Raw genomic sequence first — 72,089 nt, 5'->3', positions numbered from 1 at the left:
AGTCTAAGTACACTATAACCAAGTACACTGGGTCACCCTTGTTCACAGGTTTGTTGAACACCTCAAAGAATTCTAATAGATTGTTGAGGCATGATTTCCCTTTACAAAAATCATGTTCACTTTTCCCCAAGTGGTACAGTTTGGTTCATTTAAGAACGTTACTCTATTTGACTCTATGCTTTCTTTCCTAACTCATGCCACTCCCCCACCAGCATGACCTATTCTGTCATTCCTATATATTTTGTACTCAGGTATTATCATGACCCGTTGATTATCACTGTTCCGCCAAGTTTCTGTGATGCCTATTATATCAATATCTTCATTTAGTATCAGTCAGTCAATTTCACCCTTCTCATTATTTAGAATTCTAACATTTGAATAAAAGCTCTTATAATTTTTTTCAATATTTAGTCCATGTGATATATTTAAATGGGACTCTTTGTCATTTATTAGTTTCTTCTCAATTCCTACCTGTACTTTATCAAATTCTATCCTCTCTTCTCTTTTAATGAGGTTAATGTTAATATTAACATTAATAGTTCACATTATTATTAACAGATAATAGTGTAGCAATTAAAGATTCCAGTAAATTACTCCTCCCTTTATTATTCTTTTCCCGCCTAAAGACCTTAAAGTCAAGTTATTAGGCAATGCCTCTGCCAAGTCTAATTTCCTACCTTATGTGCTCATTAAGCATGTGTCTCCAAACTAGTGGTTTGAAAGTATAACATACCTTTACCATTCTTAATAAAAAGCATCCTGATTTCCACCCCCTCCAAAACAAAACAAAACACTAAAACAAACAAACAAAACAAACAAACACTTCCAAAGTCTAAATGTAGATTTTGAGGGAAATTCCAGCTTTCTGCTATATCACCCTAATCTGTCACTAATTTTCTACTTATGTCCCCTGACAGCTCCATTGACTCCTTTCCTGGTTGTTTGCTTCTCATATTGATCTTTTCCTCCAAAGCTTTAACCTGTCTTAAGCACAACAAACAATTTAGGGACTTTATTTGTCTCTTGAGCCTAGCAGTTTTAAATCCTTCTGATGACTTTATCCTTTCAACCTATAAACTCCTATAGTGGTCTTCATTAATGCTTCTAACACTTTCTGCCATGAAATCAGATGCTTTGTCTTTCATTTCAGTTTTCCACAGTTAATATTAAAGCTACTGCTTTGGGTTGCCTGCAAGGTTTGTACTCTCAAGCTCAAATTCAGTAAACATTGACATGTGAACATCCATTTATTTTAATTATCCACATCAGATAGTTCTACCTTGATCTTTCAGAGAACATGCTAAGAAGCTACCTTCCCTTTCTTCTACTTTTCTGTGTTGAAGGTTGTTTGAGATAAAGTTTATTCATATTTTTGATGTGTCCAGGAGGTTATAATTTGTTATACACCAGAATTAAACAGCATTTTAATTCCCTTGTTCTATTGTCTTTAAATAGGGATTTTCTGGAATCTCTTCATGTTAGCAGCTCTGCATAGAATGGATGTCACCTTTATAAAAAAGACACTACTAAGCTTTGTGTTAGGACAGACACCTTGTCTAGCCACGTTTGTATCACAGATATTAGATTCTTGTTTAAACACACTTTGTCAGTTGCCGGGTTTGACATTTATGTTAATTATTTTCATTCTGTAAGGGGGACATCTATTTCCAAGCTATTTTCTGGGGCTTGTAACACTTACAACATATTTTTAGACAGATGGATTCATCTCATCTGCTTTTTGTGAGTCACTAAATGCTATTTTAGCAGCAACAGAAAGATCGCAACTCTGGCTATTGGAAGTAAGTGAGTGATAGTACACGTTCATTGTTAAAGTTGCATTAATGATTGTATTAAAAGCTAAAATGGATCTAGATGACCATCCCAAAGAATATGGAAAAAAACAGTTGCTTACTAGAGGTCAATCAAAATAGAGTTGGAAACTGGGAAATCATTTATTAAACAGATTGTTTAATGTAGGTTGTATGTAACATATTGATCTCTCTCCATGTATACATAAATAGATAGATAAATAGAGTATAATATGCATATAAAGAGTAAAAATGGTATTTGTTCATGTAACGAAAGACTGTACAGTAACGTGTGCAAGAGGGAAGAGTTTTCTCTGGATAAAGAACCAATTGGATCCAGATCCAATCTAATCAACAGGCCTCTACGCAAAAAAAGCTGTCAACAAAACAGCAAAGGGTCTTGGGCCTTTGTCCACAAATGTGTTTGACTCGTGCATTTCCCATGTCTGATACAATCTCTCCTTCCTCAGGGCACAAGAATAACCAAAAAAGAGAGGACTTTCTTGCCCATGACTGCATCTCTTGTGGCATGTCTGTCAGTAAAAGTGAATTAAGGTTCCACTAAACTGGGCAATAAATGAGAGGGGAAGATATCTGTCTTTTCAGAATGCTGGCAATTTCCAGGCAGCACTCAGCCTTGTAGTACAGATGCAAATGCCTGGCTGAGAGCAGGCAGGAGCAGAGTCAAATGAGGGAAGAAGGTGTAAGACAAAGAGAGAGACAAGAAATAGATGAGCTCTGGCATTCCCTGCCTCTCAAAGTTGTCCCCAGCTCCGAAGTCCCTGCACTAGAGCCTAGAGTTTCTGGCCATGCGATTTTTCCATGGATTCTTGAGTCCAAATTTTGTGAGCCTTAATCCATCCTTGGAAGAGTTATGGTTGTGTGGGCAAATTGGCTTTGCTATTTCCTCATTTGTCCACACTTCACCTTGCAACTTTAATGCTCTTTTAACAGGTTATTTTTAAAGCATTATAATATGTGCCCAGATACTATGGTAAAATAGCTATGTCACATATATTTTTTATCTATTTGTATATAGATAGATCTATCTATATGGATATGATATGTGTGATTGTATATAATGTATAAAGTGTGTGCAATTAAATTCTTATTGGGTTTGGGCTATTGATTATTGTTATCTCTACACTTGAAGCTCTTTCGCATATCCTATTCTTTGCTATGCTGATTATGCAGGGAATACTAAAAATGTTATGGTACGAGTAATTAGTTATCTAAGGCTGGAGAAACATTTTTAGGCAGATCACAATTTATTTTGTATCTTCCTCTATAACTATATAGTATATTGGGCATGATTCTTGTGTACATAAGGGCGCTGTACACTGCTCTAGAGATGAGAACGATCCTTAAAGCAGAAGCAAATTATATTTCCATTCATTGTAAGGCCACTTTGCATTGCCAGAGTGATATAACATGGCCTCTGTGTATTTGAGAATCATGCCCACTGTGTTGATAAATGGAAAGTTATTTAATTTGCTGTTCAAATCAATACCGAATCAATGTTTTTCCCTTCCTTGTTGTTTCTCATTATGCATTATCTTCTGCTCTGTTTATTCCTTACTTTGATCTTGTCCTTCAATAAAATCCCATTTCTCTGGAAGTCGAAAACTCAGAAAGCAGTAGGCCCATGTACCCCTAGGTTGTCCTAGATTCCCTTTCTTCCTTACTAATGAAATGTGAACAAACTGGGAGAACCTAGTATAGCATGTCAGACTATGTCCTGAATAGATCTTTCATGTGTGCCGGGCATCTCTAAATCGTCCCCAAACAATCTTCAAAATGCCTCATTTCATGGCAACCTCCCTGTCAGACTAGGACAGCAAGACAGGCTTTCTTTGCACCTTTTCAGTGTCACTCCTGCAGTTGGAGGGGTAGTTGTTTGAGAATAATGTGAGGTGATTATTTCTGAAAGAGTTATACTATTTGCAATGTAGACAATCTCTGGTGGCAATGTAGACAATCTCTGAGCTCAGGAAGGCCATGGGGGACAGTGTTCTAATCTTCTTACATTCTTATGCAGCGTATCAATGACAGTCATTTGGAGATACCTGTCCATGAATACATTATGAATTTTCCCAGTCTGTTGCTTAGTGCTTACCTAAGGGAAAAGAAGACTGTCTCTACCCACTTGGAACTGACTCCCTGTGGGATGAGGCAAAGTCTCTTTGCTATCCTCCTCTATGTTGTTTGTTGTTGACTCCGGTTTTAATTGATTGGCTAACTTGAGTTAATTGGCAATATCTTTGTATATGCTAGTCTGACATTGCACAAATGCTTATTCCAGGACACAGAAGTTATGGTGTAGCTTGATCTTAACCCCAGGCAAACATAGCTGAGCCCTAGGATAAACCACAGACATTTGTGTCCTGGAAAACAAGATTGTGGAGTGTCAAGCCATGTATAAATCTTTTAGCTAACTTTAGTTTACTATTATTTTTTGTTTTTGTACTACCATAGCTCCTATGTGCTCCAATTATGGGCCAGGACCCCAGTGTGCCAATCTCTGTACACACAAAATAAAAAGACAGTCCCTGCCCCCAAAGGATTTACAATTGAAGTAGCTGGCTATTAATTAACTTCAGTTAAAAAAAACTCTAGGGTACACAAACCCACAGGGGCTGGGTTACACAATGGGTCTTGGAACCTTGCTAGGAGGAAGCTCTATTAGGAAGGAACCTCTGTTAAGAAACTCAGTGACGGTCTCCTCAGAAAGAACAGACTGTTATTCAAAGCCTGGAAAAGAGTGGATTTCTCCTTTGTTGTATCTATCTGTCAAACTGTGCTTACAGTGTCTTCTGTGTGAGTCTCAGTGAAGTGAGTGAGTCTTTTGTGAAGTCTTTTGTGAAGGCCAAGACTATAACACAGTTAAAAAAAAAACTATATAAATTAACGGAGGATAGTTCCATCAATGGCCATTAGCCAGGATGGGCAGGGATGGTGTTCCTAGTCCCTGTTTGCTAGAAGCTGGGAATAGGTGACAGGGGTGGATCACTTGATGATTATCTGTTCTGTTCATTCCCTCTGGGGCACCTGGCATTGGCCACTGTTGGCAGACAGGATACTGGACTAGATGGATCTTTGGTCTGACCCAGTATGGCCGTTCTTATGTTCTCAGACATGTTTCTTCTCTCATAGTTTTACTATTGCACTCTGCACTTTTTTTGCAATGGTCTGATAAAAAACCCCACCACTTATCTAGCTTTGAACCTTTTTCCTCCTTACTTTTCATCCCTTTGGAGCCACCACCCATTCAACGTCTTGTGTAGAACAATAAGGCTCTGGCTTCAATGTGCTGACAATTAACTTATCTATTCACAGCACAACAGTCAGTTCCAGCGGCCTTATAAAGACGCTGACAGTATACATCACTGTCTTCAGTACACCTCAGAAATCTGGACTGCAGCCAGTGTTTACAAGACCTTGGACAAATTCTTGAACTGGGGCCCACTTTAGGCCTTATAAAGGTCTAGGGAGGTTTAGCCAAACTAGGCATTACTTATCTCTGAAGAAGGAAAATCCATTTCCAGTGTCTCTCCATACACTACCAAAAGTTTAAAAAACACACATCAGCATGGAAAATGAGCACAAACAATCTTCGCACTACATTATAAGAGAATTTTTAAGCCCTTCCTCCTATGCAACCACCTGGCAATTCTTGACCCCATCTCCCACACCTAATATCAGGCCTTTCTCTAAGTAATTATACTATATACCTGTACTATGGGACCTGGGTACCTAGGTGCTTTTGAAAATCCCACAATGTGACTATCTGCATTTTTTTGGTACACAAATATCTTTAAAAATTGGCCCTGACAGCTTTTGCTCTTTGTTCCCACAGTGAGGCATTTTATTCCACACTTGTGTCCAGTCCCTCTATGCTTCTTCTCAGCTGGTTCTGAAGAGCACCACTTTTGGGAGGTAGCCAAGGCTCCTTGCTCAGATTGGGACAAATATTATCACTATCCCTCAGTACCTGGGATCCTGCCAAAAAAACTTTACTGTACCACCCACGCCACTAAAGGGTAATGGCAGACCACTCAAATGCCTGTCCTGAAAATAGGAGCATACACTCAGAAGATCCTCCTCATCCCCCTATTTCCTCCCCCCAAAGAATACCTAATGAACCAGATTTACTGCTGCCTTACGTTGACTACTATCAGTTTAAATAAGGACACAGGGCCTCCAGTGGCAGAAAATATACTGGATGTGGGGGAAAGGTTGCAGAAGCACATGGTGGCCTCCTCCTCTTCTTCTACATAAGGGGCCTTAGCGAGGTAATGAAGACCAAAAAGTGGGTTGTGTAGTGAGAAAGGAGGTATAGTAGGGCACTATGGGTATGGACTAATTCAGCTCATTCCCATTGCGGAGGTCCTGTGGTGCCGTGGCCCTGGGGGAAGGCTACCCCGTCCCAAAGGGGCAGTGATGGAAATAGTGTGAGCCAGACCCCTAGCTGGTGTATATCAGCCACTATATCTGTCTGCCCTGGGATGAGTTTCCCCACAGACTGTTGCAGGCATCAGTGGCACAGAGATGTGTAAATGTGCTCTTCCCTATGCCAGCCATAGTAAATATGGATCAATATGTTTAAACAAAATGCAGCAGAAGTGAAAAGAGCACACCAGGAGATAATATATTTATTTTTAAGTAGCTCCTAAAAACAGTTTGTGGAATTCTCTAGTTAAGTCCTACTGAGGCAAAAGCAAGGAAGGAGTCCATTAATTAAAGCCATGTGGAAAAAATGTGCACCGTTATTTAAAAAAACAAGCCAAAAATGTACAGAGATATGGAGGGGCTCAGCTAATGAATCAGGGCGGGTGGGGGTAGGGGGCTGAAATTCTGGCCAAGAGAACAATAGGGGAGCCAAAGGCCAGGCTGGAGGAGAGAAAGGGGAGAGAGAGGGCAAAGCCTGGAACTTGGAAGCCAGGAGCATGAAGCCAAGGAAGGCTGAAGGGTTGGATAGATTTACAGAGAGAAAGATCTGGAGAGGAACAGAGTTTCTTAGCCACAAGACGTGAAGTACTATAAGAGAGCAGAAACCGTCTGCAGTTTCACTGGCGCAATGCAAGATAAATACAACCATTAGCTTACTTCTACCCCACCTGAAATGGGCTCTGCGTTTGCTGGCTTTGTTTTATTGCTTGGCATCACAGTTAAATTTTAACATTTTCCTCTTATATTGTAGGTTTATTAATCTATTTTTTCTTTGTGAGATTTTCCTGAGGTATTGGATTAATATTTTTGGTTCTTTTATTTCTTTGCTTCTAGCACACATTTTTCACTACTAACACATTTAAACATGGATGAAATGTATTCGTAATAACGGAATTTCTCTGGAATAATACTTTTAAATCCAGACCTTTAGTGAAAAAAGCCCCTGTTTTCATTACAAACCATATGCATTATTTAGATGGATTTTCTTTTTGACTCTTCATGCAACATTTCACTAAGAAAATTCTCATAAAATGTAGTTCCCAAACACTGACATTCATACCAGTACCAGCTTTTGTTTCTGCTACTGTAGAGCCTTTGTCCCTAACACTAAGCCTACTTAAATAAAGTGGCTGAAATACAGAATTGTCATGAAGATTTCAGTTTACTGTGCTATGGTAATCAGAGCACACTTTTGAGTCCCCTTAGTTGTACCTTACCAATCAAGTTCTCTCCTGAGTGCAGAGTTCTGATGCTTCCTGCCTCTCATGCAGCTCTGTGTACACAGTGGAACTTTGGCAGTGCCACATTGCACTTTTGCAGCTCAATGGGAGGCAGTAGAGGGGACTGACTTGTACAGCTGAGTTACTGAAAATTGGTGCAGCTGGCCTGAAAAGGTAGAGGATCTTTACCTAGACTAAACAAATTCATATAGGACAGCTAACCCATTGCTATATGGGCATAGCAGGAATAAATACAACAATGAAATTAACCGTATTCACAATATTTATGCATCCTTCCTGACTTCTGCTTTGAATTAATTAAAATATTCAACATCATATAAATACCCTTCAAGCCAGGAGTAAGGATGCACTGATTAACATACTAAACAAACTTGCTCATCAGTTAATAACTCAAAAAAGCTATATGTAGTGCTCTTCCGGCAGACAGTCAAAACCTAAAGCAAGCAACAGTTTTAAAATATAAATAAGATTGCCTATAGACTGAGCACAGAATGAAGATCACTATGGACAGACTGTGTTTGCAACACAGGAAATTAGAGTCTCCGAAAATCTTTAATTATAAAACTCAAGGTCTTAAATGATTGAAGCAATTGGTATTTATCTTTTGAGCAGGACAAGGTGTCTTGTTTTTCAGTTTCATTATTTGCATTAATTATGGATCAGCAGCTTATTTCTTATGCATGAAGTCTGATAGAGGTAAAGACCTATCCTACTGCTTGTTGTCATTGTATCTTCAACAGCAGAAACTATCTGGTGACAAATTTTGTAAAAGATAAGATGGTCATTTTAACTTTTCTCTTGTATATTTTGTTCCCTTTCATCTCTAAATTCTCAGTGATTGGGGTGGAAGATTTAAAGTATTGAATACTATCATTTTATCATCTCTGCATTTCAATTTGCTGCATGAACATTGCAATATACATATCTGAATTAAGCTCCCAATTTCCCAGCAAGCATCATTTATTCTCAAAGACACGTGAGTTTCTACTTTCCAGTTGTCATTGTAATCAGACACAGTATATGCTATTTAACCATATCATGCAACTGGGGGAAAAGAGAATGAAAATGTGAGGAAGTTATCCAGTGTAATCTCTTTAAAGCACAGTTTGTAAGTAAAAGCCTACATGCACTTGTGTTCTCAAACATTCTGATCATCACCTCTGTGCGACTTTTAATAGTGAGAGTAATTAACCATTGGAACAACTAACCAAGGGTGGTGGTGGATTCTCCATCACTGACAATTTTTAAATCAGGATTGGATGCTTTTCTAAAGAGATGCTGTAGGAATTATTTTGGGGAAGTTCTATGTCCTGTGTTACACAGAAGGTCAGAATACATGATTGCAATGGTTCCTTTTGGCTGTAGAATCTATACTGCAGACCTGTATTTAAATTTTCCCAAAGCAGTTAAAGCTAACAGCAGTGTAAAAGAAAAACTGTAAATCTAGGAAAGCATCAAGCCACTGTCTAATGCTTGAGAAATAAATTTTAGTCACTGAAATAGAATTTCTCCTTTTCCCTCAGTTAATCTTACTTTGTCTGGATTTTTCCAAGAAGATTTGATATTTTCTAAAGGATGAAATCAGGGATGCATTGCTGCTCTTTATAAAGGATTTAATCCACGAGTGACCAAAAATAGGGTACTTTCAAAATATCTTTTACTCTTTAAAAGAAAGAGGGTTTTTTTTTTATGTGCTTCCTCTTTTTTTTTGTTTTTTGTAGAAAATTTATGAGTGTTTAGCCCTGATTTACTGAAAAATCCCGACAGGGGCTGTGCCCAGCAGTGAAAGTAAGCCGGTACAATCCGGTACAGCATTCCGGCAAGAGCCGGTACATTGCCGACCGTTCCGGCAGGGGGCAGCTTTCCCAGGATGGCAATTTAAAAGGGCCCTGGGCTCCGGGCAGCGGCTGGAGCCCCTGACCCTTTAAATCTCTGCCAGAGTCCTGCTGCGGGAGCCCCGGGATAGCGACAGCAGCAGGGAGACCCCGGGCTCCGGCGGTGATTTAAAGGCACCCACCTTGTGTCTCTGCTATCCTGGGATCCACATGGTTATAACAACACTGCAAACATCACTTCATTTACGTGAGTTTCTCCTTGTCCTCAGTGCATTAACAGAAAGGCTTTGGCATCACTGTACCACTCAAGCTCCCAACCTGTCAATGTGTGCGTTGAACAATCAAAATGAGTGACCCGTGTCCAAAACTGGAAAGATTTGTTTTCTCTGCCTTGTTTCCCACCCCATTTTTGCTTCCATCCCCACTTTGTTTGCTGTGTACTCTCTGCTTGCCCTTTATGTCCTGTTAGCTCCCCCATTAGTCCCACCTTGTTTTCTCCCTGATAGCTCCCCCCTTATTGGCTCCATCCTAGTTTCCTTCCCTCTCTTCTTCTCCCTCTGCCACCAGATGGTTGTTTTTTGCCACCTCACTTGCTACCTCCTAAAGCACTGTGGATTGTGACAGCATCTCCAGGATTTCTCAAGCTGGAGATAGTGGCAGCAGAAACAGGGTTCTCCCTGTGTGTGTGGCTTGTGCTTCTCCATGTGTGTGTGGTCTGTGCTTGGTGATTTTACCACACACACCCATACATGCCACATAATCTTCCTTCCCCTATCCTTCCCACCTGACTGGTGTTGCCCTGGCTATTGGCCAGAGCAGTGCATATGTTGAACACTGCCCAAATCAGCTGTAGTGTGAAATGCTGTACCGGTAAGAAGTCTGCGCATCACTAAAGTGTAATTAATAGATATCAGACTTTTTCTTCTTTGACTTTAAGAAGGTTCTCTAAATCCAAAAATAAAAATATTTTTAGAAAATATACAATTTAGATTTTTCCAACTTGTAGTCATAATAAGTTTCCAGTCTCACAGAGATGCTATAGTGTCTGTGACCTCCCCATTCAGAAAAAAACAAACACTTAAGCACATGGTTAACTTAAAGTGTAACATTAATTCCTTTGCTGGAATGGGTTATATAATCAGTCCAGTTGAGACATCTGAGTTGGACCGTGATTTAAATGAGGAGGATTTGAAAGTAATAGTGAATGTCTTTAGAATATTTAATAGTAGGAAAAATTTGATAAGGTTAACTTGCAAAACAGGATATTCTTTCAAATAACTTCTCCCCTACCAAAGCTTCTGAGATACTTCATATTTTTATACCGGAAAATTTGATAGCATTTTCCAACTCAGTTTTGTGATGTCTAAAGCATTATGTTTTAAACCTTGCTAGAGATTGTGCTCTCAGTTTTGCACCTATGCTCCACTAATCTTTTCTCCTTGATCTTTCACATTTCCCCCCAATGGTTACAGTTCTTTGTTCCAGATCTAATAACTTTGATGATGCCAGATACAACTTTGATTCAAAGAAGTCTAATGTAGATTGCAGAGACTGACTAGATGCTTTTGAAATGACCCCGATTCAGTTTGTTTAGCGGTAGGTCTCTGATCAGTTAATTGGATTCCCTCAAAAGCATTAGTGGCTTGTGGAGAGTGAAGGATGGGGTTGTGGGAAGAGAAAAACCCTCCTCCTTGTATCAACTAATCCCCTTTATTGTCATGGTAAGGTCAGCTGATACAATTTTTTTTTTTTGGTAGCTTTTCTCGCTCCTTGACTTACTGCCTTCTTTTAGGAGACAATCACATAGTGAGAGAAGGAAAGCCTGCTCAGAGCACAGAAATACAGCTGATAATGCTAAGGATTTAAAAGAGAAAATAGGATGCAGTAGGAAAACCTTATTTTGAGCTGTGCTGGAAAATCTGCCCTCAAATATAAAGAAGGAAGAGGAGAATATCATGAATACACAACTAGTCATTTATAATCAGTAAAGAAAAACAAGAGCTGCAGCAGCAGAGACTGCGGGGGGTGGAAGAAAAACTAGCCCCCTCTCACACCTCCTTCCAATCACTTGTAAATTCTCAGAGGATAAGACCAAGGAGAACAAAACAAGAGCATCACCACTTCTGAAAAGAAGGGCATAGGAAACTAGTAGGCATATGTGGGGTTTTACTTCCTTTTCCAGCTGGGTAGGCCTGGGTAAAAAGACCAACTTCCATTATCAGCCTCCTTCACCTTTTTTCCTTTCATGACCAAATTTGCTGGCCTGAACACATCTATCACTCTTGATGTAGCCAGTGAGAAGTGGCCTTATCCCACACCTCTAAAACACTCACTAAAACATCCGGCTGTACTTTCTTTTAGTTTAATGGATCATACACTTTTTTTTCCAAATGCAACTAAATACAAATGTCAGACCCCTAAATACAAATCTTAATGCCTCCCTGATGATACCCAGACCCACACTTTTCAAACTCATGCTTACAACATAAACTTCCTACATCATTATGAGTGGAGACATTTCAGAACTGGTGTCCCTCTCTTTGATCTTCAGGATCAGTCATTTTGATTTATGCTAACAAAGGCATGGAAAGGGCGACTGGTTTTTGCTTTTCAATACTGCATTTCATTTTTATGGAAAGAGTGAATGATTCTAGGTGAAACTGCAAGATGTCTTGCTTATCACCTAACTGGTGAAATATGATTTTTAATTTTTTTTCTGGATTCAATTTTAGTCTATTTTTTGTACAGTTCTTATACGTATTCATTGTAGCCATCTGCATTCAATTAGTATGTCTTTTCACGATCAGAAATGTCCATGTACTTATATTTCTTGAAAGACTTTTAGTAACACCTCTGAAAATCTCTTATTTTGGCAGGTTGAAATACTATATGATTTTTAAAATATCCTGGTTTGCCTTTGCTTCATATACTATTGCACAGAGGCATTAATTCAACAAACCAGTGGCTAATTTAAAGTTCATGGTATGCTCAGCAAGTGGAGATGTTAGCTTCCTGTAATGAAAGAACTGCTCCCCTCGAGACCCTCAGAGCTTTGCACAACTTAGAAGTGCCTTAACTGCTGGAATTTGTATTACTTGGGCTACACCCGATATTTTTTCATAAGAAATGGAAATGTCTCAGACTAATTAGTGGAAAGTTTGGATCTCATTTGTATATTGATCTTTGCAGAAAAAGTCTCTGGCCAAGATTTTGAAAATTGACTAGTGATTTTGGGTGCTCGGTTTGAGACATCTTATAGGGGCCTGATCACTCAGCACTCTAAAAGCAGGCCTCTTTATCATGTCTAAAGTTGGGCAGCCAAAAAGTGAGGCTCCGTGGCATTAATACAATCAGGGCTGGTAGAAAAATGTCGTTTTCCAGGAAATTTTTTGCAAGAAATAAAACCCGATGGTTTTGTTCCAACTTTTGCATGGAATTTTTTAATGAAATTAAGCAAATCAAATTGATATTTACTTTTTCCTGTCTTCTATTCTCTTGTTTCATTTTCCTTCAAAAATATTTTACAAATTTCAGCCGAAAGAAAAACTGCATGACAACGTTCATTTTGGTCAATCAGCCTCTTTTGGGGCTATGGGGGATGTCAAAAATATTTTGAATTAAAAAAAATGTTTTGATAAAACATTTTTGATCAGCTCTGACCATACTGCTGCTACTACTAATTAATAATAATTCTCCTTTTGTGCAGTTGCTTCAACAAAATAGAAACCATGGACCATTTTGACCATACCCAATGTCTACCAAAATCGCTCCTCAGCTAGGGCTTGATCAGGCTCCCTGTGAGATCAGTAGTAAAACTTCCATTGACCTCAGTGGTGCAGAATCAGTTCACTAGTCTGCACCCAAAGTAGAGAGCTTAACCAACACAATTCCCATGAATGGTTGCCAGGACACAACTGCTGTAGCCAACCTTCATGTGGTTCCTTGGGGTAGGCCCCTATGTTTAACCCATTCTATGAAAAGTTTCCTCTTACTCAATAGCTCACAGCTGTACTCACAGCTCAAAACTAGGCAAAACGTTCCTGGAACCATTGCCATGTCAATTTTGCCAAAATTTTGGAGGCGGAAAAAGAGGGGAAAAAGTTGTTTTTGTTTTGAAATGACTTTGTTTAGAATTCAAAAAAAACCCTTTATTATGTATTGCAATATAAAATAAAAAAAATCAAAATATTAAAATGAAATATTTCAATCAATCCCAAAAAAAAACAGATTTTTTTTTGTGGAGAATTTTGAATTTTTCAAGTTTCGTTCTGAATCAGAATGAAAACAAATGTCCAAATCTTGAAATTCTTTACAAAAAAGAATTTCCATCCTCTGCACAGCTCTAATATTGAGTGCTTACAGCAAACTTCATAACATGCATTTCACAAGCAACTTTACCATAATCCATTTTATTTGCTTATCCATGTATATTGGAGACCTGCAGCTTTACTGATCTGGTTCATGTTCATCGGAAGTAGATGATTCTAAATACAAATTAAAACACCAGTGGACAATCTTATTTCCTCTGGCTCTTTTCTGTCGCCTTCGGAAAGTAATTTAGATCACTCAACAACAGCAACAATTCAGCCCTATATGAGAGGGAATCTAGTTAAACTTAAAACTAGCATCTCAGTGAGCTCATTTGCTTTATGTACTCACGTTTTGAATTTTGTTTCTATGAGAAAAACAACCTGTACTTCTCAGTGTAGATTACTGTTACTTCACACTGAAGTAAAACAACAAATAGAGGGAACAAATCTTCAGATTCTATAAGCGAGAGAGGGGAGTGAACATGTGATTTACTCTATAACATTCTGCATCTGACCTAAAACACAAAATGGTGGTTGCTTCAAAGCTGGCCCCAAAGCAGGCAGGGAGTGGGTTAGAGACTAATTCTACATCTTAATCTTAAGTATCCAGAAAACACAATGGCAGCATCTCCTTTCATTTCCACAGTTAAATACACAACACTGCTTAAGGTCAATAATCTATCGATTGTTGTTTTTATTATTTAACTTTGCGGGGGAGGAGGGGCGTGGTTGGCAGCTATTGAGCTAGGGGTGATTTTCTAGAACAATGGAGGAAGCTGAAGAAAGAAGTTATCTCACTGTTACTGCAGCAATAATGTATGTCTGAGATTTTCTGAAAATTTTGGAGAATTTTCACAAGGTAGAAACTGTAAATAAGATACCCACAGATAAGGCCATCGTTTGAAGTCAGCAAATTGGCAAATGTTTGTATTTCTTACCTTCAGGACACAAGTTGTTGCTGTTTGATTTGAGATGTTAGGAAACCAAGAAGCTCAGCCTACACCTAAATTGTAGCCGGAATAATCTCATGAGTAGAGCTTTAAAAAGTTTTTTTGTATCGTTAGTTTGTCAGAGCTTCTGGAGCTCCTGGTACTAACATGCTCTAAGGTTTACTGTTCAGAGTTCTAGCCTATATATTACTTTGGGATTAGCAGCTATATTTTGGGATAAAGGTATGCTAAGTAATTTTAAGCTCTTTTTTCCCATGGTTGTACTGCTATTGTTTGATAAACCAGGGATGTCTGATTTTCAATAGTGTTGGCCTGCAACAGAACCATGAAATTCATTCTGATCTTATTTGTATGAAACCAGTGTAAATGAGATTGAAATGAGGCTGATACACCATATACCAGCTACAAAGATCAGGAACTATATCTTGTAATGAAAGACCATTGAGGAGTAGATATGTGTCACTAACGTAACACTCTCACTTTTGCCTATTTTAGACTATATTGCAGGCCATTTATGATACTAGTATCTTGTAGTTTTAACAAACGAATCTAGGGTATTCTATGAAAAGCCAAGTATGCCATTATTATAAGTACAGTTTTCAGGCAGCCATTGGAAATTCTATGTTTACGTTCACATTCTACTTCCACAAAAGGTCAAATTTGCCTTGAGATAAATACCATTGGATCCTCTCAATTATTTACTCAGTTGCTACTTCATATTTTCTCATTTTATTATTCTGTTCATAACTTGAACTGATGGAGGTGTCCACTGCAAGTATTCAAATGCAATGAAAGGTTCCAAATGAATCCCAAACACACTAACCTGCATTTACTTTGGGCTTTTACCATCAACTCAAATCTCAGCCCAAGCTGGCTGAAGGGTGTGAAAAGGTTCCAAGACCCTGAGTGAACCTGGTTTCAGTTTCAAGTGAACCTATGTCCACTTTGGAGGAAACATGAGCCAGCTCATGGCATTGACTCAAAATCATAGGAAATTTGCAGAGTCGCATGCTTTTGATGTGAAACTAGGTGCAACCCAGTGGTTTCATCTGACATTTCACTTTGAGACTATGATGTCATTTTGACCTGAGGGTAAAAATGAAACGTTGTAGTGCAAGTGCACAAAGTGAAACAAAAGGAAATGTTTACCTATCATATGTAACCACCACATTCTGCACACCCCTAGTGCTGAATTTAGTTCTGAAAGTTACATTGTTGAAACAAAAATCCTGCCTAGGCCACCAATAAATCACTTGCAGCAGAAGACAGACAAGCAGTGGAATCAAAACTAAATGCTGAGATGTTGTCTTTCACAGTATTTTTAACTAATTTAGTTTGGAATGAAACTCTCTATTAGGGTCTCCATCCTGCCAGGTGCTGAGCATCCTGATACAGTCAAATACTTATGCACATGCATAAGCTGAGACACAATGAAGAGTGCCCTTGAAGTCAATAAAACTACTTGTCACAGCTAAATCCTTTGCTGCATGATAACCAAAGTTTGTTCAGCATGTTTCATGATTGAATATTGGGTTAGTATGGTATAAGGTAATTTCTATATGATACATCAGTGTCCCTGATCCAGCAAATCCACATATACTATGTTATTCTAATGTCTGCATCTCAGCAAATGAGGATTATTTAATATCAATTAAAAAAGAAAAGGAGTACTTGTGGCACCTTAGAGACTAACAAATTTATTTGAGCATAAGCTTTTGTGAGCTACAGCTCACTTCATCAGATGCATGCAGTGGAAAATACAGTTGGACGATTTTATATACACAGAGAACATGAAACAGTGGGTGTTACCATACACACTGTAATGGGAGTGATCAGGTAAGGTGAGCTATTACCAGCAGGAGAGAAAAAAAAAACTTTTGTAATGATAATCAAGATGGGCCATTTCCAGCAGTTGACAAAAACGTGTGAGGAACGCGGGGGGGAGGGGGGATAAACAAGGGGAAATAGTTTTACTTTGTGTAATGACACATCCACTCCCAGTCTTTATTCAAGCCTAAGTTAATGGTGTCCAGTTTGCAAATTAATTCCCATTCAGCAGTCTCTCGTTGGAGTCTGTTTTTGAAGTTTTTTTGTTGAAAAATTGCCACTTTTAGGTCTGTAATCGAGTGACCAGAGTGGCTGAAGTGTTCTCCGACTGGTTTTTGAATGTTATAATTCTTGACGTCTGATTTGTGTTCATTTATTCTTTTACGTAGAGACTGTCCGGTTTGGCCGGTGTACATGGCAGAAGGGCATTGCTGGCACATGATGGCATATATCACATTGGTAGATGTGCAGTTGAAAGAGCGTCGATAGTGTGGCTGATGTGATTAGGCCCTATGATGGTGTCCCCTGAATAGATATGTGGACACAGTTGGCAACAGGCTTTGTTGCAAGGATAGGTTCCTGGGTTAGTGTTTTTGTTGTGTGGTGTTTGGTTGCTGGTGAGTATTTGTTTCAGGTTTGGGGGACTGTCTGTAAGCAAGGACTGGCCTGTCTCCCAAGATCTGTGAGGGTGATGGGTCGTCCTTCAGGATAGGTTGTAGATCCTTGATGATGCGCTGGAGAGGTTTTAGTTTGGGGCTGAAGGTGATGGCTAGTGGCGTTCTGTTATTTTCTTTGTGGGGCCTGTCCTGTAATAGGTAACTTCTGGGTACTCTTGTGGCTCTGTCCATCTGTTTCTTCATGTCAGCAGATGGGTATTGTAGTTGTAAGAACACTTGATAGAGATCTTGTAGGTGTTTGTCTCTGGCTGAGGGGTTGGAGCAAATGCGGTTGTATCGTAGAGCTTGGCTGTAGATAATGGATTGTGTGGTGTGGTCTGGATGAAAGCTGGAGGCATGTAGGTAAGTATAGCGGTCAGTAGGTTTCCGGTAAAGGGTGGTGTTTATGTGACCATTACCATTGTAGCACTGTGGTGTCCAGGAAGTGGATCTCTTGTGTGGACTGGTCCAGGCTGAGGTTGATGATGGGATGGAAATTGTAGAAATCATGGTGGAATTCCTCAAGGGCTTCTTTTCCATGGGTCCAGATGATGAAGATGTCATCAATGTAGCACAAGTAGAGTAGGGGCATTAGGGGACGAGAGCTGAGGAAGCGCTGTTCTAAGTCAGCCATAAAAATGTTGGCATACTGTGGGGCCATGCGGGTACCCATAGGGCCTAATCACATCAGCCACACTATCAGAGGCTCATTCAACTGCACATCTACCAACGTGATATAGGCCATTATGTGCCAGCAATGCCCCTCTGTCATGTACATTGGCCAAACCGGACAGTCTCTACGTAAAAGAATAAATGAACACAAATCAGACGTCAAGAATTATAACATTCAAAAACCAGTCAGAGAACACTTCAATCTTTCTGGTCACTTGATTACAGACCTAAAAGTTGCAATTCTTCAACAAAAAAACTTCAAAAACAGAGTCCAACGAGAGACTGCTGAATTGGAATTAATTTGCAAGCTGGACACCATTAAATTAGGCTTGAATAAAGACTGGGAGTGGATGTGTCATTACACAAAGTAAAACTATTTCCCCATGTTTATTCCCCCCCCACCCGCCATTGTTCCTCACACGTTCTTGTCAACTGCTGGAAATGGCCCTCTTGATTATCACTGCAAAAGGTTTTTTTGTTTTGTTTTATTTTCTTTCCTGCTGGTAACAGCTCACCTTACCTGATCACTCTGGTTACAGTGTGTATGGTAACACCCATTGTTTCATGTTCTCTGTGCATATAAAATCTCCCCACTTTGTATTTTCCACTGCATGCATCCGATGAAGTGAGCTGTAGCTCACAAAAGCTTATGCTCAAATAAATTTGTTAGTCTCTAAGGTGCCACAAATCCTCCTTTTCTTTTTGTGGATACAGACTAACACAGCTGCTACTCTGAAACCTGTTAATATCACTGCTAGTTCTCATTACCACCTGCAGGTTCTTTCTTCCTTTCGATGCTGCATTATTTAAAAAATAAAAATAAAAACACTTGGAGGATTATTGCCTGCCATTACATTGAGACAAAACTGCATGCAATTGACTAGGGGGGCAAAAAATTATGTGTAGACTTCAGATGACAGTAACACATGTTTTCTTCTATATCTTTCCTTGAATCAGTCTCTTAATTTTTGCAGATAATTGATAAATTGCAATAATTGATAGAATCTATTGTCCACAACATAATTTTCAATTTTTTTAGGAAAATAAAATGAAAAGTTTTGAATTATAATAGATTTACAGGTATTGGGCTTGATCCAGCAGGTTTTACTCGTTGAAAGTGAAATTTGTCCTTTTCGGGAGGGCCAGCAGAGAGCGCATGACCCTCTTATGTCCCATTTAAACACTTAAATGGATCTTATGTGATGCATGGAGTTTGTGCTGACCAGGTAAATAAGGAATAATTTCACACTGAGAGCAATGAGTCTCATCATATGAGTAAGATGCGAAGATTGGGCCCATGACTTTAAATTGGTGATTAACGATCCTGAAAGCTTGCTTTGTTTTGGAGACTTGTTTTACACAAATACAAGAGAAAAAGTTACAAATGTTTATACAATAAGTTAGCTGTTGATCAGAATCACTTTAAACAATTTTAATTCAAGTCCCTGCTAATGTACTATACTGTACTTATGCCCATCCCTTATTCTTCCTCTAATAAAGCTGTCATTACAATATTTGCCTTATTTTTCTTCATCTTTAAAATTATATGAGGGATCTTACTGCTTTTATGATCTGCTTCCTGAGAATTCCAATTGAATATGAAATACGCTATTAGGAGGTAATAAATGCCATTAATTATTGATCCATTAATATTATATTTTACAGCTAGAAAATCAGTTTCTCTCTAGTGTGTGTGTGTGTATATATTCAAAGGTAAAATATATATATATAGCTAGATAGAATATATCATTTTATCTGTGCATACATATTCATGAAGTAATAATAAATCAGATATATTAATTAAAAAGTCTATATATGGCGTAGATCTGCTGCTGGTGTAAATTAGAATAGCTCAACTGAATTAAATCAGCATAGCTCCACGTTAGATCTGCTGAAGATCTGTCCCATTATTTCTAAATGATGTATATCTTAATGCAAGCCTGAATAATAATGAGAAATCTAATGGTCTTAGACAAAAGCACATGACTTAGAGCAGTTTGGGACTCTACACTGTGCATCATCTCACTTCTCCACCTATCAATCACTGACAAAACGGCTTGTTTCTAACATATTACTGTTCATTTTTATGACCTGAGAATTTTTTTTGGTGATGCCCTTAGTTTTTGTTATTTCGCAGCTTCTGGATCACTTGATTGAATCTTGTTTTGCACATATTTGATGGATAATTGCATTTATTATGAAAGTTCAGTGTTTGCCATAGCTAAGCTATGAACATACTCTTTGATTATCTTATGAAAATGTCCTTGTTTCATTAATTGGAGGATTCTCATTACTTTTACCTTTTTGTTTTGCTCAGTTTTTTCTTGCTGCTGTGTATCACTGTGTACCATTTTAATGCTGTTAGTCATTCTTGTGGTGGTGTGGGGTTGGTTTTGTTCAGTGTATTTTTTTGTCCTGTAGGTGTGGGATGTCTTTCAAACATCTGTTTCCTCCAGGGAAGGAAGATTTTTCTCAGGACAAAAACCAATCCTTTTAAAAAGCCAAAACAAACAAAAAAAAAGTCTTTCCAGTGCTTTAGAAGTATTATTCCCTATATTTTTTCAGTCTCTGCTATTCTCCAAACAGTTTCAGATGTACCCAGTGATTTTCAAATCTAAATTCTTACTGTTTTCTCCCAGACGTGCACATTTTCAGTCTCAGCAGCAAGCTTATTTTATTTTTCCTTTTGTTTTATTTTCACAGGATAAGTTTATTTCAAAAGGCATTAAAATACAGTTTTCATAGTTTGTTTGGCTGTAATTGGCTTGTTTGCTCCCTACTCTGAGTGTTTGGGGGAGCTCATTAGAAAAGTCTGTTATACCATAGGTGCAAAGTACACTCACAACTGTCTCAAGTGACTATGCAATCAAATTTGGTTGCTTGATGGAGCTGGTTTTCTAATAAAGGTAGAGCAGTCTACACTCAGTATATTTGCAGGACTGCCCACCCCAAGCGGTCAAAAATCATAAATCAGACTCCGAACATCATGCTATTTTAAAATTTTCATAAATTTGGGATTCTTTTTATTTGTCTTCTGGTTTGGGGGCCATTAGGAATCGTATTTTAAAGATTTTTTCTCTCCAACCAAGATTTAGAAATGTACTTCTTTAATGAGAGCTCAGATTCTAATGTAATCACATGATTCTAGGAGCTGGGGCTTTAAGAAAAACACTAAATATCTCAACACTCTTGATAAAATTGTGTGTTATCAACACTGTATTTGGGCTTACTGTGGGGCAAGAGGTGGCCTCACAAAAATTGCAAGGGATTGAGTAGGGGTGCCCTGTTGTACCCACACACAATCAGTCACAGGACAAGACTGAGTAGGTGTTTCATTCCCTTTTCATTCTAGTAGTTCTGTTTTGTTCATTATCAACTTCCCTCCTGTAACCTTTCACTCCAGCTAATCCATACTACATGGTCAACGAAACAGCCACTGGCCTGCAAAACAATAGTAAAATTACTTATAAAACTTAGAAGGATTTCTCCTTCTGCCTATTTTATGACTCTTTTGTATAGCGGTTCCTTTACTTTTGTTTGTTTGTTTGGATTCTCCAATCTCATCTTCACTTGGAGCAGGATTTGCTGATTCAATGGGACTTCTTCTGAGTAGGGTACTGCTTCATGTGAGTCAGGGTGGTAGAACTGATTCTAGGGCGCAAATGCCAGTCAAAAAGCCTAAACTGACAGTATTAGTGTGCATGCTTCTACTTGGGAAAGCATTCCTGAATAAAGATGTACAGTTGTTTTGTGCTGCACTTTACAGCTACATACTTGTAGCATAGGTCGGCTGTAATATACTCTGAGCAAGTTGTCCATATGGCAGATTTCCTAGCTTTAAGAGGAACAAGATGAAAAAAATCCAGCTTCCTCCAATGCAAAAGAACAAATTAAAATAACCAGTTGGATAATTCAAACTGTGATTAATTGAGAGGATTATACCCCTGGAAGTATGAGAAAATGCATCAATCTTCTCTAGGTATTACCAAGAACCAGTAATTATGTCTGTATATTTTCTTTTTTCTTTCTTTTTTTTTTTTTTTAGGGCTCATCACAGCATGAAGGAAAAGGAAATAGGGCAGGAGTAGGATATATAGTATTTCATTACTCTATTCTGGCTGTCTAATTACATGCATGAACAATACATTCAAATGAGCTGATTACCAAAGGGCCTTTGAGATAGCACACTTCTCCATTCTCATAATGACATGGTCCTTGGGAGTCTGCTAGAGAACGTGTCACAGGCTGCATGAAAGGCTATTTGGGAAAATACAAGTTCAGTTAACTATGTGAACTGTATTTGAAAAACAAGGCAAAGTAACCTTATAACCAAGATTCTGGCCCTTGGCTTTACACTCTGCTTTCATTATTAAAACATCCTTGGAGCTAATCATGTCGAAACTGCAAAGGTTCCTGCTATTGTAGGGGATTTACATAAAATAATAACAATAATGGATATCAAAGTACTTTTCCAGGACAAAATAATATGCAATTCTCATCTTCCACCTTTGTTTTTAAAAAAAATCTCAAGTAAAGGTCAGCCCCAAGGTCTTCAGTAAGTTTTCTATTTCACACACACAATATGAGGAGAAGAAAAGTTTAATGTCATGCATGTTTCTGGCAACAGATCCACCAATAGTGGATCTATCATAATAGTCTAGCCCTTACTCACGCTGGATGGCACTTACTCATATGAGTAAGCCAACTCACTTCAATAGGACCTTTCACATGAGTAAGTACTCAGAAAAGATAAGGGCTCCGTAGTCTGCACTATTATGATGAAGTCTGTCTGTTTTTACTCTTACACTAAGTTCAGGGGAACTACTTACAAGAGTTAGGATTGCAAAATCGAGCCCAAATATATTACAATGTCCCTGGCTGGAATGATTTAGCTGGTGCTGGTCCTGCCTTGAGCAGGAGGTTGGGCTAGATCAGTGGTTCTCAAACCAGGGCCGCCCCTTGTTCAGGGAAAACCCCTGGCGGGCCGGGCCGGTTTGTTTACCTGCCGTGTCCGCAGGTTCGGCCGATCGCGACTCCCACTGGCTGTGGTTCACTGCTCCAGGCCAACGGGGGCTGCGGGAAGCAGCGCAGGCCAAGGGATGTGCTGGCTGCCCTTCCCGCAGCCCCCATTGGCCTGGAGCAGCGAACCACGGCCAGTGGGAGCCGCGATCGGCCGAACCTGCTGACGCGGCAGGTAAACAAACCGGCCTGGACCACCAGGGGCTGTCCCTGAACAAACAGCAACCCTAGTTTGAGAACCACTGGACTAGATGACATCCTGAGGTCTCTTCCAACTCTAATCTTCTATGATTCTATGATAAGACACATCTAGAAATATTGTAAAAGATCAATATATGCTTTGAAGTAATTTTAGGCCCATCTGCCAAAGGGTCACATTCTGCCACTCTTACTTATATGATTACTCTATGCGTAGTGCCTTGTTCACTGAATAATCATATGGATTCCATTTGGACTAATTGCAAAGTAAGTACTATTCATTGGGAGTAAGGGAGTACTATTCATTGGGAGATTCAGAATCTGGCCCAAAGTGGGTAACATGGAGACTGAAGCCAAATGAAATGTGTTTAAATGATTCACTTCAAACAACAACACCAGGAGAAATCCTGCACAGTCTCCTGTAAAACTATTTATGAGCTTTAAAAATTGTTGTAGTGTTGAAGACATAAACAACCTGTTTGCTGGTGCTTGACTGTCTGTGCCAGAAAGCTGTGACTACAACGTCTTGTCTGTAAACTAAAATCTTTAATTGCTCTTTGATCTGTGGCTAACCTATTTGTTTTCCTCATTAATGTTTCTTGGCCAGAGTCCCCAACAGGCAACCACTCATAACGATATTCTGGAGAGGACCTAGCAACTTGCCACCACCTGCGGCTAGTTGAAAAATGGTTGCTACCCCATATGGGACAGAATTTTCTTATTATCCATTAGTGACTAGTGCCAGGAAAGAAAGTGCATAAATCCTTTCTGGAAATCAGGGCAAACGTAAGAAGGAGGAGAGACTTTATGTTTAAAACCCTGAGTGCAGCATGCACTCACTTCTGGGGCAGGTCAGCTCAGCTGCCAAGGGCCTCATGGTCAAGACCTTGCCTTCATCTCACACATACACACTCATCCCCTTTCAGACATCTGATACCCATGAGGATGTTTGTGGGAAACAGGGCCTGGTCTCCCCAAAGGTTTGTGACCAGCATCTGTGCTGGAACACAAGCAAGGGGGATGCTTCCTTTTGCTTTTCCCTTAATTGGTTTTTACTCTTCCCTCTGCAGAATTCCAGTTACAAACTGGTCCTTTGTGGTTAGAGACTAACCAACTGTAAATTAGATCCCCAGAAACCTAAAATTCAAAATCCCAAGGGGATTAACTCAGCCCTTCATCCTTTTGAGGGAGTCAGTCTAAGGTTCGTGAAGTGCAGTGTGTGTGCAGGGAGAGGGCTGAAATGTTACAAACCAAGTTCCGATCTGTTCTACTGGGACATCACACATCCTATGATGCTTTTCACATGTCCTTGCACAAAAGGTCCCCTTCAACTATTGTGCAGCATGCTGTGCACACTGTCCACCAGATCACAACATCCGCCCCACACAGAGCTGCATGGCAGTGGTACTGTATGTGTGTACAGTCTGTGAAGTGCTTTGGGATACCATATATTTCTGTGTCGACTGATGAATCATGAATGATTTTGATAATTTACAATGTTGTCAATACCTGTTTAACTTTAGCTTCAGCAGTTCACTGCATACAGCTGATCCAATGCCCAATGGAGTCAATAAAAATCTTTCTATCAACTTTAATGGATGTGGGATCAGGCTTATTGGCTCGCTCTCTCTTCCAGCCCATCTGCTCTACTTCCTGGGGACATTTCTCTCCCTGAAACATCCATCTTTTTTTTAAAACAAGATAAATTGAAATTAAGATACTTATTCATTCAAAATATGCCTTATTGAATATTAGCACCATTAGCAGAGACAGAAAAATCGTTATCTCTGCTGATACTCATTCACATTCTTTGTCATTACTGATTTTGGGACTGATCCTATTCTCAGGAAGTCAATAGCAAAACTCCCATTGGCCTCAACAGTGCAGGATCAGCCCCTTAAAGAAACAGATCACAAGTTGGGAATAATCTCTTTGAACCATTTCAGTGCTTGTTCTGTTGCCCATGATGTCAGATATTGTTCATGTTGAAGAATGAGGTAAGATACTAGAGCAGTAGAAAAAGCACTGGCAGGATTTAATGAGCCCTGACATTCTTGTCTTTCATCAGTTACCTTGGATTATGATGTAAATCATATGAGTGTATTATAGTCGGAGATGGGCTCAATCTTAATTTCCAAATCAGACAACCTAAAACTTTGGTTGAAATAGAAGCCAAGTGTAGGATCCCAGTTCCACTACTGGCCCCATCACTATAATGGGCCAAACCAAAGTCCCCGGTCCTAACCCTACCATCCTTTTCTCTAGTACAGAAAGAAGGTATTTATTCCTCAGGCAACACACAGTGTGTATAAATTCCACATCTAGTTTTCACTTTCCAGTCTGTGAAATGTCATCACCCTCCCCAGCCTAGGACAACTTCAGATTCAGACTTGAACTTTTCACCATGGGCCCATCACTAGTAGTATGTGCCATTATGTGATGCAATATAATGGAAAGTGACTTGTATAATCAAGATGTGACGTGTGGCAAATTAGTACATCATTTTGGTGCTGTAGGAATCATTTCAAAATGGGAGGTGACATTCCACATTTTATATGTGGATTATGTGTTATCTGTCTGTACTAGAATCATAACAAATAGAGCACAGAGGGCATACTTAGTCAAGCACTAAAACAGCCAGGTTTACCTACATTTAGCAGGGCTCTCAATTCTTGTTTAAATATTGGTACATAGTCCTGGATAACTGGTTGAGGCTAAATAAGACCCATCTTGAACATTCACCCATGTCCTAAGTCAAAATCATTTTTGAGATTTGGGAAAGGTTTTTTTTTTAAAGTTTATCATTCTTCCTTTCCCTCCCCATCCCTTTCTTCATTCCTCTCATCCACTGTTCAGTGACAAAATAAAAAAAAATTAAAAAACAGAGAAGCACAAAAGAAAAAGGAATATGGGGGGAGGATGAAAAAACAAACATTTCAAAAGCAAAAAATTATGAAAAAATGTCAGATACATTAACATTTCTTCCTGCTTTCCACCTGAAGAATCAAAATAATGTTATTTTTTGAAAATTTTCATATTTCCCCATCTTTCAACCAACTATAATGCTAATGTAAAATGCAGTGTGAATAGTTTGGGATACATGTACTCAACCAACGACAATCCAGATTTTGTGTTTAGTTTTTCCTCTACACAGTTTCATTATGATATGATGTTCCATGCATGCCAGTTGGTATCTCATTGCTTCTTTGGAAAGACCAGCTCACAAAGAAATACTATCTTCAGCAGCTGCTAGTACTAGAGCAACTTTATTTGCCAGCATTAGGTAACAAATATAGAGGGATCATTTAGGCTGATATTCACCACTCTTGATCAAGATAGGGAAGAATGTTTGCAGCTGCAGATCACTGCCAGAAAGTACAACTGCATCATCATCTTATCAACCTTCTTTTTTGATGGTTCTGGGGAGTTGTAGACAAGGGGAGGCAATAATCAAAATATTTGTTTTTTCAACCTGCCCTTTACGTACACAAATTTGCTAGGGGACAAGCTGCAAAAGCTCCATGTCTTTTGTAAACTGAACACAACAGAAATTAAGAAAATTTGCTTTCAAGTCTTTACTGATATCATGATACCGTTGTTTATTTTGTAAGGCAATCATGTATCATTTGAACGGGACTCCAAAAATATGAATGAACTTTCTTTGCTTCCTGTCAGAATTGGTCGTAACGGTACTTTTAGATCACAACTGGATCTGAGGGAATTTGCAGACGTTAATATGGAATAGTGGAGACACAGGAGTCATCAAGTTACTTGAAGCATGTGCATCATTTCAAACAAATGAGTTTCCCCTGCTGACTTCAAAGGAGCTACTCATGTCCTAAAACTTATACATATGTTTAGTTATGTTGCTGAATCCAGGCCAGAGGGTATGAGAGTCAAATATTTTCACAAAAAAAGGTTATAATTTAATGACCCAGGGGATATGAGATTGTGTTATTTTTCCTATTATTTAGATTTCTCTAAAATTCAAATTGTTATTTAAATATGTATTTAAACACACTTTGTAAAAAATTAAAATTAATATTTGAATTGACCCATGTTTTATGCAAAATGAACCTTAATAAATAACTATGAAATTCCTAGGTTTTTACATATAATGGTACAAATTCTGTGCTCATTCACAACTAATGTCATTCCAGTTAAGTCAATAAAGTTGTGCAGAGCATAAATCGGTGTAGAATTTAGCCTAACATCTACATAAACCCAATTTAATTAATATATTGCAACTAAACAAAAATAAATAGAGAGAAAGGTATTATATTCCACAATGAAAAGAGCAGATTTTGCAATATGTTTCATCTATGAAGAGGTTTTGCAGTCTACACTGCTTCATAATAATAATCCAACCTACCAAAATAATACAGCTCTTTGTAAATAGATTAGACAAAAATCTCATAATCAATCCTCTTTAAGGAGTCTAAAGGCACTTTTTGTTAAAAGTTGGTAACTAATTTTTCTACAATAATTTGAACTTGCTGATTTTGAATATGGTTATTACCAGCTAAATTTTGATGTGTAAACCCTCAAACTTGCAAATAAATATGGCTGCCAACAGTCACCAGAGATGTTTGATATACTAACAGCATGGGCATGAACTTGTCAGCAAAATCAAACTGTTTGGCATCAAGTCTATTAAGAATAGAAATGAGAGGACACACATCATAGTTTGGCCATCTATTGCACCCTATTATTCAACTTTTTATAGCATTTAGTCATCCATATATCATACTAATAACAATAAGTTAGTCATAACCCAGATGTTATTTTTCCTATAACATATTAAATCGTTTTGTCATTTTCTTGCATGCTTAGTTTTTATTTTATAGTACATAATGCTTTGTAGTTAAAGTAGAGTTACCATAGAAGTGATGGTGATGGTATCTTTTACAAATAGAGAGAGTAACAGTAGTTAGATGAGACGATCATTTATGACACACATATTGTTTACAGTTGTAGGTAAACCATGGAACCAGTAGTGAGTCTCATGAGATTCATGCCAGTTTCCTACAGACTCTGCATTATTTGCCAAGAATCAAGTAAATAATATGTGCATAAAGCAGATGAACAAGGATTGCATAGAATAAGGGAGGCAAAAATGAGTAGAAAGAAACTGCAAGATGTCAAATACAGAGAAGCCTCTGACAGAATAGAGTGAATCTTTTATTCAGAACAGACAGTATCATTCATACGGCACAGAAAGTGCTATGCCCAATACAGACAAAGGCAAAATCCAGATGTTACAGAAGGCAAGAGCATCTGTAACTTATGTATCACATGTGCCAAGCTGTAGTGATCAAATAAAGACACCAGTGTCCATAATACAAGACAGTCCGGTTCTTTGAAACCTATGGACAAGACATGCAGCATGTTTTGTCAAGAAGTATGCCCTAAACAGAGACTCATCCCTGTAACTACAATCAAGATGAGTGAATCAGTAATGAAGGCAGCTGTATTTGACCACAAAATGAATGGTTGATTAGCCTGAGTAAACAAACTCATAGCTGTTGAAGGCAAGTACCATCTGCCTTGGCATATCCCCTTTACAAGAGCTGTGATGAAAAAGACCGAGGGCACCAAAATTATGGACACAGCAATGCTTTGGTTTCAAAACAAGCTTCAGCATGCAGCCAGTCAAGCTATGTTTTGGAGGTATCTGAGGTTTGGCATAGTTTCTGCTGTCTTGCAATAAGGAAACTGGCATTGAAATTCCACCCTCCTACATCAGTTGTAGATCACCATTCAAGGAAATATTCCAAGATCATATTGAGGATTTAAAATATTTCAGTTTCTTTCATTACCTGATTGCTCTTATAGTGAGAGACAAATACTCTTAGTTCCAATCAAGTATAAATACGCACAATTCTCACAAATGACAGATTATTGCCAAGATGATGAGCTGGCTATCCCCATACTCACTACGCCCAACACACTGTTTTCATAATATTTGCCCCAAATATGTCATAGAAGAGGTCACTGGAAAACTAATAACTCACTGATTATTAATATGCTTGTTTAATATTCATATGGGAGACAGAAACATTATCTGGACAATAAAACATTCATATGGGAGACAGAAACATTATCTGGACAATAAAAACAGAGGGTCTTGAAACTGAAATGATACGCAATTGATCAGTTGATTGTATACAATATTACTGTATTTAAAAGTGTATCAAGTGATGTCTTTTATGAAAACCTGTGACACACGGAGATTAATCCATTGTGAAATGTATGCATTAACATAATAGGAGAAAGTAGGAATGCTCACTAATATTATCTTTTAAAGTCTGTGACTTAAAGCTGTTTAAATCAGGCAGGTTGCGGGGGGGGCGGGGTTGATAAATAGGTTTTCTCCCAGACAGGAGGGAAGGCAGCTATATATCTCTTTCCAATGAAATTAAGCAAGGTGTGACCAAAGACAATGGAAGCTCCATTTACATACAAATCTGCAGGAGAATGGGAAGCCCACAGGCAGAGGAGAACAGCATGAAGTAATCCTGTGTTTGGGGACAAAGCAGTAAGTCTGGGAAAATATAAGGAGAGAAAAGAAGCTATCTTAGCATCCATTACTATACAAACACAAGGGGCCAAAACTCTTGCAAGCTGAGAAAGATGGGTCCTTCAGCCAACAGGATTAAAGTCTCTGGGAACTGAAGATTCTTGAGGAAACTGCCTTGAACCAAGAGTGACAAGGTGGGTGAGGTAATGTCTTTTATTGGACCAACTTCTGTTGGTGAGAGAGAGAAGCTTTCAAGCCACACAAAAAAAGCCCAGTAGAAGATATTACCTCATCCACCTTGTCTCTCTAATATCCTGCTACACAGCTACAACAATACTCCATTGAAAAACAGCCTAAGTTGCTGAAGTTAGATCTGAACCATTAGTAAGAGTATTTTTTACTTTTGTTTGTTTGTAACCTTTTCTACCTTTATTTCTTTTACTTGGTATCACTAAACCTATGTACTTTTGTTAAAAAAAAAACTTTTTTTACTCATAATCTAAACCAACCATGTGCTGTATTTGAATTGAAGTGATAATTCCAGTTAACATTATAAGGTGTGCTTTTGTCTCTTTACAAGAACAAATATACATTATAAGTGTTCCAGGAGAAGGGCAGACACTTCAGGGCAAACAGTTTTGGGGATATTTGGGACTGGGGTTACTCTGCAAGTAGTGACCAAAGCTGGTGGAAATCAGGGTGGGGCTGTTGTGTTCTAGGCAGGCTGCCGGTGTCAGAGTGCTGACCAGGGCTGCATAGCACAGTCACTCAGGATCCTGCATGCTTGTCTGCTGGCTGTTGCAGTCCAGCCTGTGAGCTACAGCAGCAGAGCATTTAAGGTACCCTGCGTTATAGGGCAGGAGGTGATACAACACGCCACCTGCAGCCAATGCTCAGCCTGTAGGGGTGAGAAAAGAAGACAGCCTGGCTCAGTTTCAGGCTGACTGGAGAAGAGGCAGGAACTAGCAGTCTCCCTACCTGAAGGGAAGGAGCACTAGCCTCTCAGCCAGGGCAGCCATATGAGAGTAAGCACTGGTTTCCCAGGCAAGGGAGACTGCAAAGGAGTCTCCAGCACCTGAGGGAACTGAATGAATGAACCCCAGAGGCATTGTGGGTCTTGCCCTCACCAACCTGCCACTGCTGCACCCGAAGGAGCCTGGGACCATGGCAAGATACCACCCAAGACCCAAGGGGGGACCCCATGGTAAGCAAGCCACCAAGCAAAGTGCATTATAGGGACCAAAGCCCCAAACTGAACAGACTAGTAGGAAGTAGCACTCCCCGGTGAAGAGGGAGGGTCTGGGTCCCCTACCCCAACCCCAGCCTTAAAGACTGAGGCTACTCAACCAAGCAGGGGGGCGAGAGCCAGGCACTCTAACCACTAGGCTGCCCGGCCCTCCAAGCTGCCTGTTACAGGCCTTTATCATTAAACCTCAGAAAGAGAACTCAAGATGTGGACAGACACTTTTCAAACAATTACATAGGACAACAGAACCAGAAATAATTACCATGGATAATTTCCAATCATTCAAAGCTCTTCCCATGTGCTAAACACCCTTAATACTGATGTAGAGAGATGCAAATATGTATCATCAGAGCTTGGGCACTGGTTCTAACCGTTGATGAAGTTCTGCTCTATACATTGATGGAACTGAAATGGGCCACAATAAAAAAATTAAAAAGTGCTTTTTCCATGATTAGGAAGTCTCTATAACTCAGTGAACTTTCAAAAACATATAAGCCTGCCTGCAGAGGCTTTCCAGCTAGCACAAGTCTGTATTGTATGTGGAGTTCTTCAACCAAAGTCAACTGAACAAGCTATCAGTAGAAAGTCATATGCCAGGGGGATGTGGGCCCACAAACTGATATTTCAAGCACTATGCTGCCTGCTTCTTCCACAATTCTTGGAGTTTGTGAGCCTGATCTAAAGGTCAAAAGTTATATCATCAAAGCCAAGCAGTTATATTCTTATGGTGAGCTAATGTCAGTTCCTACTTGAAAAAGATTGTGAAATCTCTTCTCCAACATTTGTGAACAGCAAAGATGAACGTTAACTGCAGGTTTGGTGGCAATACATGGAAATGGTGGCCCTGCTGTTCATGTTGAACCATGCCCAGACAGAAGGAAATTGGGAGCTGTATCTCTTCACCATTCTTCATGAGATACGACCACACAAACTACTCAAGATGGGGTGTCATCTGTATCGCAGAAATCAATCAACTGAAGTGCTCAGCAAGGGAATTTTGTTGTCAAGAGATCGTGTCAGAGGTTCAAAGTCTAGAGTGGCTTAAAGGCATAGGAAAAAATAGTAGGCATAACCAAGACTTGCTCAGATCCTCGGTAGATGGGCCTTGTCTTACAAACAGAGAGCCCATATCTCAGCAGACACTTGAGCAATGTGCCATGTTGGCTTGGATGACCAACTTATTCACAATGTGACAATCAACACTTCAGAGATTCAAGGTTTTCTCTGGCAAGGAACCATCCACTTCACTGCCCAATATTGCAACAAAAGATGTGGCTGCTGAATCTGTACTGAACCCTGCTGAATGCAAAAGATCTAGGACAAATGCAACTGAACAGATTTCTGAAGAAACTGCTTGTGACACAAGAAGGGGAGTCTGGACAAGTACACATTCATGGTCCACTGCCAAACAATAATGCTCCAACTTTTGACATGTAATATAAGGTAGAGAAAGAAGTCAAAGGAAAGACCTCAATCCAAAGGCTAACGGAAATATTATTTTGGGACTAATCACAGTCTATGAAGCCAGCAGGACTGTGCGTTTGCAAAAGATTTTGAAACTTTCTAATGTCTGTATCTTTGGCATTAGCACAGACAAATAGAAGTCTAAGAACAGGCACAAGAGCAATGTGGAGTTATGTTCTGACAACTGATGTCCACTGCCCATCAACAGTTACTCCGGTTGGGAGAAGCTGTCTTGTGTTAGATGCACAGGCCATAGCACAAGCCATAGGAAAGCCATCTGGAGCCAAAATATTTGGACACCTTGCAGACACATTTGTAAAACAGTATTTAGAATAGTAGCAGAGTTCCACAGAATAGATGTTGCATTTGACAGATACTGCAAGGAATGTATTAAGGGTGGTAGAAGGCAAAAACGCTCAAGAAGTACAAGACCCATCCAAAGAATGGTGGAAGGCAGATATGTGCTTCTTCTAAGTAACTGGATGAATTTCATTGTGCTTCCAGAAAATAAGGAGGACATTGCAATATCAACGATTGGCATAAGCACATGATAAAATCATTTCTGCTGGTGTCTTTCAGGATCAGGCTTTGGCGGTCCACAGCAACAGTTGACACCAATTAGCTGTGCACTCAACAGAAAGAAACAGACACAAGAATGATTTTACACTGTACCCACAGTGATGCTGACAGTATGGTTCTTGCAGCCAAGGACCTTGATGTGCTTATTCTTTTGCTGGCTCACTGTAGCAAATAACGTGTAGGCAGCATTGGATGCAAGTTGGCACATAAAAGGAACTGAAATACTTCCCTATTTCTACCAGTTAGGAAAAATTACAGTATGGACCCACTGTTCTGGAAACTCTGCTCCCATTTCATGCCCAGAGTGGTTGTGATTTTACCTTTTTTATCGATGGACACAGCAAGAAGACTGAAAGGGAAGTTTTTCAGTGACACCATCAGCTTTTAATACACATTGGACAGAGTGACCTGGACTTGGAGAAAGTGAAGAAGAGCTTATTTTTAAGATATAAGGCTTGTCAGAGGTCTACAGCACTGATAAAGCATATGCTACTTTGTTCACAAGCTTGTGGTCATCAGAATCTCTACCTCCAACAAGTAATGTTCTTTTCTTCCACATACAGAGAGCTCATTATCAGGCACTAGCTTGGAGACAGATCTTTGCCAAATCCAGTACTTTGCCCTCCAAAAAACAATGGGTTGGAAACAGGAGGATGGTGGTCTGGTGCCACAACTCATGTCATTGTGACCCATACCACCAGAGTGCATGGAGGCAGTATTCTGTGGCTGCACAACAGGGTACAGAAGTAAGTGATGCAGGCGCAGAATGTCTTGCTTGTGCAGGAGCATGCAAATGCATGAACAAGGGTGTGTCAATGTACCTGACAGTGCTTAAGGAAAGAATGATCAAATATATAGATGTGTCGTAATAAGTGACTTTCATGTCAAGATGCTAATGCTCAAGTAATAAGAGCCATGTAACTATGTTCTTTCATGGTTGTATAGTACTTCTTGCAAATAAAGAACTGACATTCAATAGCTTTATTAAAAGGCCGTGCATACTACTGATCACTTTTATTATATCATCCAGCTCATTAAGTTCCAGCTGAAGTATGTTAATCCTAAATGTAAAGGAAATATTTACACGTTGGTGATTTCTCTGTGTTACTTTGTTCTCTTTTGAAGAGGCCTTTATACACAACATACAACCTTGTGACCAACAATCTTCTTAAAACAAAGTATTTTTATTTCGTAGTTGGACCAAAGCACTAGAGGGGGAAAAAAGGATTGTAAAACAAACAGTTTAAATACATAACTAGCTTACCTAAAGTCCTACAATCCCATAATTGTGATGTATGCAGGCCTAGCTTCTCCACACAGATAGCTTCCTGTGTCTTTTCAGTTTGGTTCCTCATCATCACCCTGCACCTTCTTTTAAATCCTGCAAGGGTTTGTCATTAGTCATTGTAGGTGAGCTTTTGCCTTTCCTGGTCAAACCAATTCCATAGGTTGAAAGGACACTGGTCAAGAGACAACATAGTTAATAGTTCTGGAATTGTCCCTTAACTCTTGCGTTGAAACAAATAGAGCTGGCCAAAAATAATTCCTTTGCTATGATTTGCTGACAGAAAATGCAGTTTCCACAAAATTGAAATTTCCAGGGGAAATATCGATTTTACTGAATATTTTCAATTAGCTATTGGGCAAATTGAAATGAAATATTTTGGTTTGGGTCAGTTTGACCTGAATCAGAATATTTCATTTTGTTGGATTGACCTGAAATGTTTTATTTTTTATTCAATTCAATACAAGATTTTCCTATCAGCTCATTGCCTTATGGAAGTTATAGTTTGGACTACTATTTTCTCCGATGCGTTGAGCTCCCTGGAGGACTATATCACCAATAATGAATGTGACCAAGCTCTGCATGGTGTATCATTGGAGTTACATGACTCGGGATGCAGCATAGAAGATGTAGTCTGGCTAGGGAGCCTGGTTTACAGGAGAGAGTGGTGGCATCAGGCTTCTGAAATACAACTCCCTTAAGGCAATGAGTCACAATGGGAAAATGCAGTTTAATGTTGAAATAACTCAAAATGAAGTGTTTCGGGTCACTTCAACAAACAAAAATAAAACATGTCAATCTTGGGGATAGTGAAATATTTCATTTATGTCAAAAATGGCAAAAGAAAATGGAGGAAACAAGCAGGAAAAATTAACCTTTTTAAAAGTCTGTTTGATTTGGGAGAGATCCCTGATGTGAAATAACATGTCTGTGACAGCCGGCTGTGCTGCAGCTGGCTTTCTGGGTGAAGCCGCAGGTGACTCATTCCCACTAAGACAGCAAAGGTAGTCAGAGGAAGATGAATGTCTGTCAACTCACTTGTCTGGTAGGAGATTCACTTGATGATAGAAGTTCATATCCCATCTAGCAACATGATTTCCAGGAAATGGACCAGTAGACTTCTATCTTTTCCTTTGCAGTAAGAAAGATCTATGTAGGGAACATGATGTTGGAAGCCCAGTTAGAACCTCTGATAAATAATTTGAGGGAAAGGCCACAGGGAACATGCAGAAGAAGGTATGAGGTACCATCTACTACTAGCTTGATCCCCTCTTCTAGTGCCTGTCAAGTTCTTCCTTCATATTGAGTTGAAGCAAGGGAGCTTAATTATATGCTTTAATGCTTGTTGAGAGCTAAAGTTTGCTCAGATAAGCCAAGAACCCCCAGATCAAAGTATTTTTATGAAGAGTAATGATTCTCCCAGCAGTAAAAAAAAAGTATCAAACAGAGACCTCGTCAAGGTGTCATTTAGCCTTTTGGTAGGCCTTCTGACAGCTACTTCGGATCTCTTCTAGTGTTTACTGAGTTTGAAATTCTTGCTCATTCTCTTCTCTTGTAGAATGGTTCACAGCAGCTTCAGATTATAAATTATACAGTTCACTTAGTGCAGTTGTCACAGGTGCTGCAGAAAGTCTTTTAATGAGGAAGGTTAATACATCAAAAAATCCATTAGAATCATTTATTTTCCCTGTTTTGCTGCTGGTTTTCAGTGCAGAGCTTTTTATTTACCATTTAAATTTATTAGATTGAAGAAGGAATCTACAAAAATAGAGAGACTCGCTTTTCCTGGGCCAGTAAGCATGTTGCTTAGGATTTTTCTAACTTGAAAGATGAGCCATTTGTCAGTGGGTTTTTTTGTTTGTTTGTGTTTTTAGTGCATAAAACTGTGTTTGGCCTGTTTTCAAGATTCCATCTTTACCCCCTCTCTCTTTCTTATCTCAGTAAGTTATATGAATTCTCTGCACCTACGGTGCAGTGTGAAACAGAAGGCTATGGGGAAACGTCTATGCCGGAGCCCCAAAAGGTATAATGTTGTACAAAACTGTTATGCTCTGTCCCCCACCTCCACCTAAGAGGGAAGAAGGGAATTGAACAGGGAGCTGTTACCTGCCAGGTGAGTGCCCTAGCCACTGGCTATGGAATAGTTTGATATGGGGCTCCTCAGTCTGTCACTTAGAGCAATTGGAGCCAGTGAGAGCAGAAGTAATATGAATGACATGACAGCCTGGTGGTTAGAGCACTCACCCAGGATGTGGGAGATCCAGTACCCCTGTTCTGATTATTTATCAACAGTGCAACAGCTTCAACAGGAGAGATTGAGGAAGTCCCACATCAGGAAGCAGAATCCTTTTGTAGCCCAGTGGTTAGGGTGGTCACCTGAGAGTTGGCAGATCTGTGTTGAAATTCTCTCTTCTCCTCAAGTGGAGAGGGCACTTGAATCAGGGGTCTCCCACATACCAGGTGACTACCCTAACCACTGGGCTAAAAGTTATGAGGGAGGGTAGCTGCCGCCTCCTCCTCTGGCTGTTTTGTGTGAACTCCGCAGCAGGTCCCAATCTGGTATTTGTGCTCTGAGGCCACCTACTAGATTGGACCCTGCATGCAATTTAAGTGGCCAAATGCCTATCTTCCCCGGATTTGTGAATCTCTCTGGGGCTTAGACATCCAGCGGCTAGCGTAAGGCAGCAGTGTGCATGCTCCAAAACAGAAACTGCTAAGTGGACTCCAAAAATGTAGGCACCAAATGTGTTTAGGAGCTTACAAGGTTCAGAGAGAGTTTTGTGCATGAGAGCGGTGCCTAAATCTAGGATTGAGGCCTAACTCATTTTGGGTATCCATGCTTAAATTCACATATATGTAAATACAAAAAAGGAAAAGGGGAAAATTGCGTATTTGGTGATCATTTACGTTGCTTCCAAAGGTCTGCATTTCTCTGTTTGAATTCTTCCTTATTTTCTTCCCCATTGCTGTTCCACAAAAATCCTGATCTTTATTTTCCATTTCCCAGTTATTCCAAGGTTCCTATATAAAACATACAGAAATGAATCCTTTGGCCTGGCAATCTCATCACATGCTGGATGCTCACAAATCAGACACAGAGAACCCCATTTTAAAATGTGACCTTTCTTAACAAGAAGACAAAAGTCCAAATGTGGATATCATGGTTTAGGTTCCTAATATGAGTTCTTAAATTGAGGGCCTGAACATGGACTGGGGCCTCCTCGTTTAGGTGCCTCATGTAGGTTTAAATCTGGGTTCGTTGTGTTGAGCAATTAAAATACCTGTAAAATTAGAACAGTAATAATGGCATTATGTCCTTATCTTCAGGAAGGTTAAATGGGTACAGCTATTTATTCCTGCTGATCATTGACCATATGCTGTGTTTCTATTTCTTCAGCAGCTATTACCAGTATGAAGCTGAGAGACATGGGTTTGGGGTAAGGTTTACACTTAAATTCTACCAATTCAGCATGTTTATTTGCATATTTTAACTCTGAATGACCAGTAGATGAATACAAATGCAGACTTCAAACTCCCAGTGTTATGAGAGCACAGATTGTAAAATTACTCTTAAGATATATTATGTTTTATTACCCAATTAATTAAAATGCAAAATGAGTTCATTTAAAAGGGTAAGCCAATTTGACACTTCCAAATAAGATTTTAAAAGGTAAAACAATAAAAGCATAACATTATAGAATGATTTTAGTAAAACAACTGGAGACCAGGAAAAAGTGGGAGAAAGCCAGCTACGATTACTTGAAGTACTTAAGGACACTTCTACTTCAAACTTTACTTCCTGACTTAAGTGTATTAGTCAGCAATCTGAACATCAAAGCTGCGAGTCAGCATTCACGGTATGGCCTGCTGCTTTCAAGGATAGCTAAAAATGTTGAAGGTTGAAACTGAAAGCCTGATTCTCTTTTATATGAAGGCTTCTTTACCCCAAACTGGCAATGTAAAGGGTAATTTATTCCCACTTGAAGGCCTTTTACACTGCCAGAATGGTGTCAAGGGACCTTTGTGTAAATGAGACTGGGCCCTGGGAATCAGAAATAACACTTTGTGATGCAAATTGTGCCTTGAACTTGAAATCTTGGGTAATTATTTTTAAATGAAATCACAAGACAGTAACTGACACTTTCTTTAGTTTTTTCTGGATGTCCTCACAGTCTTAGAAATGCCAATTAGTGGTTCCTAAAATTATGCATTGTTTTTCAGTACCTTAACACTCATGCCTTCTGTTGTTAAAATACATTTTTGTATCCACCACCCAGCTCTAGCTATACATATATTTCTAGTAAACTTTATTAGTTAAAAATCGACTAATATGAGATGAGTCTAAACATAAAGAACTGGGCCATACATGCACCGTGAGTCAGTGACAGTAAATCAATGAAGGTTCAAGTGGGAAGGAACCACAGACTGAGCAAGCTAGTAACTGATAAACCAGGAAAGATCAGAAGGGTCAGTTTGCTCCTTTCTTTAGGAAATGATTATGCATGGTGTTGTGGTATTACGAAAAGTACAAGCTTCAATTCCACAGATGGCTGCGGGAAGCAGAAACCTAAAGGGAACCAAATGGAATTTTCCCTTCAGTTCAGTGTTTAAAGTTTTTAGTTTAAACATTGAAATCTTGAGCCAATATCTGTTCTCCGCTACCTGGGTTCTGAATGCTTGACCTGAATTTTTACAGGTTAGTTTTCTGATGTGAAATAATTAATTCTCTACACCCATAGGTAATGTATAATCCGTTATCGTGTTTATCAATATCCACAAATCTCAGTCAGCAATAATATTAAAAGTATAATATGAATCCAAGTACAAAATGAAAAATCAAATAAAGAGAACAGTATTCACTTATTACACTCACACACACACAAGACGAAGGGAGAGAAAATGATCATTTGATGAATGCTAGTCAAAATCCTTAATACACGTCTGGAAATCACTGACACCAGAATGATGAGTGCAGTATAATGATGGGTGCAGAATCACCTTGAATGGAATCTAGTGTAGATATTATTAATTCTGCATAAATTGCAAGTGAAATCTGTATTTTGGGTGTTTATGAATGTATAACAAAATGACAGGTACCATCACCGCATGCCACTGTACTTACCTTAAGGACCTTCTCTGAAGTTTTGCAATCAAAGCGAATGTTACAGTGAAACTTCTTCCTTCCGATTAAATGTGTGTACATTTTGGCAAAGTAATTCTTAATATATTTTGTTAAATGAATATACGTTTAAGTTATCTGGAATCCATATGCTGTGCATCAAATAAGCACAATGAAGGCAAATAGAGATGTACTAACTTACTTTCTGTTAGATCTGAATTTTTTCTCCACAAAAATAAAACGTTTTGTTTTTTCAAAAATTTATCTGAAATTTTTCTAGTTTGTACCAAAAAAACCTGAAAATCAGAATTTTCTCAGGGTCTAACAATAACGGACATTTTTGGTTTTCTTAAAAAAAAAAAGCCAGATTTTTTTTTTTTTACAGAATGGCATCTGTTTCATAAAAGTTTGTTTTGCTGAAAAGCAACTTTGTCTGAAAAAGTTGTAACAATTTAAAAAAAATACAAGGTCTAATTTGTGTTGAGTAGGATCACAACCGCCAGAGCATCAACAGGATATAGGGAACAGCGCCATACATATAGGAACTCCCTCAGCCCTAAACACTGAGGCACTAAGATTCTAAGGTTTTCACTGTCCACATTATGAAGGCAGTAGCACACAAACTTCCTCCTAGTCCATAACTGTATGTCTGTACTGCAAGTAGACACCCGTGGCTGGCCCATGCCAGCTGACTCAGGCTTTCAAGACTGAGGTTGTGAGGCTGTTTCACTGCCTACTCCTGGGGGAACTCTGTGTCACTGCACACATGCAGAATTCATGTCCCTGGCCGTTTTCTTTTCTTCCCTGCATAAAAATGACCGTCTGACAGGGAAGCAAAGGGAAACCACAAGAGCTGTCATGCACCCCTCCCCAGCAGTGTCATGCTGTCATGTGCCCCTCCCCAGCACATTGTTTCATGCACCCAGAGCAGCCAGTGGAGAGGTAAATCACTGCACTGGGAGGGGGGATTGAGGATGCCCTGGCAGGTGGCTCCCACCCTGCACTGGGCAAAGCTGCTAGTCCCAGCTGGGCTGGGGGCTGGGACTTCCCCTTCCCCTGCAAGGAGTGACCAGGGCTGGGACAGACCCATCCCCAGAAACCTCCCCAAGCTGCAGGAAGCTCTGCAAACACTCCCCCCGGCACACACACTTCCTGCCCCCATCACTCCTCAGCCACAGGAGGAGTGGTCACTGTACGGGAAGCTGCTCCCCCATCCACCCAACCCCCATGTATCCCCTATAGCCAGATGCCCCTGCTGAACCTCACTACCCCCCGCACCCATAATCCTCCACCAAGTCCCCCATATTGAATCCCCACCCCACTGAGCCCCCCTGCACCTAGACCCCACTGAACCCCAACCTCCTGCATATGGACCCCCACCCCTGTCCGCAGACCACCCCCCACTGAGCCCCCCGCACTCAACCTCCCACCCTGATGAGACTCACCCACCCTGCACCCGGACCACCCCAATAAGCCCCCCACACCTGGTCCACTACCTCACTGAGCCCCAACCAGCTGCACCTGGACCCTCACCCCACCAAGCCCCACTCCCCCAGCCCCGGAGATCCCAATATACAGCTCTCCCCTGTTGAGCTCCATCCCCCCATACCCAGACCCCCCTGGTGAGCCCCAACCACCTTCATCTGGATCCCCCTGCAGAGTCCCATTGCATTTGCACCTTTAACCCCCACTGAGTCCCTGTTCATCCAGCCCTCCATTGCACCCAGACCCCCCACTGAGCGACTCTCACTTAGATTGCCTCACACAGAACCCCACAGTTCAATCCCCCCAACACTAAGCCCCTCCATACTGGGATCCTGCTGGGCTGAACCTTCCTGCCCACACCTGGTGTGCCTGGTGCAGAGGGGCAGGGCCCCGGTTGTTTCGGGAGCAGGCCTGGACCTTAAGCTGTGTCAGGTCGAATGCAGCCTCATTGCTGAGTCCATGTCTAAGGAGGTCAGGGCGGGGGTCTGCAGAGTGATCTCCCACCTCCATACAAGCAGTGGCATGTGCTCCCCACTGCCATGTTCCAGCCTCCATATTTATTTATTGACAAATAAAATTTGCAGAATTTTAAAATATTGTGTGCAGAATTTTTATTTTTTGGCACAGAATTTTTCATTTTTTGGTGCAGAACTTTTATTTTTTTGGTGCAGAATTCCCTCAGAGCAATTGCTGTGTAGGAGCCTGGAAGGCAGGAGAGTCCTAAAGCTTGGGTTCCAGCCCTAGCCTGGAAGTCTACTCAGCAATGAAACAGCCCCACAGCCCAAGCCACACAAGCCCAAGTCAGCTGGCACGGGCCAGCGGCAGGTTTTTCTTTGCTGTGTTGACATACCTGCTTCCTTAAGTGAAGACAAAATGGTGTAATGGCAGCTGGATCAGCAATAGGACTGAGGAAGCTTTGCTTCAGGATGGTCTCTGAACCCTTGATATTAGGAGAATTGTGAATCACACCAACCAAATAAAGGGAGGGGAAGTTTTGAGTTATTGATTAAAGTACTGCAGTGACCACAGGAAGGTGAGGCAAGGAAGAGGGGGATAAAAGGCAGTGACTGAAATAAAAAAAAATAAACAGTCAATGAGGTCTCAATCCTTCACTCACTGAGGGCAATGGTGAAACTCCCATTAATGGTGCAGAAAAATGGAAAAGATTAACACAAAGAGTAAATGTTACACGCTATAGGACAGTAATGCACAGAAGAAAATAAAATAGGCAAGGAACTAAAAATACAAAATGAGGAAGTAAGCAAGTCATTACAAAAGAAAAAGTAGAGAAGTGTCAAAACAAAAAATCTAAACAGCCTTAAATAAGCACATGAATAAAAAGCCATAGCTACAATATTTTGGTACTGTGTGAGAGGAATGAAACTATCAGCTCCACTCCATAGCCCCATTAGCCAGTCAGGCTGCCCGACACCCCCTCCATTCTTCACTCTTATATTATCCTCTTCTAGAAATGCCTCCCTGACATTATTAATGCACCCAACGTTTCCCCACTACTCTATTTTCAGTCTGTGCAACAGCCATGGTTCTCGAGTTGATAGTCCCTGATTGATGAACCACCCATTATTCATCAGACCAGGATTCTCCATGGACAAATGCAAATTGGTTCATTGGCCAAGGATGTGAGCTCATGGAAGTTTCTAATAATGAATGTGTAACGGGGTACCTGGACCCTTAAATGAAATTGTGCCCAGCTCTCCTGTTCCAGTCCAGGTGCATCCTAGTTTGGTGTGATGAGGAGTGTGGGACTACCTCTGGGAGTTATAAAAGAGAGACAGTCCAAAGCCAAGAAAGAGGTCAGAACCCAGAGTCTAGAGTCCTGATAGCAGAGCAAGCTCAGAAGAATAGAGCTGAGCTGAGAGTTTCAGGAAGGGGGTTCCCCGAAGGAGGGAGCAGTGACAAGTCCTGAGTGAGCAGAGCAGGCTTATGAAAGCTGAAATCAATTGTGGGGAAGGACGGTCACCTACAAAGTTACCCAGATCAGAAAGCCATGGCTGGAAAGGTGTGAAGGCTGAGAACAGCAGGAGGAGATGCCTGCTGGCTCTTTGAGCTAGAGAATTGAAGCCGTAAGGGGCTGAAGTCTGGGGAATAATGGAGAGATGAGCCCACTGATATTTCTGGGCAAAAGCTGGAACCATACCTGGGATGGAAAGAAGGCAGAGAACCATCCTAACTAGAGGGGCAGAGGTGAACTGTGGTGAGAGATACTGGAGCTGGTCCTGAGAATACTGTGAAAGATGCCAGAGCTGTAGTTGGTGTGTTAGTGGGCCACTGGGACTTGAAATATTGAATATAGTGGTTGGACTGTGCTGGGGATTTCTGGATTATGGTGGTGGACTTCTTGTAATAAATGAATCCCACAAGGGTTATTTATAGTATTGTGAGATGCATGAAACCTTGATATGGGTGGGGTTAAAATCCTATGGACATTGTAGGTATGAAGTCACCCTTTAGTTAATATAACTGTAAACATAAGCCTCTCCTAAGACAAAAGGTGTGTGTGAACCCACTCAGGAGCTTTTAGGATAAATATTGTTTTGTGTGTGTGTGTGTGTGTGTTTGAGAGAGAGAGAGAGAGAATTCACAAAAACTAATGACAGAAAAGAAGAACAGCAGGAGAGGCGGGGAGGGGAAAAGAAAGCATAGGAGAAGCCTGTGACCCTGGAAAGAGCTGGAGCTATCCAGGGTACTTCTACACTGCAGTAAAAGATCTGTGGCACAGCCAAGACAAGGATCCAGCCCAAGCCTGAACATCTATACTGTAATTTTATAGCCCAGCAGCCACATTTCCCCACACCCATCTCTGAGATCTGCCCCAGATCTGCAATCTCCCTGTCCCATATCCAGTGCTGAGCTCATACCCACAGAAGTGGTCAGACTGAAGAACACCATACCCACCAGAGGCCAACCAGTTCTGACAGCCCAAGACCTCATCCTCCTGCTGCATCCCCGCTTCCCCAGGAACCTAGATCCAATCCTCCCACCCTGCTGGGCCCTGGGGGTTCCTGGTGCCCCCTGCTCTGCTTCTCCCCAGGGGATGGCATTGCCCATGGCCCAGGGGCGCTGAAAGGACTGCAAATGTGGTGTGTCAATGGGGCAAGAAGGCACACAGGGTTGCACTGCCACTCAAATTTGTCACTCTGTCTTGATGGCAGGAGCTGCTGGGCCAAATTTCCAGCTTTGGTCAGGGGCCAAGGGAGGAGGCGACTTGGTTTCTTCTCACTCTTGTTGCACCCCTGAAGTGGGGGGGGGCAAAAAGTGGACTTTGGATAGGAAGTTTGCTCTCTGAGGCAGCTGTGGACAGACTTGGTTGCTGCTCCTGTCACCCTCTTGTGGTGGGCGGAAGATTTAAAATATTGGTGCCAGCATCTCTTTTCCCAGTAGCATTGAAATGATTGTGTCTGGAGCAATTCAGTCTCTGTCAGTATCTAGCCCTGAAAAACTCAAGGTCTAATCTGAATATTGTTTAGCCTCCATGATAGTCAAAAGGAAGCACTTTTGTGTGTCGACACAAGGTTTGTTTCCCTCAACTGAGAAGCAACAACTGTTTCTTAGCTCTGTAAACCTCCCAAATGTAGGCAAGGCCATTCTCACCTTCCTAGCCCTGAAGAAAATCCCACAAAAAGATAATACAGCTCCCTGGATGTATTATCATTTCTCCTGAGTCTCCTTTCCTAGGGATGTCTGATGACTATCACAGACAAAGAAGTCCCTGATAAGCATGACTTTAGTCAAGCCATGTGTCAAGGAGCCAGATTTAGGGCTGTTGCTGGGGAGAAAAGGCCAGTGCAGGGTCTGAACACAGATTGCCCTGCTCTCCTATCGATGCCCCAGATATGCCAAGTTTTTAATCAGATTTCATTATATTTTTTGAGTGAGGCTGAGTGGGATCTCTGTGAAAGGAAACTTGAAGAGACAACCTCCTCCATGGCCACTTCCTGGGTGGATTATACTAATGAGAAAATAATCTGCACCTCTGAACTCAATGAAAGTTTGCTGTTGATTAAATTGAGAGCAGGATGTTAGGAGCAATAAATAGATACTATACACACGCACTCACCCACACATATCTGCATGGCTTACAATTTAAATCATCCACAATAGAAATGTAAAATATTTAGGGTTTGATCCTGTAAAGTAAACTTTATATGAACGAGCATCTTGTACACACATGAGTAAAGCTACTTACTCACAGATGTTTGCAGGAAGAGGCCTTCTATCTTATTTTTGGACCTACTTTGGCACCAAAGTCACTTGAGTTTTTCATTTACTTCAGTGGGAACAGGATCAGGCTCTTCAAGAACACAGAGTTGTAATGGTGACAAAATAATGCCAACAAATAGGTGATTGTTTTGTGATATAAATTAACTAGGGAACAAAAGTAGTCTTCTAAACTTTTCTCATTTGCACTGCCGCTTGGATTTAAGCCAATAAGCCAGCAGGAGAAAAGAAATGATTATGCACCAGGCCATCAGGAGTTCCATCTCTGAGAGCCTGAAGAGTGACAGAAATAATGAATATAATTAAAACCGCATGAAGCCAAGACAAAAATAATTAATATACAACTTGGAAGGCTAAGAAGCCTATATCATGACAAAGGCTTTATATAATTTTGATATCCAAAAAGCTTTTGGCTTTCAAATAAGATATCAAATGTAATTTAAACCATTTATGTTTGGAGCGTACTAAACTAAAGCTACCATACATAAGTTCCTATTAGAACCTAAAGTAGGGCTGCTCAGATTTTGTGTCATTGTAGAGAATTAAATGAAAACCTCTGCCCAGTGGGCAGCTGCAGTCAAAAAAGCTAACAAGGTTGCATGAGGAATTGGACTGAAGAATAATACTGAAAAGATTATAATGACTTTATATAAATCAATGGTGAGGCCTTATCTAGAATACTATGTGTAGTACTGGTCACCAAATGTCAAAGAGGATATTGCAGCGCTAGCAGGAATTCAGAGAATAGCAATGAGAATGATCAAGGGCCTGGGGGAAAAAAAAACACCTCACCTCTGAAGGGAAATTGAAAACATTGGAATTGTTTACCTCAGAAAATAAATGAAATAAGAGGGAACATGATAAAAATATATCAAATGAATGGAAGGCAGATTAGGAACTTCTGTTCTACCTGTCTCATAAGAGGGACATTCAGTTAAATTAAAAGGGACATTCAGTTATATTAAAAGAAGGGAAATTCAAAGCCAATAAAATAAATATTTTTTCACACAACAAGTGATTAAACTGTGTAAATCACTGCCACAGAATGTTGTTGAGGCCAAGAATTTAACAAGATTCAAATGGGATTAGACATTTATACAGATATCACAAATATCCAGAGTCATAATTAATTGCAACAACATTTTTGGACGGGATATTAAACCTTGAAAAGGGAAGGGAGAAGACCAGAGGAGCTGTCCCATTGCTCACAGGAGGGGAAGAGGTCAGAGGGAGCAAAGCTGCTTGTCTTTTTCCGTTCCCTCCTTTTCCATCCACTCCTTTGAGAATGGTTTCAGCTCCTGAAGGGAAGGGGCAGAACTCTGCATGCTTCCTGCACCAGCCTTGATTGTCTGCTTTCCCCACTTACCCACCTCATGGGAAGAGCAGCCAATCAGAAGGGGTTTACCCTCAGATGGTACTAAAAATGTGCTCACCTCAGATTCCTGGCTTGCTTTTCAGAATTTTATTTTCCGGGTCAATGACTTGTTGGACCCAGCCCACTTTAAGCACATTTTCCATCACCAAACATGCTGACTAGTGTGGCTGAACTGGTGCAGAGAGGTTAATAAGCTGTGCTAGGGGAAGGGCTTATGCAGCTTACTCCCTCATGGAGGACATGGGGAAACAGGGTCTGAATTATGACTGAGTCACTGTTCTACTCCAGGGACAATACAACTCTGTGTAGCTCCTTACTTAGGTTGGATTGCACAGTGCCTGCCAACATGCCCCTATTTGTTGTTAACACAGTATATGGTTGGTCTTCTAAACAAAATATTGTTTCTGGTCCCTGATTGGATTATAAACGTATTCAACAAGGATAAAATTTACTTCTGTACCGAGAGCCAGCACAAAGTCTATGCACCACTTAAGTCCTTAAGGTAAGGTTTAAGGGGGACTTAATTAATACATAGGCCTTGTGCTATCCCCTTGAGAATAATGAATGAGGAAAATGGGTATTTGCGCAGGGCAAAATTAAGCCCCATGCAGAAATCTAGCAAAATACGAGAGTCTGGAGCAGAATGGTGACGACGCTGAAAGGCAGCTGACCTCCCATTTGGCTCAAGATTGAGATTCATGTGGAGGACTCTTTCCATATGTTAATTTCAGGAGGATGATCTTGCCCAAAAACTGTTGGAGGGGGAATGAAAGGAAATGGAATCATAAATTCTCATTGTGCCGGTACTCACATTTCTCAAGGAAATCACAAAGGCAATTCATTTTTCAAATTAGAATTCATTTATTTTCTCTACCCTTTAATATTAAATAATTTAATATCACAAAATGATTTTCTGAACATGTTCATTTATTAGAAACCACAGGCCAGACTCAGATAACAGGCAATTATTTGTAAATTTGTTTTTTACATATAACAGTAATGCCATTACTTCCTATTAATAAATAGAAGTGCTATTTATTTATTTATTTGTAAAGCAACATGCTATCCTTTTGGATTAATGTAGTGCTAAGGGTCACATGACATGTTATTTTATTAAGTAACATATCATTTCAACCTTAATGGCACCAATCAAAAATCTATTATTATTTGCCTTTGGAATGTTCACTTCATGTGCTATTTATATAAAAGTCAGTCATCTACTAAATCCCGCTACCCTTTCCCTGCGAAAGGGAATGAGGGTACACATGAAGAGTAGCTCAGTGTGCAAAGACTTAAGACCTACTTTCACCCTACAGGCAAAAAGGACCAACCAGTCCTGTCTGGGTCCTGTGCTTAAGTTCACTCTAGGAGCTGACCCCTCAAAGCCTCTTACCTGAATTGGACATCAGCTGCAAGTTTTAATATTTTAAATGTAATTGTTCCCAGCTCTTGTGATTTTATTGAGAGACTCAGAAAATCTGGTGTTTTTTTCTAATAGGACCCACTTCTAGAATCATGTTGTTAGGTGAGAATTTCAACTTTTATTTAAAAAAAAACTACTGTGAATTTCTAGCCCATTTTGTTGCAGAAAAAATGTGACAGTGTGGGTACCCTGGAGACTCAAAGGCAGAAGGCAATCAAAAAGAGCCCCACATTATTTCAAAAATCTCATGAGTTTTAAGCCAATCCCATGATTATCTGGGGGCTTGATTCAATTTTTGAACATTTGTGGATAGCAATACTGAAACGTACTCCCTTTATCCTTATTATCCGTACCAACCAAATCTCCAGGATTCTGTGAGGAAGGTGAAAAGACCCACTGGACGCCTTGCCAATTTTGCCTGAAAAATTCCTTCCTGACAACCAAAGGTGATCAAGTTAGATCCACAGCAAGCATGGAAACACAGCTCTGACAGGCACACCGTCTACAGGGCAGAGTGGTCAGCTCAGCTTTCAGCAGCAAAAATGGCTAGGACTGGGGTTTCACTAGAGCCAACCAATCATCTCCCTCACCTCACCTCTCAAATTGGCCAATGGGTGTCAGGGAGAGGTGAATCTCTGTTCCATTCTCCAAAGGCCCAGCTCCAGCCCCTGCTTATGATACAAACAATTGCCATCTCTTCTGGGCAGTGAGAGAGGAAATGGAGGGGGGGCCCAGAAGTCAGGCCTCAACCCTCTTTCTAACTAGCACCCCTTTTGGTGGCCATTTCCCTTCCAGTCTGAGCAAACATTTCCCCCACCCCACACAAAGATGGGAATAGGCAGTGCATACAAAAAGCAGAGGATGCTGAGACACTAGCAACTTCAGATTATTAGGGCAGTTTTTCAAGAACACCGATGTGGAGGCTAGTTCCATGTTGTGCAGTGTAAATTGTTAATTCAAAGACTTGCTCTGTTATTTTCTATAGTCAAATTATGTTAAATCTACATTGAAGCACATATTTTGACAAAACCTAAGCGGGTATTGCAATGCATGAGTGTAGTTTTCTATCTATTAATATTAAACATGCCAGTAAACATCAGAAAATGGCTGTCATAGTACAGTGAAAATTTGTATAAAATGGAACAAAATCTCAAAGAAAAACAATGAAAAATTGAATCTTTATTGTATAGTTGCTTCTGTTCAAAATGGACTGAAAAGTAAACTAACCATTTCATACTATTTTGTATATTCCTAATATAAATCATAATTGTCATATATGAAAAGCAATTTACTTTAAAGACCTCATCTTCTGTTCTGGAGTGTTTAGTCATTCTTTGCTCTCATACACTGCTAATTGCTTAAATACAATAGGGTATTCAGGCCTTTATTTGGTTAAATAGCTGTCAACTATTCTGTACTCAACGAGCAAAATTCAGAAGGCCAATGCAAGGGTTCCGCATCATTCAAGGCCTCCTTTTCTTGCTTAAGACATGGTGCATAGGATGTAGCAGTTATTGTTAGTAGTAGTGGTATTTGTATTATAGTAATACCTAGAGATCAAACTCAGGGCCCAATTGTGCAAGACACTCTACAAACACATGGTAAGTGATAGTCACTGCCCCAAAACGGTTAACCGTCTAAAATAATAGAGAAAGAATAGGAGGGGAAACTATGGGGGAAAAGTATCTAGCAGAACCAGGAACCAAACTTTTATCTCCCAAATCCTAAGGCAGTGCCCAGTCCACCAGATTCTCACTGCCATTCATACTTTGATCATTTCACTTCTTGTTTGTCTCTTCAGTAAGGAGTAACAACTCTCTCTCTCTCTCTCTCTCTCTCTCTCTCTCTCTCTCTTTTTTTTTTTTGCATCAGAAGCCTCTTGTTGGCCTTTTTAACAGGGCTGAATTTCACCTACCAAGAATAACATCCATGCACAAAATGTTAAACTGTTACAGTATACAGAAAATGATCATGTTCTAATACTGTATAACCAGTTCTCCTACAGTGTAATAAAAGCAATAGGAGCCAAGAACTTAAGAATGTGACAATATATTTTATTAGCCACTCTTTTCCTTGCTTCTTGCAACATCTTCAAATTACAGAAAAACAACCAAATAGTTTGTTTATGTTAAAAATACAAAAAGAACCCCTGGTGTATCTAATTATTTTATATTAATGATAATACTCTTGTTCCTGTAAACCAGAGATGTTCATTAAAATACAACAATTCAAAAGGAAACAGTAATAAGCATGAGTGACCTACTCATTAGTTCATTCTCCTAAGGCTAAAATCCTATTCCTGTAGATGTACAAGAGCTGAAACACAGAGTGCTTGTGCAAGTGAAGGAAAACAGGTGGTAGAGAGCTTGTTAATAGATTTTTAGCAACCCTATGACGTACAAAGTAATGTGCTGAGACTGCTGTAGTGCTCTGGTTCATGGGACCATCATGGAAGGCTGAAGGTAATTACTGGGGGCCTTCTGGATGTGTTGCTGATGGAACTGAGTAACACATACGTACACTGGCTCCTTCTTGGAGCATGCAGTACACTGCAGCTCCAACAACAGCCATGAGGCTGTAGCAGCAGCTTTGGCTCAAGTGTCCCATGTTCTACCCCCAGGCTGTAAGGACAGGATTTCATATCCCAAAACCTGAGCAGTTTCCAAGCATTTTTACTTTAACTTTGGCCAAGGGGAACCACAATTTTATCCTACATTGTTAATGGAACACACTTAACAGAGTTAATGGTCACAGAAAACAGGTCAACATTGGCCTTCGTCAAAGCAAACAGAAAAGGTCTGTTGACTGATATAGACCACTTTTCAGTCACTGCTACTTCACGTCAACAAAAGTAGGTTTAATTATTGATTTTGAATTATTTAGTTAGGCCTGCACAATAAATTGTGCAGCAAGTATTAAAATCCGTTCTGCCCTGTTCTCTCTCCTCTTGTCCCCTTCCATATTTTCAGTTCAGTGCATTCAGCTTCATATCACACACTGTAATACCATTGTGAATGACTCAGCAACACCTCACACATCACATTACTATTCACAGGAAACTTGAAACATGCATCAATAATGTGTTGAACATGTTTAAACCATTTCTGTCCTTGCACATGTAACACAATTCGCACCAAAGTCAGTGGGACCCTGCCCCTGCCTGTCTGAGGTATCAGTGTGACTCTAAGAGGTGAAAACTATCTAAATATTCAGCAAAGATGCCAGTAAATGGCATGTAGCTTCATGGTTAAATTCCTACGTAATGTTTGAACAAGCGGATTCACAGCTCCTGCTTATATGTGGTTATAAAACCCAGAACGTTTTTTTTATTTAAAAAAAAATTAAATTCTAGCTGCAGTGAAACATCACAAAGAAAGTAAGGATAGTCAAGTTACTAGGGCACTAGCCTTGGACTTAAGAGACTTTGGCTTTGTATGAACTTCCTTTAGGGACCTGATCCAGTAGGTGGAGCACGTCTAGCAGAGCAGGCCCCTACATGTGACTTAGGTGGTCAAACTCCCATCTTCCCTGGTTTCTGAATCACTTTGGGACTTAGGCAAGAGATCGGTGTCCAGACACCTATCGTGAGGCAGCAGGGCACATGTTCAGAGATAGGTGTCTGGACACCGATAGGCATTTGGGCTTATAGAGTAAGGCTGCAGTGTACATTCCCAGCAGCAAAAACATGGGAACCAAATGAGTTTGGACACATACAGGGTTAGGCAGCATCTGAGCAGGAGTTTTGTGGATTTCAGCAGGACCTAAAAATGAGAATTAGGCTCAGAAAAATGGAACTTAGCTGCCTAAGCACCTTTGTGGTTCACACCCTTAGTATCTCTGTGCCTTAATTCCCCATATATAAAATTCGGGTAAGACTACTTACCTCACAGGAGTTTTCTGATGGCAAATACATTAAAGATTGTGAGGTGCTGAGATACTGTGGCAGTCAGGGCCAGACAGATTAAATTGTCTCTGGTACTCTGAAAAAGAAAACAGAAGTCTGCAGTTAGCAAACTATGGCTATTCATACAAATACTAACCCCATTTTTTCCCTGTGTTACATACACTTTACCACTGGTGCTGCAAAATCCTTTCCAGAAGTGCTGCATTTGTAACACGTTTGTTCAGAAATATTAGACCTATATGAGGACTCTTGCGATTACATTACAGGAACCCACTGGGCACCATGTTTCCTCAGTGTGACAGGCTTTAACCATGCAGCCTGGTTTGCACCCTCTACATCAAGTTCAGTTCATGATTTCATTAAAGAATTAAGATAAGGCGCTAAGAAAACAAACTTTCTCCCTTTCTATTTTCATAAAGGAATTTGGAAATGAAATCTCTCATTTTTTCAGTTGTTTCTTTACAATTTACCAGAAACAGAAATCAGCATATTTAAAGGCAGCAAATAGCATGAAGCAAGTTTAAGCTAGTAAATTCTGAAATGCTCTGCCGTGGAGCAAAAGGTGTATGTGCAGCCATGTATAATGTCACTCGAGGTTAATGATGAGATAGATTGTTTCCCCATTTTCAGTGAAAGCATTCGTGAAAAGATGTATTGCTCTAAGTTGGAAATCCATGCTCTGAGACAGCGGCTGACTAGTAATGAGATCTAATGAGCTGTCTCTTTACTGGAAAAAATAACATTTGCAATAATAACCTCTTTGCAAATTGTAAGCGCATGGGAGCAGAGACAACTCCCCTCATCCCAAGCTGATAGAAAGATGTTGTTATCAATTGCATTTCAAAGTAAAGCCGTTCTCAGAGTAAGATGAATACGATAAATGAAAATATTGACTTTTAAATTTGATCTTTATATATATTTTTAGCATCTGGCTAAAGTTTTCATTTTTTGTAAGTAATATTAACGCAATATTTACATCCATGTTGCATCACAATAAGCAAAAAAAAAAAAGTTTAAGTAGAGTTAGGTTTTGATATACACAGACACAAGGTATTGATTCAAAATTGGCCCTGAGAGTCTGTCCTTTAGTTAAACCACTGCAGTGGAAAGAGGTGACAGCAAAATTTAGGGACATAGGACATGATTGTAATCTCACTAACACCACTGTTAATCAGGAGTAATTCTGTATTGAGTCAAAGCAGTTGGCACTTATCCAAAAATGGCAAGTTAGATCAAAATTGGGACCAGAGACCAAAGACCAGAGTGTCAGTCTTAACTTTGAATTCTTGGCATGTGTCTCACAGTCTTTACTACATTTAGCCATATTTAACTGCTTTTAACAGGCTTTCCCATATTTAATCATGGTTCCATTGTACAGTATTTATTTTCAAAAGAAAAAAGTCCATTTTTGGATGGTTCTGGAAATGAGGATCACTTATATTAGAGCTACAACAGGATGGAGAAATTGTCTGGTGCCATATAACGTAGTTTTTTCAAAACATGTAGTGTATTATTTACCTGTGATTCAGGCTTTCTGATGTCTGGGGTAAGTATTTATTCCATAAAAATATATATTATGTAAAGGAGCTGACAAACAGGAGTTCTGAATCAGATGCTTTGATTTATTGTTTTAGAGGGGGTTTTTAAGTCTATTTATTTGTCTTGTATTTTAACAGGTAGGCAGGAACGGATCACCTATTTCAAAATCCATATATATTTAAATTATGGCAATATATATATATTAAAACTATATATACTGTCAGTGAGTCATGGAGAGAATAAAGGTAAACTTGTAATACGAAATTTGATTCCTGTAGAATGTTTTGCAGATACAGTAGCAAGGAATTTTTGCCACTAATTTATGCAGTCTTTGATTAAGGTCCTGGAGAATAAGTAGGTGATAAATGAGCCGAAGAAGGGAGCCCATACTGTTTCCTCAAAATGAAATAGAAACATACAGAGATCAGAAAAATTAATCAAACATTTTGTGTAAAGGCATCAGAATGTAAAGTGCATTCCCCAGTTGAAGCAAAAGAGCAAGCAAACAAACACACAAAATGTAATGAAAAAAGAAACAGAATGCTGCAGACACCTGAAGACACCATAACAGAGATTGGCCTTCATTCTGAGTTCCTTGCTTTTTGTGTAGTTACTTTCATATGCGCAAGCTTAGTGTAAAATGTTGTGTTCTGACTTAAGAGTATTTTATCCTATATCCACTTTGCACTGTTGTGAATGACTACACAAGGTCTAAGGCAGTGGAGAATCAGAGTTTTTAATGTTTACATGGACAAAGACCACAATATTTATTAGACCTAACACCCATACTTAACGTCTGGGGAGTTCTTGAAAATGCCTTTAAATTAACATGACGCTGTGAATGCTCCCTATGCATGAGCTCCAACTAGTAAAAAAGAATGTCCTTCAAATGCTTCTTGCTCCTCGTACTTCTGTAGTATTCCACATTCCACTCACCCTCTGAAAGTCATCTGATTATGTCCTATAACTTGTCCCATATGGGTCAATGCTAGCCTTTAACAGTCCAACTTGATACGTGAGTTAATTTATTAGATGCACTGTCTTTTACATAACAGTATGATGGTGCTGTATGTAATGTTCGAACAAGTCGTCATTACAAAATGTAACACTGAGGAATGTTCAAATGCTTGTTATTTCCAAAAAGACAAGGTGGGTGAGGTGATATCTTTTACTGGACCAACTTCTGTTGGTGAAAGAGACAAGCTTTCCAGCTACACAGAACTCTTCTTCAGCTAGGTGTTATTACCAAGGCAGATTCTGTATAGATTGGTGTAGTAAAGTTCTTTTTCCTAGCTTAGTTCAAGCTTTTGCCATGCTTCTCAATCTCTGGTCTAAAATATTTTCTCATACATTGAAACGCAAAATGAGAAAAATAAGAATTCAACCATAAAAAGATGAGTGTTATTATCTAACAAATGTGCCAATATTCACTGAAATAGTGGATCAAGACATAGTTAGAACTACCTGGATGACTATAATATGCTGAAACTTTAATTGGCTGCTACTGTTGCTCCTCTGTTTTAAGACAATTGTCATATGACCATGTCACACCTAAACCCTCCCCAGTAAACAGTTTTTATCATAAAAAAAATTAACTAGCTAAGCAGGCAATAGTGCCTCATTATTTTCAGTTAAGTGGGCTGATCTGAGTGGGCTGTGTTGCTCAGTCATAGTTATAAAACTAACTGATATGGTGGGTAGCAGTTAAATAAATATATGCATATAATTATATATTTATATAACTTCTAGGTATCAGTTGTCCAATTTCGTCATCGTTAAAAACTTGACAATTATCTGGGATTAAAACTAACTTTACTGTAGCATTCATGGCATCCCTATATTTAAACTGTACTTAGAAAGTTGCATTCTGCATATACAATGTTAATTGTGCGGCAAATATAGTCATTGTCAAGTTTTTTACATGATGACCACTGTACTTGTACTATAGTGTGAATGGGGCTGTTAGATATGCTAATTATGAACTGGAAGCATTGACTGGCAGAGTCCTTAAAGAACAGTATGTGAAGAGTTTAAAGAGATATAGGATCAGATCCTCAACTGGTATAACTGGCATAACTTCTTTAACTTCAATGGAGCTTTTTGGGTTTATACTGACTGAGGATCTGGCCCATAGCCTTGAGAAAACTTGAAAAAAGCAGTCATAATAAAGATGAATGCCAAAGGAATACATGCAGGTAGCAAAGAGATAGGACTGAGAAAACCTGACAACTTAAAAAATAAAAGGTATTAGTTTCATAAATCAGGTATGTCACAGAACTATCCAAGGATGTACAATTTGTTTTCATTTGTTAGTGGTGGCCCATTAACTCCTTGTGACTTTCTTTCACTATACCACTTGTGAGTGATCAGACCCCCGTCTCATGAAGACGGAGTTCGTATCCTAGTATACCATACTGGCATATAAAAATATGCCTTTGTTGATTATCATTTTCTTTTGGCAGGAATTTGATCTGAATATGTTCTAATTTTAAGTGTCAACTTCTATCATAGCTAAGTGAACACATACCTTATGTGATTGAGAGTTCTAGGAATCTTTACTTTTCACAGAAACTTCACAGGTTAGCTGCAAATCTCTGATTCAAAAGACAAAGACGTTTCTTCAAATTTCTACATCTTTCCAACTTACATAGAATAGAATCTTGTTAACTGTCCTCCTGCCCACACACACTTAATATAATAATACCTATAAACTAATAGTGAGCTAGGGACTTTCCAGACATTCAAGGACAGTCCCTGCTCAGAGAAGCGCACAATCTAAGGACAGACAGGCAAGCGGACAGATATTAGGGAAAGGAAAACAACAGTAGGCAATTTACATATATACAAGTGAACTCAAATCACTGCAGGCAGCTTGTCAGAAGTGGGTCTTTAAGGGGGATTTAAATATGGATTAGCTTGGGGAAGGACTCCGGGAGGTTGAAAACACACATAGGCATGGAAGTGAATGTGTGGTGTGGAAGATGTCTGCCTTTGAATGTCAAACAAACTCTTCTTAATAACTCAAAATTCAATTGCTAAGTTGAGACTGGCACCATCTTTTGGTTGTGTGTTTGTACAGCACCTAGGACAATGGGGTCCTTGCCCATGACTAGGACTCCTAGGCACTATGGTAATTCAAGTGATAAATGAATAAAAAGACAAAGTTAGCAATTTATTATTTTTTCATTTCTCAGTACTCTGAATAAGCTATGGTAAATGAATTGCACAGTGGTTTCCCTTATCAACCTTGTAGTTTTACTTTTGATAAATACATAGCACTACTGTGATATTCATAGATTCCAAGGCCAGAATGGACCACTGTGGTCATCTAGTCTGACCGCCTATACTTCACAGGTGTAAAGGGGTTGACTCACTGCTGGTGCCTCCTGGTGGCCAGACATGGCATAGAAGCACTCTCTGTATTGTGTTTTTCCAGCCAACAGCCAATCTGCGTCTGCAGTGATCTGTCTCTTCCTGTAACTTGGCCCTCTGGCCGGGTCACTTTAAAGTTTCTCCCCTTCCATGGTAGTCCACGAACAAAAAGCAAGGGGAATTAATGCAAATAAACGGAGTTAACAGGAAATAGATGGGAATGATGGGATGGGCCTTCAGGCAGCAATCATCTGGGAAGCTCCTACCTACGCACAGACTGTTTGTCGGGGGCTGAAGGTCTGTTCTCCTCCCTGGTCTGCCAGCAAGTGAGCTGTTCTGCTCCCCTTTTAAGCTCCTCCACCCTGTGCATGCCTTGGTACATAGTATAAGAAGTAGTTTAGTCTCCTGTGTGTTGTAATGGTTTGGTCTTATTTCAGTTGTTGGGTTTAGTGTGAGGGTGCTGGGTGATGTTGTTGGCCTGTGATACACAGGAGGTCAGATTAGATGATCTAGTGGTCCCGTCTGGCCTTAAACTCTATGACTCTATGACCTTCAGCTTAAGGAAAATAGTGCATAGTAGAGTAATGTTTCAATGAAATTCTGAAATTCAAAAGGTGTCAACCATCTCTATTCACTAGCATCAATATCAGTGCTATGAAGGCAATAGAGCTATCTCTTACTGAAATATGAGGCAGCCTAGGCCATATAGTAGGAGACTTCTGGATGTATCCATTAAAAATGGTGGAAAATTCCCACTGATCTCTATTTTATAAATTAGTGTTTCAGGGCTTCTGACATTACTTCTGTGCTGACTGTCTATTTGTGTTGGTCCTGTTTTTTAAATTATATGGTCTTCAGGGCAGGGTGTGGCTTTCATTTCATATTTATAGAGACCCTCGCACAGTGGAGCCCCACTCCTGGTCAGGGTCCTTAGGTTTTACCAGAATACAAATAATAATAAAAATAAAAAGCATTACATATACAAAATATGGCCATAAAACAGCCAGAGCATTACAAGGTCTTGTCACAGCTTATCACAGCAATATTTATTGTAATTGTTATCTGTTATCTCTAATATTAAACAGATGTGTTAGCAAGTTATTGAGGTGTTAGCCTATGTTATTCTATGTAGGTTCTTAGACAAATTAGAGGAATGGGCCCAAAGAAATCTGATGAGGTTCAACAAGGACAAGTACAGAGTCCTGCACTTAGGATGGAAGAATCCCATGCACCACTACAGACTAAGGACCGAACTGCTAGGCAGCAGTTCTGCAGAAAAGGACCTAGGGGTTACACTGGACGAGAAGCTGGATATGAGTCAACAGTGTGCCCTTGTTGCCAAGAAGGCTAATGTTATTTTGGGCTGTAGAAGTAGGAGCATTGCCAGAAGATTGAGGGACGTGATCATTGCCCTCTATTTGACTTTGGTGGGGCCTCATCTGGAGTACTATCCAGTTTTGGGCTCCACACTATAAGAAGGCTGTGAAAAAATTGGAAAGCGTCCAGCGGAGGGCAACAAAAATGATTAGGGGACTGGGACACATGACTTATGAGGAGAGGCTGAGGGAACTGGGATTGTTTAGTCTGCAGAAGAGAAGAATGAGGGGGGATTTGATAGCTGCTTTCAACTACCTGAAAGGGGGTTCCAAAGAGGATGGATCTAGATTGTTCTCAATGGTACCAGATGACAGAACAAGGAATAATGGTCTCAAATTGCAGTGTGGGAGGTTTAGGTAGGATATTAGGAAAAACTTTTTCACTAGGAGGGTGGTGAAGCACTGGAATGCGTTACCTAGGGAGGTAGTGGAATCTCCTTCCTTTGAGGTTTTTAAGGTCAGGCTTGACAAAGTCCTGGCTGGGATGATTTAGTTGGGGATTGGTCCTGCTTTGAGCAGGGGGCTGGACTAGATGAACTCCTGAGGTCCCTTCCAACTCTGATATTCTATAATACTGCATTTATCAGCATAGTATCTGAGCACCTTCCACTTCCACTCTCTCCCTCCCTCTGGCAGGAACCACAATCCAGGAGGGTGCTACTTATGCAGGAGTGTGGAGTGAGACCCCAGTCTCTAGATATTCCCTAGTGAGGCCACATAGGATGAGAGCAAAATCTAGCTACAAATCACAGAACATTTATTATAAACGTAATGAACAAATTTTCCAGTCAGATTCAGTGCCATTTACCTGAAAACTCACAGACACTGATCATACCACTTTATCCACATTTTAAATGCTGCAAAATGGATATAAAGGGCCAGACCCTCAGATGGTGTAAATCACTATAACTCTATTGAAGTTATGCTGATTTACACTCATTGAGGAGCTGGCCCAAAGTATGAAGTGATCTGGAGTATTTATAGAATAATAGAATAACTGAAAATATGCTGTGAATAAATGTCAGGAATCCAAGATATGCCGAATAAAGAAAAGCCTCATAGCACAGATATTTCTTCTGTCTCTGTGTATGTTCAAAAAGGCAAAAGAGTTTTTGTTTCCCTTCAGTCCCAAAGGCTAGTGTCTGTGGAGAAAAATGGTGGCACAGAAAACCAGTGTATTTTTGCTGCAGTCTCCATCTGTGATTTGGAATAACTCAATGACACTATTAGACACGACCTTCAGAAAGTCTTGACAAGAGCAAAAGATAATCAGCCAGTTGTTCTACTCAACAAAGCTTTCATATTCTGTATCCTTTGGCCATTTTTTTGCCTACACTGTTAATAAAATACCATACATACTTATTGCACTGTATAAATGATAGATAATAATATACTATCTTGAATATATAATACTTTAGATTCCAGAAAGGAGTCTTAGGATGCTTCAGTGCTCCGCCCTTCTACTTCCCATCTCTAAGAATTATGAGAGCAACACAGAAATTAAGTCTGAAGAAGTGGTTTTTTACCCACAAAAGCTTTTGCCCTAATTAATCTGTTAGTCTTTAAAGTGCCACAGGACTCCTCATTGTTTTTATGGGTACGGACTAACACGGCTACCCCTCTGATACTTGACAGAAATTAAGTAGGTCTCAAGAGAGACATAAAACCATACTGATGTTACTGACACTGATTATTGTTTCTGCCACATTTATTCATGTTGAATAACACCTTACTCCAACAGAACCAGTAGGACTACTCATAGAGTAAGGTTATATTTAATGTGGATAAGACTGGGAGAATCATGCCTTAAGATTGTGAGCCCTTGTAGCATTAAATAACCCCAGGAGATGGTGCAATCTATATTTACAGTACTTTGTAATGTTATATATGTACAATACACCCACAGCATAGGTGTTTCTTTAAATGTCATAATGTAAGTCACTTACATGTAAGTCACTGCCTGCCATCCTGCTTCAGAACATGTACTTGTATGCAGCCACACCTACCACTGCTTTCTCCTGTGTGTTAAAATGCTGTGTTCTACTGCCATGCTGTCTATTTCTCAAGATGAAATTGCCATGCAGCCTGTCTCCTGTGCTTAAGTACTTCCCTTCATGACTTTCACCTTGGACCTCATCTTGGCAGCTGACAAATCATTCTTACAGGAACTAAGATAACAACTGTGATGATGGGTAATAATTTTAGGGAACAGCAAGAGTGGAAGCTAAAAGGGATTGCTATTTTCTTTTTCAAGATGAGCATTAGATGAGTAAGAGGTCTATTGCTAATATAAGTGATACTGAAAAGTCAGCTTTAACTGACCAACAACGACAGTTTTTCAGTGCCACATGCTAATATATAGAAAGAGTCTCAAACCAAATCTGAGGATATGAACACAAATCCCAATCTAAATTTTGAAAATGGCCCTTCTTTGCAAAAGGAAGTTTAAAGAAAGGGACGAACAAACGAGTAATAATATGCTCTGCATTGTTCATGAGAGCACAGTGTTTGAGACTCACCCTGTAAGAGTAATCTTTGTGAATTGATTGACAAGGATATAAAATTCTGGGTTTGAACTAACATGAATTTTACCTTCTTGAAAGCAGGCTCTGGATCAGAATTTTGAGATTTAAGCTTATTTGCATCTAAACCAAAGGCAGAGGGTAAAATTCTGGTCCTATTAATGTCAATTACAAAACTCCCATTGGCTTCAATGGGGTCAGGATTTCACCCAGGTGATTGTTACTGTCTGAAACTAATGAGTTCAGAAGCATCAGCACACTCATATTGAGCTAAGAGCTCATGCCACTAGTGAAAGTGCTGTCTCTTCTTCCCTGACAAAGCTGACTCATGAGTGCTTATTAATCATTGCCCAGTGTAGGTAAAACACCTGGGATGAACTCAAGTCTTTAATCAGAAAATTTTATTCTATTTTATTTTATTTTATTTTATTATTTTATTTATTTAATGAGAGTTTTGCCTGGGTAAGGACCTCAGGATTTGACCCTGTATTCCTAGTGTACTAATGTATATCTATCCAACTGTGAAGTTAGCTTTTTGTGTGTACAGGACTTTTACCTGAAAATTGGACCCCCTAGTCTGTTGTCTTGGGAATTCCTTGTGAGTTAGTTCAAGATGGCTGCAGTTATAGAGCAAGGCCCCAGTACTGCAAACACTTATGCATATACTCAAGGGACAGGGACCTAAATCACATACAGTGTTCACACTCATGAGATTTTATGTTTATTTCTTCTTTCTTTGTTATTTCTTGTAATCTAAAGCATGTAGTGCATATTCACTCTTTGAAGAAAAAAATAACACATAAAACTCTAAAGGAATATAAAAAGATAGCAATCGTATAAGCCATTGTACAGACATGAGTATACATATAACTAGATAATACATCAAAAAAGAATGAAAATTAAATCAAATCCAGTCCAAGTCTAGCTATCATACACAGCTAATCTAAAAAAAAAAACAACCCCCCCCACAGATTTATATTGCAATGCGTTTTCTGTCTATCTGATTATTGAAGGGAACACTGGAAACTGTAACGAGAAATGTAAGAGCCAATTTCAGGTCTTTTGTTTTGGAAGAGAATTTCTCTTGATATGTTCTGGGAAATTTCCTCAAATCAGCTAAATTGAAGGAGATCCTTCTGTGTTTTATAACTCATTTGTTCAAAAGAGGCAATCTCTGCACGACACAGTCTTGAGGCATGGGAATGAATTTTGTACTCCATTTTCATAGAAATAGCTTTTTAGTATAGGATAAAGCTGGGAACAGCCACTTCTTCAATATTTCTGTGTTGGCTGTAATACAGGAATATTTGTGTAAGTATTAACTGAGGTATATATGTTCAGTTTTTGAAACCTAAGGGGAAAACTGCAATGGGGGGAAGGGGGGAAAATTGTGCAGAGAAAGGCATTTTCCTACAAAGTCAGCAAAATTCCATTTGAAATGATAGCAGGTTGTATCTCACTGCCCCGTTATGCAGGAATCTTGTTTATCTGATATCTACGTTTTTACATCACACCCATTGTAATAAGAGTTTGACACATGTAACACTGGTGAATTTCATTCGTTCTTTCAATGTTATTTGTTTTCAGGAAAACCAACAGAAGTACTGTTCAATTCCAGGCTGGTGAGGAATTCAGGAAGCTTCATTTGTTTTATTTTTATGAGAACTTTAATTTATTTCTCACACCATATCATAGGGATGTGACATACCCATCTGCAGGGAATCACAGTGCCTTTAAAAGCTATAGTAATCCTAATGAATGGTCTACCAACAGATAAATATTTTCTCCTCTCTCCCTAATTCCAGCAACAGGACCTTTTTTGAAGAACTTTACAGACCTTATACTTCTATTTTTATTCTTCTTTTATTCCTCACTCATCTTATTCCAAGAACAGAGAGAGTGATTCAGTTTTTAAAAATAATGATTTAGTTGCCTGCAGTGTTATTGGAAAGTCTCAGATGCATGGATTACGTAGATCCAGTCTGTGTTTGATTGGATAGAACATAGTTTCACCTACAGTCCAGTCTAATATGCAAAACAGAGTCTTGTGTAAAAGAGAAAAGAGAGTCTAGAGCTGGCTGCCAGGCCTACCAAAGCCAAAGACTGCCTGAATCCTGAAGTCTCAGTGAAGGACTTTGAGAGCCTCCTAACAATGTTGTTGAATTTGGGAGGTTATCCTCTAAAGTCTTATAGCATGCTCACCCTGAGTATACTGTAAAGAAACATATGCCTCAGTAAACGATGAATTAGAAAACCAAGACCGCATTGACGTTTGTCTCATCAAGAGCACAGTATGTGTTGCGATTTTCCTCTACATTCTATATTAGGATCACTAAGTCTTTTACAGATATTCGTAAGTGTTGCCTCACAATGCTTCTGCAGGGAAAACGAAGCACAGTGTAGTTAATAAACTTGACCAAGGGCACACAAGACATTTCCCACAGAGTTGGGAATAGAACTTAATTTTCCTTATGCCCCACAAAACCACCCACCCCCCTTCATCCAATATCTGTTTTAGTATACCTCGCCAGCTGTTATTGCCTAGTATGCATTCTGTTACATTTGGGTAGAAGCAAGCAAAGAATTACCCCATCGACTTCATTAGGTCTTGCTAGGCAGAGCAGTCCTTTAATGAAAGGATCAACCACATAGTTCATGTAAACGGCATGCCTTCGTTTTTTTAAAAAAAGATGAGGATTTCATTTCTGGCTGATAGAATTTATCTGCAAGATGTGAAAATTGCAAACATATTCATCACTATCCTTCCTTTTCGGGTCATAATAATGGGTGCTCATACTCAATGTGATTGCATCCTGTCTCTATCAATTTATGTGTGGGAATGATATGTTATTTTCTATTAAACATCTCCAGGAAAACATATTCACAAACAAGCAACCCTTTTTGTATCATAATGAAATCTATTTTACCACAGTTGAATGAATGCTATAATGTGTCCACTGTTATTATACTGGAATCCAGTGCAAAAATATCTTTTTATACAAAGATAGCATTTGCTTGCAAAGCAACATGCATTGTTTTGGTGAAAACCCCAAAAAGTAGTGAACCAGTGACATTGATTTAGCATCCGAGGTGGCAGATGGAATGGCAAAGAATTGTTTAAGGAGGTGACTAAAAATTATCCCTCTCACGTCTGCCAACTGAAAAAAGTAAAGTATTGCAAGTGATGGAATTTGGTTAATTTTAAAGGTGCATTTGACTATGTTTTCATCCCTCTGAATTTTTAGCGTCTATGACTTTTAAGAACAGCAAGAGTAACAGTAATAGAAATACAACCCAGTGTAGTGCTTCTGTTTTAGAAATCTGCTGGGCTGGAATGGAAGCGAATTACACCATTACATCCCCCACTCCACCTCATTGGGCCTACCTCTACAGTACATTGGCAATGTTGTGCCTCCTGATGGGTCATAAATGTGCTCTATAAGCTGTTTTTCTTCAGATGCTATATCATATCTTAAGTCTGCTGCTAATCAACAGCTGCAATAAAAAAAATGGTGAAAAAATGCTGCAGTATTTATGTGAAACAGACAGTTTTTAAAGAGATTATATAGTCCTCCAGGTGCCAAAAATGAAATGCAGGAAAACACTTCATTTGAGATGAATAGGTAATAAAAATGTTATACTGAGGCTCAGCTCCACTTTATCATGTGCACATGCAAGGGCCAGAAATGGGTTAGCATGTGTGGATGTGATACACAGGCACTTTCTTTCGATTCACCTACGCAGCAATGTGATAGTGCTACACACATTGCTGGACCACTGTTCTGTAATTCTCACTCTTTCTCCGTTTACAGATACGTGTATATCAAGGAGGTTAGGGAGCTGAGCATTACTGGAAAACTTATCCTCTCAAAGATGAGAAAAAGAGCCACCTACTTCCTATACAGTAAAAAGAGAGACACAGTGGAGCTTCCTTGCTCCTCACCAGTCAGAAAGGGTGGATGGAAAGATGTCAGAGGGTTGAGAGAGAAAAACATGGATAGTATAAACCTACCTTTTGCTGACTCCAGGCTTTTGCTGTAGCAGATGCTTAGGTGAGCAATGGTATAGAATGTGAGGGAGTGGAGATGCGGGCATGAATGTGGTATAGAAGATCCAGAGGGAAATGGACGTGGGATTAAATCTAGGAGAGGGCATGGAGTGGTTAAAGGGCACAGGCTAGGAAATGGATTGGCACATGGAGAGGTGCTAAAGAGTCGTGCTCTCTGGTCTTGTAATGGGGGCTTTGGAAGAAGCAGCAAGAAGTGGGGGACACTGAGTGATGCAGTAGACTGACAAGGCATGGAAGGTGATGAAGGATATGCTAGGAATCTGACCACATGGAGTGGGGACATAAAAGGGGGAAAAGAACTAAATGGCATAGCGGAGGGCACAGAACAGGAGCAAAGTACGTAGAAGGGGATGCAAGGGGTGTTCAAAAGGATTGGGGAGTCTTTGCTGATGTGCTTGCAAGAGACTGGGGCAGATATAAACAAGGTATAAATTGGGGAGGCATGAATAGGGGTGTGCAAGTGACAAAGGTAAACATAGAGGGGGGATGGACAGATCTGGCAAAGATACAAGAATATATAAGGGCTTACATTTTCCAGCTATCAAACTTCAAGTTTATAAAGTTTTGCATTTTGATAAAGCATCTTCCTCCATTTCCCTCCATTATCCATTATTTCCATATCCCACCCAGTTAAAACACATCCCCTCCCCTCACTTTCTTATGAGGGTCACTAAAGTAGAGCACCACTTTCCCACAAAAGTCACCAGGAAAGGGGGAGTCCTGATTTGATGAGTCTCAGAAGATTGTTCCGATCACTGCTCCCCTACCTTATATACAGACTGGATATGGGCCCCAGCCCTGCATGTCTTCAGCTTTAAACACGAGGGGTTCCATTGATATCACTAGATCTACTCATTTGCTTAAAAAGAAAAGGAGTACTTATGGCACCTTAGAGACTAACACATTTATTTGAGCATAAGCTTTCGTGAGCTACAGCTCACTTCATCGGATGCATTCAGTGGAAAATACAGTGGGGAGATTTATATACATAGAGAACATGAAACAATGGGTGTTACCATACACACTGTAACCAGAGTGATCACTTAAGGTGAGCTATTACCAGCAGGAGAGCTGGGCGGGGGCGGGGGGAAGCCTTTTGTAGTGATAGTCAAGGTGGGCCATTTCCAGCAGTTGACAAGAATGTCTGAGGAACAGTGGGGGGTGGGGGGGCGAATAAACATGGGGAAATAGTTTTACTTTGTGTAATGACCCATCCACTCCCAGTCTTTATTCAAGCCTAAGTTAATTGTATCCAGTTTGCAAATTAATTCCCATTCAGCAGTCTCTCCCTGGAGTCTGTTTTTGAAGTTTTTTTGTTGAAGAATTGCAACTTTTAGGTCTGTAATAGAGTGACCAAAGAGATTGAAGTGTTCTCCGACTGGTTTTTGAATGTTATAATTCTTGACGTCTGATTTGTGTCCATTTATTCTTTTACGTAGAGACTGTCCAGTTTGACCAATGTACATGGCAGAGGGGCATTGCTGGCACATGATGGCATATATCACAGTGGTAGATGTGCAGTTAAAAGAGCCTCTGATAGTGTGGCTGATGTGATTAGGCCCTATGATGGTATCCCCTGAATAGATATGTGGACAGAGCTGGCAATGGGCTTTGTTGCAAGGATAGGTTCCTGGGTTAGTGGTTCTGTTGTGTGGTGTGTGGTTGCTGGTGAGTATTTGCTTCAGGTTGAGGGGCTGTCTGTAAGCAAGGACTGGCCTATCTCCAAGATCAGTGAGAGTGATGGGTTGTCCTTCAGGATAGATTGTAGATCCTTCATGATGCGTTGGAGAGGTTTTAGTTGGGGGCTGAAGGTGATGGCTAGTGGCATTTTGTTATTTTCTATGTTGGGCCTGTCCTGTAGTAGGTGACTTCTGGGTACTCTTCTGGCTCTGTCAATCTGTTTCTTCACTTCAGCAGGTGGGTATTGTAGTTGTAAGAATGCTTGATAGAGACCTTGTAGGTGTTTGTCTCTGTCTGAGGGGTTGGAGCAAATGCGGTTGTATCGTAGAGCTTGGCTGTAGACAATGGATCATGTGGTGTGGTCTAGATGAAAGCTGGAGGCATATAGGTAGGAATAGCGGTCAGTAGGTTTCCGGTATAGGGTGGTGCTTATGTGACCATCGCTTATTACCACCGTAGTGTCCAGGAAGTGGATCTCTTGTGTGGACTGGTCCAGGCTGAGGTTGATGGTGGGATGGAAATTGTTGAAATCATGGTGGAATTCCTCAAGGGCTTCTTTTCCATGGGTCCAGATGATGAAGATGTCATCAGTGTAGCACAAGTAGAGTAGGGGCATTAGGGGATGAGAGCTGAGGAAGCTTTGTTCTAAATCAGCCATAAAAATGTTGGCATACTGTGGGGCCATGCGGGTACCCTAACAGTGCTGCTGATTTGAAGGTATACATTGTCCCCAAATGTGAAATAGTTATGGGTGAGGACAAAGTCACAAAGTTCAGCCATCAGGTTTGCCGTGACATTATCAGGGATTCTGTTCCTGACGGCTTGTAGTCCATCTGTGTGTATCTGGGAGTGCTGGTAGCGTAGGGCCTGAGGAGGGAGTCTACACAGCCAGACAATCATGCTGTCAGGGTGCCAATGCCTGAGATGATGGGGTGTCCAGGATTTCCAGGTTTATGGATCTTGGGTAGCAGATAGAATGCCTCAGGTTGGGATTCCAGGGGTGTGTCTGTATGGATTTGTTCTTGTGCTTTTTCAGGAAGTTTCTTGAGCAAATGTGTAGTTTCTTTTGGTAACCCTCAGTGGGATCAGAGGGTAATGGCTTGTAGAAAGGGGTGTTGGAGAGCTGCCGAGCAGCCTCTTGTTCATATTCCGACCTATTCATGATGACGACAGCACCTCCTTTGTCAGCCTTTTTGATTATGATGTCAGAGTTGTTTCTGAGGCGGTGGATGGCATTGTGTTCTGCACAGCTGAGGTTATGGGGCAAGTGATGCTGCTTTTCCACAATTTCAGCCAGTGCACGTCAGCGGAAGCACTCTATGTAGAAGTCCAGTCTGTTGTTTCGACCTTCAGGAGGCATCCATCCAGAATCCTTCTTTTTGTAGTCTTGATAGGAAGGTCTCTGTGGGTTAGTATGTTGTTCAGAATTGGAATTAATTTGCAAACTGGATACAATTAACTTAGGCTTGAATAAAGACTGGGAGTGGATGGGTCATTACACAAAATAAAACTATTTCCCCATGTTTATTCCCCACCCCCACCCCTCAGACGTTCTTGTCAACTGCTGGAAATGGCCCTCCTTGATTATCACTACAAAAGGTGCCCCCAGCCCCTGGCTCTCCTGCTGGTAATAGCTCACCTTAAGTGATCACTCTGGTTACAGTGTGTATGGTAACACCCATTGTTTCATGTTCTCTATGTATATAAATCTCCCCACTGTATTTTCCACTGAATGCATCCAATGAAGTGAGCTGTAGCTCATGAAAGCTTATGCTCAAATAAATGTGTTAGTCTCTAAGGCGCCACAAGTACTCCTTTTCTTTTTGCAAATACAGACTAACATGGCTGCTACTCTGAAACCTGACAGTTGCTTAAAGTTATGCTCACGTTAGGTGTCTGTAGGACTGAGGGCTTCAACTGTAAATGCTTACTTCAACTAAACTGTCAGTTCTTATTTAAAAACCCCAACCAGAAATTGACAAAGAAAACCAATGTTAAAAACTTAAGATTGTAAGTGTGGTACAAAAAATTATACTTTCTTTACAAAAACTCTATAGGTACAAAAATAGATTAGTTAAAATCTTGGCAAATTAACAGTTAAGGGACGCAGCCAGTCCCCCACTGCCATATAACCCTCCCTCACTCACCTATGATTACAAATGACTATCCACTCAGACTTAAATTTGATCCCTAAAATTTGCGCAAATATTTTAAAAGACAAACAGAAATCTATACTAAATGAAATCCCCATTTCTTAGCCAAGGGATCGATTTTAAAACACTAGAACACAAGCATATACTGCAATATCAGTCACTACAAAAACTATGCTAGTGGCGACATTATATATTTAATACAGTTCATAAAAGCAAACTTGCAAGCTGTACATATAATGACATCCCTCCAACACTATGGCCCTGATGCTGCAACGGATTGCACAATGGCAGACCCCTGGCTCCCACAAAGATCTTCAGTGGGACACTTCACAGGCAAAAGGTGAAATGCATTGTAATACTGAAGTCTCTATAATCAATACATTTTGTAACAACAAATCTATTTGCCATTCCGTTGTTATCCATCAAATTTAAAAATAAATAATCTACTCCATCAGCATTGTGAGAAAACAAATAGCACTCCTAGTCTGGTACTATATTCCTAACAAAATCTTTACTACTATCTTTAATAGATGATATATAAAGTCAATAGGATTTTCCCAATGATATGATTTAATTACAGTCCAAGTAAGCAGGCAAAGTTAAGGTTGGATAGCTCTGTATGTTTCGTGGGGTGATAGTGATTATATGGCAGAGGGGAACTGTTGAACTGTTTAACGGTTCGTTCTCAGACTTGTAACAATAGAACCTGCTTCATATATAGCACTTTCTGTCAGTAGATCTCCAGCTGCTTTATGAAGGAGGTAACAATCATTACTCTCACCTTACAGATCGGGAAACTGAGGCACAGAGATGTGCACTAAATCAGTGGGCTTTGGATCAGTCTTCTACCACTGATCTACAAATTAAAATATTGGCAGGCTTCTGAATGGTAACTGTCATCAAAATTTACACTCATAGCAAAATGGGACCTATTTAGCATAGATCTCGATTGACCTAAATATGATATATGGACAGAATATAGATTTAGGACCAGGTTTATAGATTTGATAAATTTGTGTCATTCTGCCTATTTTAATAGCATTTGTGCTGGTTTACACCAGCAGAAAATTTAGCTCTATTTTTTAGACTAATACATTGTATGCTATATGTTTTGATATATTAAAAATGAGTCAGTGACTTTTCAGCTAAATAAAAAATCACAGTAGCATTTGTAATGAGGTATGCCTCCTTATTTCATTGTTCACTTTTGCTGAACATAACGCTTTGTGAAGAAAAATGTTTGTTCTTTTATTTTAAAATGTTAATACCTAATGCCTAGGAAATATTCTGAGGTTGTTGCTGTATTTAGTGCTTAGAGCACTATAATTTCCATTCATGGATGCAATACAAAATGTATTGTTTGTATTTATAGAGTTAACAACAGCTGACTCTGTCGTATATATTTTTCTAAGCTTCTGAGGTCTTGAGTCATCAAAATCACCCAGGGAGAGATTTGCAGTAAATCAGAGTAGGCACTCTTTGTACTTGTTCTTTCCCTGTAACCATATTGTGTAAGTCTTGTTTAAATGTGCTGCTGGTGTTAATTTCAGTATTGCTGTATTTAGTTTCCTTTATATTTTCAGCAGTCTTGATACAATAAAAGATCCCCCATGCACAATAAACTTGTATTTTTTGCACTCTGAAGTAAAGTGTAGTGCTTAAACTCACCCCAGTCTCCTTGGTTTGAAGGATATTATATGTTATTTTGTGACTTAAGCCCAGGGACAGCCTGACCCAATCTATTAGGGTTATAAATTTTAAAAAGCTCTTGGACAAATTCTGTTCCTATTACACCAATGTAAATCTCAGCTAACACCTTTGACTTCAGTGAAATTACTACAGATTTAGATTAGTGTGAAGGAGACGAGACTTTGGTTCTCTGTCTCTATCTTTTTTTTTCTTACCCTAAATACGTTATAGTTGTAGGTAAGGCTTAAAGTGATTTTACATGGATCACATATAAGACAGGAAAGTTCACTATCAATTTACAGCAGTGACATGTTTTCTTACCCCTGTGTTTGGCAGAGCCGATAGGAAGAGCTTGGAGAGGGCATGAGATTTAACCATATCTGTATGAAATCATTAGAGACAAATGCAAAGTTGTTGAGAATCTCCATTCTGTCTTGTAACTGGTCTTTTCCCTTCACATTTGATTTGAAATGGGAAGGAAATGAGAAAGTGTGCCTAGTTTATATTTAGGTTTGGAAGGAGAGTCGGAGAAGTGTGGCCACATGGGACAATCTTTAATGTTTTGTGTTTGTGAATTCAGTGCCTGCGATGTTCAAGGACTAGCAGTGCTATGTTGAAGCAGGCATGATATTAGTTAATACTGTTAGGCTCTTTCACACATACAGTTTTGTCAATGTACTGTAGCTTGACTTGGAACATCCTGGATATTTTAGCTCCCGTGCCTCTCTCAAACAGAGATGATAAACTAACAATTTATGTGATGGTTTTGTAGAAGACACCAATGGTCAATATGGACAAGTATGAAAATGGCAAGCTCAGGTCTATTAAAAATTAGGATGACATAGCTACATCGGTCAGGGGTGTGAAATGTAGATGTAGCTTCTATCAACATAGCTACCATAATTAGCTACCATAATTCAGGAAGATGGCATTACTACTATGACAAAGATTGCTGCCCCATTTAGTATTTTGGGGGACAACTGTATTAAATTTATGTTTCATGTATGATTGTGTTCTACTCCATGCGGGAAGCTTACAACAGTTCCTCCAGGAACTAAAAACAGTAGCGGTGATGATTAAGGTGAATCACTGAGGCTGAACAACTCTAGAGAGGTACCAGCCCCTGGAGAAGTTTGCATATACTGGTTTAACCTGGGTTTTCCAGCGACTCAGACAAAAGAGGGCTTTGATATAAAGAGGCCGAGTTTAAACTGTTACAGGGTCTACTTTCTGATCCAGAAAAGGCATATGCTTTTTTTTCCAATGGGGGCCCAAATTCTGCTGAAGGAAACACTTTGGCCTACTAGAGCCCTATAAGACAGATGGGCGACTCCTGGTATGTTTAGTGTGTGTTTAAATCTGTTTATTGTTTTAATTATGTTTTCACTGTTATGTGTTTAACTTAAGAATAAATATGCTTGCTTAGAATAAAAAACAAAACTGCGGAGCAATACACTGTTCAGAGCCTTCAGCGAGAGAGCAACACACAGGATCTGGGCCTTAAGGCAGACTGCCTTGCTGGGCATATCACAGTGGAAGGCAGGGAGCTGTGCAGCCTAAAAAAACCCATCAGAAGGCAGTGGAACAAGGGTCCCTGCCCAGAGACTGGTGACAACTGTAGACCTGAGACCTGACTGGCCATGCCTGGAGTGGACCACAGACAGGGGCATACAGGTGCAGTTACCCTGAAACTGTGGAACCTACACAGATGGAAAAACTCCTTCTGTCAGTGTAGGCTGTGTCTATACTACATGGTCATGCTGGCATAACTACACAGATGTAGCTATGCAAGTATAGTCTGCACAGTGCAGACATACCCTTAGTTTTACTTGTGACCTAAGAAAAAACTTGAATGAAGATTCTAGAGGTGAAATGGGATCTTCCTACTAGAAATATAATGGAAGAACCCAAAGTAAGAGCTTCTCCTACAAAATGTGTCACCATTCTCTCCCTTTCTAGTTAGTCATAAATCAGAATCCTTGAGACCTTATACTGTCTGTGGCTTGGGAGACATTCAGTGCACTCTGATATGTGGTTAAAAGGAAAATCCCAGGGTAGCATAAGATTTAAACAGGGAATCAGGAA

Source organism: Natator depressus, chromosome 3, assembly GCF_965152275.1.
Source record: "Natator depressus isolate rNatDep1 chromosome 3, rNatDep2.hap1, whole genome shotgun sequence".
NCBI lineage: Eukaryota > Metazoa > Chordata > Testudines > Cheloniidae > Natator > Natator depressus.
This window is presented reverse-complemented; position numbering follows the sequence as displayed.